The sequence below is a fragment of the Cyanistes caeruleus genome, chromosome 2 (genome assembly GCF_971803275.1).
Source record: "Cyanistes caeruleus chromosome 2, bCyaCae1.hap1.1, whole genome shotgun sequence".
Taxonomy (NCBI): domain Eukaryota; kingdom Metazoa; phylum Chordata; class Aves; order Passeriformes; family Paridae; genus Cyanistes; species Cyanistes caeruleus.
The window spans coordinates 106,058,891-106,119,595 of record NC_141702.1 but is presented as its reverse complement, the minus strand read 5'-3'; the positions used below and the strand labels follow the sequence as shown (position 1 = coordinate 106,119,595).

General features: G+C 44.8%; 1 protein-coding gene across 1 annotated transcript; it reads left to right on the top strand.

Moving 5' to 3' along the window:
• Nucleotides 1-7,595: 7,595 nt before the first annotated feature.
• On the top strand, nucleotides 7,596-25,802 carry LOC111926340 (cystatin-like). The gene is made up of 5 exons (XM_023922999.2): nucleotides 7,596-7,656; nucleotides 23,039-23,169; nucleotides 23,253-23,765; nucleotides 24,259-24,372; nucleotides 25,396-25,802. Exons 3-5 carry the CDS (start codon nucleotides 23,487-23,489, stop codon nucleotides 25,471-25,473), a joined length of 471 nt encoding a protein of 156 aa, XP_023778767.1. The 5' UTR covers nucleotides 7,596-7,656; nucleotides 23,039-23,169; nucleotides 23,253-23,486; the 3' UTR covers nucleotides 25,474-25,802.
• The last annotated feature ends 34,903 nt before the right edge of the window (nucleotides 25,803-60,705 follow it).

The following is a 60,705-nucleotide window of genomic DNA, read 5'->3' as shown; positions in this document are numbered from 1 at the left end:
CCCGGGTTGAGTCGATGAGCAAAAAGCCCTCAGCATCAGAAGCTTATTTGTTGAGTCTGTGCCTCCCTGTAAGCAGGGAACAAAAACAAGACTCGATGGCGGCATTTTCGGGGCTGGGGTATGAGGAAACAATACTTCATTAGAACTGTCATGAAGCTTCACTGTTAAAGGTGTGCGCAATGCTTACACGCCTTACAGATTTCATCCATATTGCGGTTCTAGTTAAAGGAGTTTAATTTTTATTTGACTTTTCCCCTCTGCAGTAGAGGGGAAAAATAATAATAAAAAAAATTTCCCCTCTACCGCGGTAGATGCTCTTTGTAGATGTTTTAGGCCTGTTCACATGAGAGAGAAGTTGCCGGAAGATGCTATGCTAAAGATGGGTGCCTTTTAGAAGCCATCCTGTTTCATTAGCCTATTGTGCTGGGTGACTTACTCCTGCTAGGGGTTCCTTTTTGCAGAAGCTCTTGCATCAGATTTGTAATAAAACTATCAAAAGACCTACCAGCACGACTCAGACTTTAATTGGCCTGAGTGGATAGTTCTTCCCTAGGCCTCTTTCTGATATATTTTATCAAGGAATGCTTAAATTTGACCCCAAATCTTGACTTACTTTGGAGGTATTAACAAGAAATGAACAGGGACGTGTTTGATTTTTTTTTCCCTTTCAAAATGTAGTTCTAAACCAAGTCAGATAGAGTGCCTGTGTAGTAGGGAGAGCTTCAGTCCGGTGAATAAGTTTCTCTGGACAACTGGTCCTGCTTCGCTGCTGTGATTGTGGCTTGGAGAGGAAATCAAGGCAGTGGTGATCAGCGCCACAGCAGACCTCCATCTCTGGTGGCGCACAGCAGAAACCTGGGGCAGCTGTGCTTTCTAGTCATAACTGATGTGGCTAATTTGACTCTTAGTGTTCTAGGCTTGCTCTTCCAAGATGGGTTTCAGTCTGTCAGAGGGGTACAGAAGTGAGACATCCTGGGGCAGGAGGAGGGGAGGAGATGATGCAAGGCCCTGAGAACAGGGCTGGAGCTATTTCATGCTGTGTACTTATAAGGGCAAATGAGGTGGAACTGGCCTCTTGGCTCAGTCTGTTCTGAGAGGTGGTTTTGGAAACGTTGCAGTAGGTTGAGAAAGTATCTAACCGGTTAAAGGAAATTCACCAGGGACAAGAACTCCTTCACCAGCAGAGTAAGAGAAAACTCTCACTTTTTCCTGCCTCATGAGAAAGATGTGCCTGCTCTGTGAAGGGCACTCACTCACCAACAGCCACAGCATTTTTTTGAAATGTTTCATTCCCCAGAAGACAGAACAGCGTAGCCCAGTGAGACTGAACACAGCTGATGGGGTGCTTTGAGGCAGAGACTGCACCAGAATTCATGGACAAGTGTATGGTTATGGTGGATACCAGCTTGCGTTAGCACAGGGCTCCACAGCCCCTGCCCTGCTGTTACAGCACGGGCACTGGGAGCTCCAGCCCTGCCCCAGAGCTGTCTGCTGAGGATTAAGTATTTATGGCATGGTTGGGAACCCCTACTGCATGCCAATCCTGTGCTGCTGGTAGTATAGGGAAAGGGAGTCTCCAGCCCTGTGCTGCTCCCTGACCTGACAGCCCTCTCCTCTGATGCCTTAAGCATCACCCTGACCCTTTGTAGTGCTGGGGTTCCCTCAGCCTGGGCTTGCAGCAGGGTCCTGTCAAAGCTGCTCTGTAGTTTTTGCCTTGGTGCCCAAATCCAGGGGGAGCTCCCTGGTTTGGGTTGGGCAGGAGGAAATTTTGTCTCTATTTCTGAGTTCCTTCCCTCTCTATGAGTGCCAGCCTTTGGATGGGACAAGGACCTGGGCCGAGGTGAGGACATTACTGCCTCTCTGACACCAACACCACTGGCTTACTGTGCTGCACACTGTTACAGCTGTTCTGTGTGTGGTGAGCGAGGCTGAAGCCTTCTAGGGGTGAGACCCCTTTGTCCCCATCCTCTCAGTGCAATATGAGGTTGTCACAATGACAGATATGAATGCTGGGAATTGCATTGTGGAGAAGAAGGATTTTTTCACTAGCTTTTCTGCTTTTCAACACTGAACCATCTTTGCCCTTTTTCCCGCAGCGTTAGTGCTATTAATAAGCTAGGCTGGAAGCTCAGGCTGTACGTTTTGATGAACCATCATGAAAGGTGAATTCCCCCCTCTCTCTCTTAAGGCAAATGGTATTTGCAATCAGTCTGAAACTTCACACTGCCCCCCCCCAGGCCCCCAAAAATCCATCCCTCAGCCAGGGGGATCCCTGAGAGGTTCCAGCAATCCTGGTGGTGACCACTTTAGCTGCAGTCAGAAACACCGGTGTGAACTGCAGCTGGCAAATGTCTGTCCAGTCAGTGAAGGATCGCTTCAAAATCCAGCATGATCAATATAAAAAGTCACCCGTGGGCTCCATTTTTGAATGAGACACTACATCATCAAAAACCTGTGATCAATACATCCACTTCGCTGACTTGGTAGCTTTTGAGATGGTGACTACTTGCTTTCTTTATATGCCTCAGCTATTTGAACTCCCCCTCCCGTCCTCCAAGCTACTGACTCATTTCCTCCTCTAAAACCTTCCTTTTTTAGCCTTTCGCTCTGAAGTATTTAGTGTCTGTTTTGAGCTGCGTGCTCCATGCCTTACTTAGGCAAACTCCTACATCACAGCCCTGCAAGCCATGCTTTTGTACCATGGAAATCGTTTGTTTTCCCTGATAGTTTCGGTCCTGGGGGGTAGCCTTGGCTACTGACTGCTCGTCGGCAAATTGCTGCTTTGCTGTTGGAAATCGAGGAGGCAGACAATCGGCAAAGCAGCTGGCGAGCTGAGGCTGCCGCTGCTTATGCTAATTGCTGTTGTCTCCCTCCTAGCCCCGCTTCCCCCATCTGCCTGCATCCACCTGCCGTCTTTTCATCCACTTTTGCCCTGATCCCACTGTTGGAGCAGGGATCACAGAGGCTCCTGTTTGGCTGAACAACCGCAGAGCACCCAGACCCTGGCTCTGCTGTCTGATGCAGCACAGGAACAGGCAGTGTCCCCTTGTGCACGGCGGTGACCCAGAGCTTTGGTCGTGGCTGATGGATGCTGCTGTAGCAACACTAGCTGAGTGTGCCTGAAATACAGTGCCTTTTTCTCAGGGCTTGTGGAATATTGGCTCTGTGGTCTTGGCGTCGCAAGGATCAGCAAAGATAATTTTAGACAGGAACAGAAAGTCTCTGTAAACCTTACAGTCACAGCTATTTCACTGGCAGAAAAAAACTCCACGAGGAGCCCATAGCTGTGCACTGCTGAAACATTCTGCTTAGCAGGTGCACCGGAGTAAAAACTTAAAGGGAAATTTGGGGACAGGAAAATCTAAGGGTGATTTCCAGAACCTGCTGTGATACTCCATCGTTTTTCTGAGGAGGTGGTGCAGCAGACAGGATGCAGGAACCAGAGCCTGGTATTTGGTCCAAAGCCCTGTCCTGGTCCATGGCGTGAGCCTGGACAAGCTGCTTTCCCCCTTTACATTAGTTTCCTGTTTTTGAAATGTTAACGTTGTTCCTGCTTTTTCTGTATTGCAATTTGAGATTTAGTGAAGATCAGAGCTAGATGTTGCTTACCAATACTTTCTATTTTTACAGTAATGGAAAGTCTGTTCCTAAATTGTTCCAGATGAATGCCAGAACTCATATTCCCTTTACTTTGCTGTCAGCTTCCTCAGTTGCTGCAGGCTGCGATCCTTCTAACTTCCACATGGTAAAAACTGCAGGCTATAAACAACCAGACTAAAATTTGACCCTGTTTGCTGCTGTAAAACTGGGTGAATTTTATCAGTCTCATCAGAATTGGTCTGGATTGAGTGGGATGGGGAAGTTAGCTCAGTGCTTCATTACCCCCAGGGCATTTTCTCCAGTAGAAAGACAAAGGAGGAAATAACACAAGAAGGCAGCAGTGGAACAGCTTCAAGTTAATTTAAGTAAGCAAGAATGTCATCAAGCTACTCTCCTACCTGGCTTTTTTTTTTTTTCCCTTGCTTTTTCCCCCCCCCTTTAATTTTGTTGCCACTAAAGCCTGTCTGAAATATTTTTTATGGTGAGAATGAAATGCATCTTGCTTCAGAGTCAGCTTAAGGGCTGGCCACTGCTCAACTCTTGCTTAAATCCTCAGAACAGGCAATGTGCAAAACTTACAAGGATGTGTTTTCCCCGCATACACGGGAATTGGATCTTAAATCCCTGCCAGTCTGAGAAGGGAGGCTGGTGTTGAGTACAGCAAGGCCTTGAACCAGTGGGTAAAGCTTTAAGCAACATTTCTGCCTGCATTACCCAAACGCTTTGCAGCGTCCCCTGTGTTTGTGCTCCAGAGCTTTTGCCGTGAGACCAGGCTGTGTGTGCAGCCCCTTTTATAGAGGGGGAGGGCTGAGCCCAGAGAGGCTGCACGGCTCTCACAGCCTGGAGCAGGAAATTTGTGGTGAGTGTGATGAATTCTTCGCTGCATTTACAGGGTAACACCCGACCCTTCGGGCCATCTCTGCTCTGTGCGTGGAAGATGATAGTGCTGCTACACTGAATGCGGCACGACTGCAGGGATTTCTTGGAGAAGAAGTATTTGTGGCTTCTGTGGGCTTTGTTCCAGGTGTGGAGGTGGTTGCTGCTGATGCCATTAGTAATTGCTGTCTGCAATGCCATTAATAATTATTTTATTTCCTGAATTAGTGAACCCCCGCTCCTCACACTCTGTAACCCAGACAGAAGGTTGTTGTAGCAGTTGAGTTTTCTTATGACAGAGTTTGTGCTCAGCTGCATCAGAATAATGAAACCTTTTGGAGGTGTGTTGCCCATGCAGGATGGCCCCTTCTTTTGGCTTGGGAATTGCAGGCCTGTCCGTGTTCGTCAGGGCTGTGGCCACTTATTGAACCTGTCTGGCTTTGGCTTTCTGGAATGGGGGGAGCTTGGCTCTTGTTAAAATTGGGAGTTCATTTTCTGGAGGGCTTCTGTGGGTAAGATTAGATCAAAGGTGAATTAGCCCTACCCCATGTTTAGGGCAAGGTGATACACAGGCATAGACTGGAAAACCACCACCCTTAATCTGCTTACTGTCCATAAGACATAAGAACCATAAGAAATGCATAGGGTAATGAAAAAGGAAGTAATGAGATGCATTAGTCAGCATGATGGGTGTTCATCACAGCAGTCTTATAGCTGTGGAGGATTTGCTAGAGGATAGTGAAAGGCCCTTCAGAACTGTCAAAAGATAATTAAGTCGCATTGAATATGATTTCTGGGGAATGCTCTGAGAATTTAGGGTGGTTACTGGAGGCCTGAGTTGCAGAGGTGGGTATTGAGAGCTAAGCACTCTTTTCCCAGCAACAGCCATTGCAGCTGTGACACTGGAGAGAAGCCACAGTACTGGCAGTGCCTGTGGAGCAAACTGGGATAGGCTGCAGGACAAATCTGCCCACAGCCTGGCTCCAAATGGGTCTGAGTGCTATGGGAGCGGGCTGTGCCAGCAGTGATGTGGATGGTGCTGGGGAGAGCAAGAATATCAGTTTTTTGCCTTCTGATACATCAGGTAGTCTCAAAAAGGGCTTTGCTTTCCTGGTGAGCCTGAGCCTCACACATGGATGGATAACACTCCTACCTGACTGCCACCTGGGCTATGCCAGGTGAGGTGGAGGAGAAGAAGGACATTGCAGAGACACTGGGAAAGAAGAGGGTTGTGCTGTGTTTCCTGTGAGTGTGCCATGGATGGGAATCTCTGACAGTTTCTTTTACCTTTCCTATCTGTGTTGTGGGTTTGCAGGATGTGGACAGATTATGAATGGAGTCAAGAGTGGCTTGATAGCTGTATCTCTGCTCTAGCTGTATTTATAGCTCTGGGTTGACAGCTGGGTCATGGTGAGCTATATATATGTGCTGTGGTTGGTCTTGTCCAGGGAAGTGGCTGTGGGAAGTCTCCACTGAAAAGTAGGGTAGTGTGAGTGGAGCATTCCTTTCACACCACCCTGTTTAGATCTGTTTTGTGTGCCTAAATCTGTACTGGTGGCCTGTGCTTGGTATGCTGGCTCTCTTCTGGCACATGGAGTGTAGAAAGGCTGGCTGGTGTGGGGGCATGGACCAGCTGGGTGAGCTGTGTGTTCCCAGTCTTCAGCAAGCAGCAGTCTCTTTCTGAGCCTCTGCATTGCCTCAGTGGCCCAGCTCACATCTCTGCATGGTGGGGGGTCACCCAACAAGATGCATGTGGGTGCTGGGAAGGAGCATGGCTACAGCTGCTTTTCTGAAGGGGGCCAGGAAGCACAGCTTGCCAGTCGGTAGGGTATGGTCTGAATCTGGCCAGCCAGAGCAACTTCTTCGCTGAGCAGGCTACCCTGTCGTCCTTCTCTAGGGCTCTGATACTTCTCTGCTGGTTCAAAAATGCATGTAACCAAAACACAACTCCTGGCCAGTGTTTCCCCTGCCAGATAGCCCATCACAGAAGTCTTTCTCCCAACATAAGATGCTTTGCTCTTTCAGTGTTCAAAATGGTACTCCTGACCTTCCCTCCAGCTCTATAGGCTTCCAGACACATTTCCTCTCCTCTCCCGGATCCCGACTGTCTCAGGCCCAGATTCAGCATCAGCCTCGCCCCGGCTCAAGGTGGAAGTGTCTCTGCAACTGGGAGATGTCCCTTTGGGATGGCCGGGTCCTGGGGCAGAGCGAGGCTGTCTCTTCCCTTCTCCCAGCAGTGTGAGGCAGTGTCCATCGGACGCCGCTGGAGCGGAGGGAGGGCTGTTGTCCCAGGCCAGCTGTCTGCTGGTGACTGAAGGCACGGCACCATCTGGTGGCTTGAAAGGAACTTGTCTGTAAGTCTGTCAGAGAGCAGTCCTGACTTTCTCAGCCAAATGTAAACTATCAGTTTCCAAATAATTTTTGTCTCCTTTTTATTTTCCCCCTTCCCCCCCACTTCACCCCCCTTCCTTCTGAGGCTTTGGGCCCCTTTGTGGCTTTGCCCACCTGTCTGATGTTCTTGTTTATCCCCAGCTGCTGTGACTATTTCTTACAAAGACAAACTTGTCTAGCTCTGGGTCATTCCTGGACCATGGTGCAATTTCTCAGTCTGGGAAGAAGCATTGGAGAGCTGCAGAGGGCACTGCCCAAGAGCAGGCTGCTATGACCTGAGATGTGACAGCTCTGCTCCCATTAGAGCTGTCCTGGGTTGGAACAGAGGTCTGTCTAGCCTGGTGTCTTCTTCCTGGCAGGAGATACCTGGGGAGGATAGACAAAGGCAGTCAGCTGGCAGCAGGAGATCATCTAGATGGTCTGCCAGCCTCCCATGTGCAGGCAGGAATGTCCTGAGTTTGGTATTGTGCCTCTACTTTTAATAACCTTCTGTGGATTTCATCCTTTGTGCTTTTGGCTCATCACCACCTGAACCTGTGAAGACTCCTGGCATTTGCTACAACTGCTGGAGGTGCAGCTGGGCAGGAGACCTCTGCCTTGGGCTGGGGGTATAAAGAGCTGTCCAAGGTTGCAAGAGCATCGTTCATCTGCATGCTGAGGCTGTAGGGCAGACCACAAGTCAGAAAGGATTGGTAATATGTCACTGTTGTCTCTCTTCTCCAGGTCCCTTGGAGGCACCTCTTCAGGCAGAGACGAGTGGTGGTACCCAGCTCAGAACCAGATGTCAAGGTGGGCCTTGACAGATGCTCCTTAAGGAGCTTACCCTTAAGGTGCTCTAAATCCAAACCTTTTATGTGAGATGTCTGTGTGAGATGAGTGGTTTGGTTCCTCCAGATCCCCTGAGACCCTAACTGTTTAAGGTCTGCTGGGCACTTGATCTGGACTGTTGCCTAAGAAGGCAGTGCTAAGAATCAGATAGGAAAAAGTGGAGGCCTCTTGTTTTGTAAAAATCATTGCAGTCCAAGCTCTTTTTCACCCAAATTCCATTGGATTTTGGCTGGGTCTTGCTTCTATTTTGGGGTGTCATGAAAGCTGGATGGGTGACAGTAATCTGGTTGCTGTTGATTTTTCATTAATGAAACACAGGTACCTCCTGGCCTGTGAATGTGTGTCCCAGCGCAGCTCACATGCCTGGGCTGGAGAAAGGGATGCCAGGTTTGTGAGGAGGAGCTGGGAATTGTGCTGGGTTCTGAAACAGGTACCCCTGCACTAGACACCATCATGTTCAGTCGTCAGGTCTGACTGGTCTCAGTGACCTGGCAGAGGGCAGCACAGGACGGTGTTCCTGTTATCCCAAGACTTCCACATGAGCAGGAAAAAGCATGGGGCCACTGAAAGTCCATCTTTGCAAATTCACGTTTTGCCACCAGGGAGCTCCCATTCCTCACACCGGTCCTATGGTGAGAAAAGAGGCAAACACGGCAAAAAAAATCCCACAGTTTCCACCAGATCCCAGCTCTTGTGTAAGGGCTGGACTCTGTGGTGCTTGCTCTGGCTTAAAAAAAAATATTATTTTAGTGCTTGGATGAGTTTTGCTCTTTGTTTGCAGGTTTCTTAGGAATGGGTGAACATTGTGGCTGGGAATATCGAGGCTGGGTAATGACAGAAAACACAGTGAGCAGGTGGAAATGTGGTGACAGCAATAGATTTTTCCTCACTCTGATGGTTTTGAACAGTCTTGCTGACAGGATAGCAGAGCTGGAGGGGGTCTGCCTGCAGCCATACCCTTGCTGCTAGTTGACCTACAGAGAAGAACATGGCACTTGTGCTTCTATAAAGAATGTTGGCACATGAAGTAGGTTTAGTTTGGTACTAATTTGAGTTTTTAATCACCAGTGATATGACTTTTTTTCTGTTTGATTACAGGGTTGAAGTATTTACTCCCACAGACAATGTAATTCTGACCTTTTCCATCTACTCTCCTGCCTTCCAATGCCTGGTTTCTTTCCTGCTCTTACCTGTCACTTTCAACCTCCCACATTCCTACTTTGCTGAGGAGACAAGTCTTTCACACTTGGAGGAAAAGATAATTGGTATGGTTGAAATACGATTGGTATAATTGAATAATGATTAATTAATTAATAATTGCTGAAAAATTAGTAGTCACTAATTAGACACTACAGTGAGTTTGGAAAAATGACTGTGCTTCCTTTTTGGAGCTGGTGTGATTGATGTGAGGTTAGCTGTGGCAGAGTAATGTGTTCTCTGTGTTCTTGCTAGCTGTATTAGTATTGGATCACAGCAAGGGACACCAGAGTTTGGAACCAGAAAAGTGTTTCCAAGGATGAGGATAAGAAAATAGTAGACCAAATTACTTAGGCAAGAAATTAATGTACTTTCTTGGAGGTTCTTAAAAAGCAGCATAAAAAATGGTGTAATTCCTGTCCCTGTCCTCAGATAGTCTGTCAAATGACATCCTCAGCAAAGGTTTCTGTAGCACACAGACAGAAGGATGGAAGGTCATCTCTAGAGACCTGCCTGGCAAGCCTCTTCATCTTAGGCCTAGACTCTTTCCTGTCATGGATCCACAAAGGTTGTGTGCACTGTCTGTTTGAAACTGAGTCACATCATGCCAGGGAAGAGGAAAAAAAGTCCTTCAAAGTTCCCAGGAGAACAATTTTTGTCCAGGAAACCATGGACACAGCTCTGGCACGTCTCAGTCCAATGTGACTTCCCTCTGACTCTGGTTGGAGTTTGCTGTCCAGGGGAGACAAGGGGAAACATTTTAAGTTAGGGTGAGTTTAGGGACATATGTTGGAAGACCAGGCATACATCTCTGTGGGAATATCCATGGGCAAAAAAAGCCAAAACCCTCCTAAAGTGGGAGAACTTGCTTCATCATTTATTTACATGCTTCAGCGCTTGCATTTTGATGAGGGCTTAGATATTTTGTGTATTAGCCAGAACCAACACAGCAGAGGGCTCTTCTAAACTGTTGATGATGTCATTGAGGGGCTTTGTGTCTACTTGTGATTTTCCATTTATTTGAGTTTTCTTTGAGATGTGAACCTAAAATCTGGCACTCATGGGCACCATGTGACTTTGAGGTGGTCTTGGGAGCACAGCTTCTCCATAAAACAATGTCTTGATCCCATCCAAGCACAGATGTTTGTTTGTTTGTCTCTGACAGGTGTAGTATCAGTGATACTTGCTTGTTGAGCCATCCAAGTCATGCTTTAATGGAAATTCTTTAAAGTAGTTAAAAATAGTTCATTGTAGTACACTGGTTCAGAAAATACTGCAGTAAAACCTTTGGAATAGAGACTTAATGACAGAAATAAGTGAATTATGTGTGGAGGGGAAATGGAAAGCATGTTTTCTGGCATATTGCAGTGGTTACTAAGCCTTATGGCTTTCTCAGCAGTCTCAGGATGTATTTTTTTCCTTAAAAGCTGCTGGAAGAAAGACATAAGAAACTCCATTTTCTAATTAAAAAAAAAAAAAGTTCTAACTCTCAAGGTTGCTTAGAAAAACATGAAAACATGAGCTGAATGTTCCAGATAGGATGTTGAAATCAAAACCAAACAGGATGGAAAACTTGGTTCATAGCTTTATACTCCAGACAGCAAACAAACAGCCTTAGATTGGCTTAGAAATTCTGCAGTTTGGAAATGTATCAATGTCATACTTTTGAGACCTGACTGCAGGCATGAAGGCACATGTGATTTTGAAATCAGGGTGTAGTCTCTTTTTTTGTTAGACAATATTGACTTTCATTAGAAGTAAATACTTCTGTAAAATAAAAGATTTTAAAAAAATATTTCTCTGGTGAGAACACTTATTTTTCCAAACTTTCTTTAGCGTTACTTGAGTCCCTTTTTGTCTCTTGTTTTGTTCCTCAACTAATTTTATTCTGTTCTGAGTTGAGAATTTCATCCTGATACTTTTTTAGTTCATTCTTCTTTCCTTCTGGACTTCAATGTTTCTGTGTGGAGATTTTCATTTGGTTAGGTTTTGATGTTGACCTCAGATCTGGTGTTTTCTTCCATCCCTCATTTTGGCTTTCTCACCCTGTTCTTTGCTTTCTAGCTTTGTTTTGAGCAGATGCTGTAAAATTTCACCTTGGGTCATGGGTGATGTCCCACCTGGATGTTGCCTTTTACCAGCTGAGCATGGGATGTTTCCAAGTGGCTCAATGCAGCCACCCAAAGTCACATTTGAGCTCACCTTCTCACGACTGGGAGAGCTGTTGCCTTGTTTCGTTTTCCCAGAGGAGATGACTGAATTTTTGGTGAAAAACATGCACAGTGTGGGAATTCACATAGAGGGAATTACAGTTGTCCAAGCAGAACTTGAGGGTCTGTAGCAGCAAATTTTATGGCCACACTCCTGGTGATGCAGTGGAGTGGTGTGAAAGGAGCTGGAGGATGAAAAACTGCATGAAAAATTATCTCTATCCCCCCCTGTTTTTAGACCGGGATCATCCATTGCTTAGGATATACAAAGTACTATTCCTAGTGTGATTTTTCTTTCCCAGATGTTTTTGTTATTTTGTTGAGGTAAGATGTGGAGCTTTGGGCATCACATACATGAGATAGAAATGTCTTAACCACAGACAGACTGGCTAGATCTTATTTATCAGAATCCTTGTCTTCAGAGCCTAAGTGTCTGTATCTCTCATCTTGTAATTTATCCTGTAATAGACCTGTGGCTGTCCAAGGCTTCAAGGTCTTATGGATAATTAGCAGTCAAGCACTTACATTCCATCTAATTCAGGCTCTCCCCAGTATTACTGACCTCATATGGCCCCATTTGGGTGGATGCAAAGCAAGGGCCAAACCAGGCATTAAACCATGTATGTCAGGCTGCCAGAAGGTAGGGGCAGAGGTAGATTTACTCCCCTTTTAAACCAACATTCCTTTGAGGCATACATCAGGTCATGCCTGAAAACATGGGAGTTTTTTACACATATCTGTGTTTGCCAGCCTTTAATAGCACGCACATTTCAGAGGAAATTGTTGGGTAGTATATGGTGATTAGAAGCACTTCAGCACACAAAGAGAGAGACAGAGAGTTAGAGGTGGCATGGCCAGGTCTGTAAAGATCTGTAGTGCTTGCTGGTCTCCAGAGCAACTGGTTAGGCCTTTTCAAAACACTAATTTCTGAGTTGCTACTTCAGATTTCTAAGTGAGGACTTTGTAGAAAGCATGACTGTAGAATGGGGCTGGTGGGACTCAGAATTCTTGCTGGAGCAAGTAGAAGGTGGAGGTTTGGAAGAAAACGATACTACCTGTGCATGCATCCTGAGATGTGTGTGAATTCAATGACTCAAATGGAAGGAGCCCAGTGAGAACACAGGAACAGCACTGAACTCTTGTCCAGATGTGTCAGGCCAGATGGGAAGGAAGCTTGGAAAAGAGCAGATGGCTCACTGCTTTTTATGTCTCCTGGTAGCCCCCACTACACATGTATTTTTGGAGGAATATACTTGAAGTATTCAGAAAAGTCAAAAAGATACTCCCCAGATAAAGGAGAAATGTGGGTCCTGTGTTCCCTAGTTTTCTAACAGGTGTCAAGGAGAAGTTTGGAAAACATTGGCCTTGGCACAATTGCAGACAAGACTGTGGGGGATTTGCAAGCAAGGTGACATCACCTGTGACCCCAGATGCCTTTACAGAATTTGGCATCTCCCTGTACTAGTTCCCCTTCTGTGCCTGGTTTGTCCTGACTCCTCTGCACTTGGCATTGGGGATGTTGTGTTGCAAAGATACCTCACTGGAGAACATTTCTGCACTTCCTCACAGCCGTGCCCTAAGCCAGTGTGTGGCTGGTTGCCATGTTTCCAGATTTGTGTGTATTGCTGCAGGACCACTGCTTTCTTCTGCCCTTGGCTGACACCACAGTCTTCACTGTGGGCTTGCACTCCCATAATAAATGGGAGTCACTCATAAATAAAAGGCCTCTCTGGAACTGTCTGTGGGGTGGGCTTGCTCAGCCTGACCTTTGCTGAGGGGGTGCACTGATTCCATCTGAGCCACAGGGCTTACTCATCCTACTCTAAGTGACCACTTGCAACATGCAGTTGTCTGACTGCTAGGGAGGGCAGGAAGGGAAAGAAGGCAATTTCCTGGCCATGCTGTGAATTCTAGAGGAAATACCTAGGATTTTGTGAAAGCAGAATGACAGACTTCCATTCAGTGGGATGCTTGGGCAGTGGAGTTCCAAGGAGTACTCCCTTGTCATGCAGTCAGAGGACTGAACTGGAAGGTTGGCCAGAGTTTTCATGGCTTGGGAAAGAGAGGGAAAGAAGGCACTTGCTGGCTTGTGTGGAGTGTGTCTACCTGCAAGAAAATGTGAGGTGTCTTTGGTGTTTTATAGGACTGGTCTGGCCCTGGAGGCCTCACAGAGAAGCCCAAGAGTAAAAGGGACAAAATACACGTGGTTCTTGAAGGGCTTTGTCATCCTTTGCAGGGTAACTCTTCAGAACATTTTATGTGCCTTTGGAAGTCAGCACTTCTGGTGCTTTTTGATGTCTTTTTGCTGGATAATCACGGGCATTGTCTGCTCAATGTATTATACAGCTACAATTTAATTTTTGCCCCTGAAAATTCCTGCTGAGAGAATTGATGAGCTTGGGCAGGTATTCAGCTGTGTCAGTCTTCATGGGATGCCTTCTCTACAAAAAAGTCAAAATCATAATTACAGCTAAAACCTCTTATTTCTTCTGTTTAATGGTGTATGGCTGGCAACAAGGATGGCAATGGAAAAGCAGCAAGGTTCTTTTAAAATTGGTATTAATAGGAACAGACACATGGGGAGAGATAGATGAGAACTGCTTCCAGCCTAAAAACAGCAGCTGCAGAAACAAGAGTTTTTTGCCAAGACCATGGTTTGCCCAAGAGTTAAAAAATACATGAGGCTGGGATTGAACCTTTGGGTCCTAGGCCCTGCTAATAATTAATGCTAATAATTTCTTGAGAACCCTATGTATATAATTTAATTTCTTTATTCCTGGCCTGGAACTCAGTTGAGAACAACTGTTGGTTTACTTCTACTTTTTTTGTTGTTTTTTGGTTTTTTTTTTCCCCCAGAATCTCTAATCTCAGCTATTTGGTGACTGCATGAGTCCTAGAGTGCAGGACACTTTCACCATCTAAATCCAAGAGTGTGGGCTTCACAACAGAGGATTGTTGAAGGGACTGGTTGGGCTGTTCCCTTGAGCATGGGTGAGAGGGTTTTGGAGAAATGGTTTCATGTGGAGTCAGGGTCAGGGAGCTCTGCAGGGGCCTCTGTCTTCAGTGGGATCTCCCTTCTGCCACAGGCTTCAACTCACCTCAGCACTGAGTCACAGTGACTGAGCTGGTTGGGCCTAGGTAGAGAAGAAAGAACAGCATGGGGTCAGAGCTGGAGGCATCTCTGGACCCTGCCAGATCCACTCTGGAGTCAGAAAGGGAGCAAAATAGGGGCAGCTTAGAGGCCTCTCATGATTCTTTGGCAGCTCACTCAGCCTCATCTGTTTTGTGGATTCCCAGCAAACCTCAGCTTCTGCTTCAAGCAAAGGGCTGTGCTTCCCCTGGTATTGCTTCTCTCACAGTGAGAATCCTTGTGCTCTTTCTTCCCCAAATTTTCTGCTTGGGAATGTCCAGTTACACAGGCATTGTGTCTTAAGGAGGCTGATTCACTGACCACCCACATCATTCTGCCTGCCCTTGGCTGATGTTCACTTGGCTATAGAAGCCCCCTTAGAAGAGCCCTGATGTTGCTTATATGAAGCAGATGGAGTTTCTAGGTTGTCTCTTTAAGGACTTGTAGAAATAGGTGTTAGAGTCCCTGAGTTTCAGGCAGGTGAGGTAGCAATAGATGTTTTCTGCATTTTTTCTGTAATGATCTCTATGATTGTAAGATCTTTTTCTCGTCTAAAGCAGCCTGCAGGCCAGCATTCATAATAGGAAAGGTAAGAATTTTAGTTTCTCTTGTGATTCTGAAAACTGGGGCCCTAACAGCTATCTTCTTCATCTGGCTGAGGAAAGGGGAATCTGTTTTTCACCTGAATCAAAACACTCCTTAACCTTGTGCAAGGCTGTGTCAACAAAAGAGTGAATTACATCCAAATTTTAGACTGTTGAGGTGACCTTGAAATATTGGACCCTTTTACAGCCAAAATCCTTCGAGGTGGGGGGAAGAGAGCCTGAATTCCTGACCATTATTAAAGTGGACATTGTTAATTACATGTGAGGTTGGATTATTGCATGAATGGAGCGAGTCCTTGATGTTGATCAGTCAGAAGTACATGAAATACACCTTTTAGTTTATTAACAATGACCTCCTGGAGGGACTCTCCCCCCTGTGGCTGAGAGAAAATATACTGAGGGAAGAAATAAATAAAAAATAATGCGATTAAATGAGAGGTATTACGGCATATTTTCAATCTCTTTCTCTTGATTCTAGGCCTGGAGTCAAATCTGATTCAATGTATTCAGCTATTTTTTTGTGCTCTTGGACAATAACCTTGCTTGTACTGGCTTTACAAGCCATCAGTTGTACTCCAAGTTCAATTAATGGCCATATTGACCACTCCCCAAATTCACAGTTTACTTCTCCAGGAAGGATCAGATATTCAAGAACAATGTAGAAAGATCCTACAGGACAGTCCTCAACCAGCATGAGCTGACTTCAGTCCTGTGAGTGCCAAATGATTTCTGGGGTTGTGGCATGTAAATGCTGAACTCCTTGTCAGTGTCTGCAAATGCACCAACCTAGGAGGAGGAAGCAGCTCTTTTAACTACTCTGAATTTCTACTCATTGTATAGCAGGAACAGCAAGATCCAGGAAGAGGGACAGAGAGGCAAGCAGCAGAAAGATATGGATTTAGTGCACTGCCTTCCTGTGCTGCCTTGTCCTGCTTTAGTTTGTCATCCAAGCAAAGTTTTATCCTTGAATTTGAAGGAAAAAGACAAGATGTCTTTGTGAGTAGTTTAGATGAGTAGTTTTGGGGAGAATTAATTTTTTTTCCTGAGAAGCCAACAAAGGGTTCAGGAGACATGTCCTCATTGTTGAAAGTTAAGGATAGCTAAGGCATTACTCCTGCTTCTGCTGTATGCATCAAGGAAGCATTATCCCACCTGAGAGAATGGCATTATATGGCTGGCTGTGTGTTTTCAAGCCCAGAACTGATGTGCTTGGGCTGTAAACCCTCCAGGCTTCTTCCTTTGTACCAACTGGGCACAGTGAGGCTTTTTCTGTGCTCAGTACAGCAGGACTTGTAGGTGGATAATGCTGCTTGATGCTGAGGCGGCTGTGATGTCCTTGTAATGACTGCCTCAAGACATGCTCAGCTGCTCTCTATTTTCCCAGTGTAGTGCAGCCATGGTAATCAGGCCTTTTTGTTGTCGAGTGACTTCCTATGACTTAAAAAAACTGATCAGCTGGAGTCCTGAAGCTTAACAGCCAGTATCTAAGTGCCCTGTGGAATACATCAGCCTGACACCAAATGAGACAGAATAACTGGAAAGAAAATACCAACTGCCAATGTGGTTACTTAATTCCACATCCAGCTGCCTAACTTCATCCTGCCTAAATGTCCTCTCTGATTTTGGAGGTCCCCAGCACTAGAAAAGAAGAACAGCTGAATGCATAATGTTAGTGCATTCCAAATGAGACTGCCTACCTAATCAGAAAGTAAGGCTCAAACAGCTGAATGGCATTTGGGCTTTGGAAATCTCTCAAGGATACAGGAGCAAACATAATTTTTATTCCCCTTTCTGCTCTCAGGGAGGATTTTGTTTATTTGATAGGTGTCTCTGTGTGTTTGTATGTGGATGGTTTTGTTACTTTCCTCTTAGTCTAATAAGAAACCTATTTTGCATAAGTATTTTTGCATACGATGTGTTGCTGCTGGGCTGGTGCAGCGATCTGTCATCAGCCTTATGGATTTTGTTTTCCCTCAGAAATCTCTCAATAAGTTACAGGGTGTTTTTCAGGTGCCAGCCCCTTGTGACTCATGTGAATATATGCAAACTTTGCTATTCATTACACTACCTCATGATCTGATTGCCAGTTTGACAGAGGAAATCTGGGAAATCTAACCTTGATTTATGACTGATGTATTTTAAAAAGGAGTCAAAAAGCAGATTAAAAAGGCTTTTAGAGTGTACTGGGTTTGAGATATTTCCAAGGTAATCTCCTACCTGTAGGGAGCATGATTATTTTTCAGGATCTGAGGTTTGCGATCTCATTACTGAGTGACGACAGAAGCCGTTGTTCCTCCTGCAGGCCCCGTTTCCGTGGGAGAGCCGTGCAGAGATTAGAGCTCTGCAGGCTGTGCTTTCCAGCCCTGCAGGAACCAGCCAAAGGCTGTTATCTTTAGACAAGTGCAGATAGCAGGCCTGGAGGGGAGGCACTCAGATAATGTGCAAGGGGCTGCCACAATGGAGATTTTTCTGGGAAGTTCAACCAAACTCCGGAAGTGCATTCAGAGAATAGCCCTGTGTACATGTTAGGAATGGCCAAAGGGAGAGCAGGTGCCAAAGGCTATGGAGTCTGCCTCTGGAGATACTCAAGAACAGTGTGACCCTGCTGGAGCATGGATGTTGGACCACATGACCCACTGGTTCCTTCCAAGCTGACCTGCCCTGGGATTCTGAACTGTGGTCCACCAACACCACAGCACTGTGGCTGAGCTCTTAATGATGAAACACCTGATCCATGTAGCTGTTCTACAGGAGCTGGACACAACTCACCAGTAAACTGCAGTGAAACAAAAACTTCCTTGTCCTTGTCCTGTTGTCATGTTCATCAAAGCCTAATTATTAGCCAGCTGGGAATCTGAAAAGGAATTTTATTTTTTCAATATTCACAATTTTATTTTTTTCCTTCATGTTAACACATTTTAATTATTCCTGTTCAAATGAATCTAGTGCATTAGGTTTGTTTTTTACAGACAGGTCTTACATAAGATTGCTGGGAGAACTTTGTGCAAGGCTTTGTGAACAGCTCCATTAGTAAGTGTTGTACTCCTAGGTGGTGATCCCCATTCTTTGCTATTTGCTCCACCCTCTTAAGATTCCTTTTTAAGGCTTGTGCTGGTGACATTTTACATCTCTGTGTCATCCACTGTGTTAGGTGCTGTGATCTGCTGTGGCTTTCTGTTTCCTTGCTTGGATGACTGAAACTTTTGAACTGGAGTGATGTGACAGCAGCTACTGGATACAAAGCAGTTGCCTCACTCACAAATAACCACTCCTTTGGGTAAAAATACTTCTCTGAACGTGAGTCTTTTTTTGTGCACTTGAGCTTGCTGACACCTGAAGGATGGATAACTATTAAAAAAACCCAAAAACATGGGCTGCAGAATGGCCTGTAGATAACTGTATGTTAATTAAATAATGATCATTGATGCAGTAATTTCATTTATGTGTGACAGTACGTACTCTTCTGAAAGGCCCTTCCATATTTTGGAATGGGCTGGATATGCATGTGTAGAGCAGCAAGTGAGCAACTGGTTGGGGTGAATTTTGAGGTTATTGACAATTTCACTTCCTTCTTGAGAGAAAAATCTTAGTGGCCAAGAAACCCAGTTTGTCTGGTACAGGTTACTGGTTTTGTTTGCAAGCTGCCTTGATGATTCCTCTCTTGCAATTGTTAAACAATAGGTGTCCCCCCATGCTTCAAACCCAGCAAGCACAATGTAGAAAAGAGTTTAAGTCCTTCCTAATGAGAAGCAGTGAGGAATCCTGCTGGCAAGTCAGCCCCTTGAGAACAGGCTGTTCTCTGCACTCAGATGTTTCATAGATCCAAGTCTTACTTTCCCATTCCTCACAATAAATACCTTAACCAGGTAGAGTTTTCTGCTCTGAAATGCTGGGAAGACCAGAACTGTAACCACTTCAAAACTTAAAACAGAGGGTGTATCTCTGGTTGTGTATGGGGATTGTAAAAATAACCAGGCAATGCACCATTGATGTTATCCAATGAGAAATCTTTAATTTGAGAGCAAAAGAGTTGTCTCTTAAAAACAAAACAACAAAACCAAAAAATCAAACACACCTCCCCAACCCCAGAATGAAAAAAACAAAGCAGTTGCATCTGTCTTAGCAGTGCCATGTCCAAAGCAGTCTGGCATCTGGCTTGGCTCTGCTGGGATCATAGCAGAGGAGCTGACTTGAGCCAACGAAAACTTGAGTTCCTGGATTGCCTTTTAATTGTGTATTCTTGCAACGATTAGGGATTTGTAGTCTTGCTCTTGAAAAAGGGTCTTCATCATAAATACGTGTAGTTAAAGTGTGATACCATGCTGAGTTAACACTCAAATTTGTGCTATGCCCTGAAGCCCTTGGACTCTGAAGCAGTGAAATTACACTACAAGCTGTTGCCGAGGGAGGAGACAAATGATTTCGTTTATGGAGAGAACAAGAGTGGTGTGACTGTGAACCAGCTCCTGGGGAGCTTGGGGGAACTCTTCATGGACATGGTGCTACTGCAGAGGAACTGCTTTCCCCTCTGGGCTTCTTTCTTCCTCTGGGATCTGCAAAGCCTCAGAGCTCTACTCTTTGTAGTCCACTCTAGTATCCCAGCAGGCTGCTGGAGGGCCACTTTCAACATAGCACACAAACATACACTTCATTTAAGTATATTCTTCTTAGTCACGTGAAGTCACTGGTATTCCTCGGAAGCTAAGCTTAAATACACAGTTCGCGCTTTGGATTGGGTTGGATTGGAGACCAAAGACAGAACTCATATTTTTGTCAGCTCTGAATCAAACAATTCCTGGGGAATTAAACATTTAATAAGAGCTAATGAACACAAATCTTACACAGCAAAGCTATTTCTCCTGCAGGCTGAGGCAAACAAATATATAAGATGAAGAATACATGGGAAAAGAGAATGGCCAAATTATTCTTAGTAAATGTAAGCTAATGTAGCCATCAAAGGCACCAGATTGCAGAAAATATCAGGTGAGGAGTTTGAAAATATGGTATTGCTGTGCTGGTATTTATATTTCTCAGAGTAAAAAAAGGATGCTGCTGCAGAGGGATTTTTTGCTAAAATTCAAACTGCACCAGTACTTCACTTAAACCAGCAGCCACTTTCAGTACCATGGCTTCACTGTTTCAGTTGCACAATCTGACCATAACTGATTGCATGCAGTTATTTGAAATGCAACTTTTCTTGTTGTCAATTACTTTGTTTACTTGTGTAAACAGTACTGCCTCCCCTCATGGACATAAGGGCAGATTAACGGCAGCAATTACTAAGCAGATGTCTCCAAGTGAATAACCGTTTCTTAGAAGCAGATTATCTTCTGCATTGGCATAAGGGAAGGGGATTCAAAGCAGGTGCTGCTGTCATCCCAAAGTGATGTGAGCAGTCTGGGGCTCAGCAGAGGGCAGTGTAGGTCCCAAATCACCCGTCTGCAGGGCGATAATCATTGACCTACTTGAGATCAGTGCTGAGAGCTGTTTGGCACTTAATTCCTAAAAGCTGCCACTAGTGACTGAACAGCTCTCAGCTCTACCTGCACTTCTGTTCATTGTTTTTTCTGTTCCCAAGAAATCGAAGGCTGTGCTTTCAAGAGAGCTCAACACCCAGACTGAGAGCCTGTGTTACCCAATAGCTCTGTTCCCACTGAATTGCCCAAAAGGTGCACTCAACACTAAGTGCTAAGCTTATTTAGTTTAGTTGGTCTTTGAACTTGAGTGGAGGTGGGGGGTCTTTACTAATCCAGTTGTACTGCCAGCACTAAATATGTTCAGAGCAGTCCTTTGGTGCCCTTGAAGCCTCTCCTGGCATATACTGTTTTTCAGCTGAGCAATCACCTTGCAGCCTATCCAGAGAAGCCACTATAGGCTTTTTGATTGTGGCAAGATCTTGCCAGTATGTGAGAACACGTCTACATGCAGAAGAGATGTGGCTGTGTCCTGTTTCATTGGACACTTTCAAATCAGATGACTGGATTTGAGAGGCCACCCTTTTGAAATGTTCTGAGAGACAAGACAGAGACCTGGTTTTCTTTGTGTGGACAAGTCATGGCATTGCCTCCACTCCTGAAAAAGAATGCCCGTGCATCCCAGAACAGGGAGTGGTGACCATGAAGCAGGCAGAGACTTTATTTCTCCCACTATCACTGAATAAGCTGATATAGGATGGTTTTTTTTCCATAGGCACAGGACACTCATCTACTACAGTGAAATAGTTTTGCCTTTGGTGTTGAATCACTCTCAGACCCACCTCATAAACTGCTGACTGTCTTGCTCAAGAGGCCTTTATTTTTTGAGTTCCTGCGACTCATATGAATGTGTGCAAACCCTGCATTTGGTTCTGGCTGCCAGTTTGACAGAGGAAATCTGGAAAACCTAACCTTGATTTATGACTGATGTATTTTAAAAAGGAGTAAAAAGCAGATTAAAAAGGCATTTAGAGTGTATTGGGTTTGAGATATTTCCAAGGTAATCTCCTACCTGTAGGGAGCATGATTATTTTTCAGGATCTGAGGTTTGCGATCTCATTACTGAGTGACGACAGAAGCCGTTGTTCCTCCTGCAGGCCCTGTTTCCGTGGGAGAGCCGTGCAGAGATTAGAGCTCTGCAGGCTGTGCTTTCCAGCCCTGCAGGAACCAGCCAAAGGCTGTTATCTTTAGACAAGTGCATATAGCAGGCCTGGAGGGGAGGCACTCAGATAATGTGCCAGGGGCTGCCACAATGGAGATTTTTCTGGGAAGTTCAACCAAACTCCGGAAGTGCATTCAGAGAATAGCCCTGTGTACATGTTAGGAATTGCAAAGTGGGGAAATCTCCACATTTCAAGATACTCTTTCCTCTTGAGAACAGAAACCCTTGAGTTAATTTTTGTGCCATGAAAACTTCCCTGGGGACACGGCCCACAGCAACATTATCCATTGATGTGGGCCATCCAGCTTCCATCTGCCATTTCTGTTGTCCATGTTTTTATGGGCTTGATCCTACAAATCTTACCAGTGAAATCAATGGGGCATTTTATCTTTCAGTCCCACAGGCACAGAGCTCTCCATATAACTCTCCAACTGGATAGTGGCCTAGCTGACTGTACTTCACAGGATCTCTGCGGCCATATAGGTGGCAAGAAGTTTTGGTTGGAGGCTACAGAACATTTATTTGAAGGATTTTCTGCACATATGCACATATTGTAATGACTAGAGTTGTAAAAGTGCAACTTTCATGTTTGACAACTATATTTTTGAACGGTGAAAGAGAGATGAGGGATGTCAAGAAAAAGGGCACGGGATGTAGCAGTTATCTGGAGAAATTAGTAAGACTAGTATCATAAAAAGCTCACCAGTCCTGAATGAAATTGAAACATAGACAAAAAGGCAGATGAAAATATGATGGATATTCCTCAAATATCAACCACAAAAGAAGATGCTAAACCACTATTTTTCTAGTCATACTGATGGCACACAGTATTACAAACCTTTGCAATGTTATAGTAAGTCTTATTCTGCTTGGTAAGTACTTTAATTACCAGCTTCTCTGTTTATCTGGTTATTCATAAATTTCTGTTTCCTATTTTTTAAAAAAGCACCTCTGATTGAGCAAGGTAGTTGCACCCTACAGAAACAAACAGACAAAATGCAGCTTTATTTCATGAACCAGGTGCCCTTTATTCATCAACTGTAGAACATAATTTTTTTACCTAGACTTTTTTTTCTCCTAATAATTGCTTTGTTTCAAGCCCTGATTTTGTGAGGTTTGGACTGGCAATAGTCAACAAATGTAGTTTGTTTCTGTTTGGGTGTCTGCAGGTGATTTTGGTGGTGTTCAGTCTGGGGCTTTGAGCAGCTTGGTCTAGTGGAAGGTATCCCTGTCCATGGCAGGAGGGTTGGAGTGAAATGATCTTCGGGGTCCCTTCTAGCCCAAGCCATTCTATGATTATTTCTCACTACAAGAACGACCCCAATGTCCTGTCAGAGTTGACAGCTCAGCTTGTTGCCAGCTGTAGGGATTTTTCCATGCTGGATATTGCTGGTATGTAGGCAGCCTTTCCAGTCACCAGACAAACCCTTTCCATTACAAGGCAAGCTGTGGATATTCAGGCGCAAAACTTCCTCCTCTCTCAGCCTAACAACTCCATGAAGCCTTAAATTTCACCGGAGCTGCCCCCCCTCATGCTATATTAAGTCCTGTCTTTCCAAACTTAGGGTTCCTGATGGGACGAGGGAGATAATAGCGGTGTTTACGGGAGCAGACGGAAAGCGAAGCCATCCGTCTGGGAAGCTGCCTCGGCCCCTCGAAGCGTAGGTGAGGCAACACCAGCGCTGCGGGGGCAGAGGTAGGAAATTACTCAACGTGTTTTGTGCTGGGAACAACCCCGGCTGCCTAAAATGCTCTGTGGCTTTTATCTTCCCTTCGCAGTACAGGGAAATAAACACAAGAATAACCCGCGAGGAGGCAGAGTCTGGAAAAAGCCTCCAACTTCCCGTGCGGGAAAGCATCCTCCTACTTTTCCTCCACTTTGTCCCCCTCGCTCCCTGACCCCGTGGAAGTCCCCGGCGAACTCCGCCGGGCCCGGAGGGTCCCGGCCGGGGCGGGGCGGGCTGGGGCTCGGCCCAAAACACCGCCCGCCCCGCCCCGCCCCGCGGCTTTAAAATGGCGGCGGCCGTGAGGGGGAGCTGGCAGAGCGCAGCTATGGCGGCCGATAGACTGTCTGTGGTGGTGCTGCTGGCAGCCGCCCTCCTCTTCTTCGCCGGCGCCGTGCGAGGCGCCGAGCTCCTCCCGCGGATGGTGGGCGCCCCGCAGCCCATCGAGGACCCGGAGAACGATGAGGGGCTGGAGCGGGCTCTGCAGTTCGCCATGACGGCGTACAACAGGGCCAGCAACGACATGTACTCCAGCCGGGTGGTGCGGGTCATCAGCGCCAAGAAACAGGTGAGCGAGCGGGGGGCGGCACTCTCCGTTAGGGGGCTGGCAGCGAGGCTGGATTCCTTTGGAGAAAGGGCAGACTGCGAGCCTGGGGGTCTCTGCAGGCTGTCGGTTTTTTCCCCACAGAAGGTGGGGAAAAAGAATAAAAGCCCTTTTTTGTATCTTGACTTCTCTCAGTCTGAGTGACCTTGAGTGCTGCGCGCTGTGGAAGGAGCCAGTGGCTTCCCTGCGCTGCTCATGAGTTAACACATGTCTCTGTTTATTGCTAAGGTAGCTGCTTTGTGGGACATGTTTACTTGGATTGTATTTCCTGTTTCTGTGGAGGTGCCAAGTGCCCCTTTCATGGAGGTTGCCACACTCAATTCTCTCTGTACTTTTGGAGTCTGTATTCCATCGTGTAACAGGAACACTGCCTGCCTCTCTGCCAGGCTCTCTCGGCAGAGAGCCTTTCTCCGTGTGCTCTGCGTAAAGTTGCCTCTGCCGACTTGTCTTGTTGCAGATCGTGGCTGGAATCAAGTACATAATGGAAGTGGAGATTGCCCGGACAACCTGCACAAAGCCTGCAACTGATATCCAGCACTGTGCTTTCCATGAGGAGCCCCAGATGGCCAAGGTAGGTGCCCAGGCACAGCCTGCTGACCCCCACCCCTCCTTGTTTCCAGTCCCATCCTACTGGCTGGCTTCGTACAGATGGCTATGGTCAGTGTCCCGTGTCTGCCTCAGCCAGCATCAGAGACCTTATGCCTTTGTACTTAACAAGGCAGTGCAAGTATTGCCCTTGGAGAACTTGTCTTGCCAGTTGATGTCAGAGAAAGGCAGGGCCTTGTTTTGTAAGTGGGGCTGAGGCTGGAGTAGGGCATGTATCTCAGTCCTCTTAAGAAGTAGTCAAGATCCAGAGCAGAAGGATATGTAGAGGAAACTCTGCCAGGCTTACAGGCCTCCTGGCTCTCAGTCCCCACAGAATTCTCATCTCTTCTTTCCCATGGTGATGTAGACATGGTGTAAATATGCTTGGCATGCTTTCCTGTGGGACTTGTATTGCTGTGAATAGATATTCAGGCAAAGCACTGCCCAAAAGAAGCAGATCACCCCATCTCTCTGTGCCCACCAAGCAGTTACACAGGCATTTTGTAATGAGCAATTGAGCTTTTTGGGTGGGAGCACCAAATGTGTCTGCCTTCATCTGGCCTGAGTTTTTCCATAGTGCTTAATTCTTTCTGCTGATGACAGCAACAGAGTGTATGTGCCCTTTGTTCCTGCCTGTGTGAGAGGTGTAGCTGGACACAAGAGAAACACAAAACTGGTGTGTACTGTTATGGCAACTGCAGTGATTTGACACAGGTGCACGTGGCTTAGCTGTGCCTGTGGGCTTATGTTTGAGTATTATCCATGCTGAAATCTGTCCTATGTGAGTGGATAAAGGAGAGAGCCTGATCCTCAGCAGTGCTGACTGCTCAGCTTTATTTCTTAGGATTTAATTAAGAAATGTGACTTGCTCTGAGCATAAGAGTGCTGCTCTAGAGTACTTTTCTGGAGAGGGCAAATCTAGAGATTCTTCACAGGAGTGAAGAACAGTGGTAAATGACACTATTTCATGCTCTTATTCTCCTAACTATGTTTTTCTTTCTCTCCTTAGCACGCCATTTGCAACTTTGTAGTGTTGAATGTTCCTTGGCGAAACCAAGTGGAGCTGCTGGAGAGCAAGTGCCAGTAAGCCTGCCTAGATTCCAGCAGAGACCAGCAACCAGTTGCTCAGATTTAAAAGAAAAAGGCAATAACACAAATTGAGATGGGCTTTATCAATGCCTGTAACTTGGCTGCTGACATATGCTTGTGCTATGCAAATTAAACCATGTAACTTCTCTTTTAAAGCACAGTATGATCTCAACTTTTTCTTCTTTGGAATTATTATTTTAGAGCAGCTGTTTTGGTCTTCTACAGCTTTCCCAATGAATTCACTCCAGCATCAGAATTCTTATTAAAACCCCTTGGTATCCATGTTTAAATGACTACTGTAAACATAAAAACTTAATTAATAATTGCTATGATGTGTGGTTTTCTTTGATCTGCTGTCTTGGAAGGGAGGGTTTGCTTCTAGTTGTCACCTATGCTGTCCTGCCCAAAGAATGGGATGGGAAGGAATTGGATTCTGATCACAGGAGACAAGCCATGCCTGCTTGTCCCTTAGCCTGGCCTCTGGTTTTGAGTAAAAGATGGAAGCCTTAGCTGTTTTCACTGAAGGAACTTTGCTTTGGAAAACTCTGGATCTTGGAAGATTAGCTGAAGCTGGTCCTGAGACTGTAATGGTCTTGGATCCTTGCTGCTGTACTGTTCTGTTCTAAGGAAGGAGGAGGCTCCAGTTGAAAAAAAATGACATTTTCAGGTAGTGGGGGGAGGTGCCAGGTCAAGAGAGTCTTGGGAAGTGGGTAAAGGTGCTGAGGTGAACAATGGGGCTGCTTCTTGTTTTTTCAGTCTCGATACAGTAGGAAATGCTCTATCTTGAGTTCTTGTTTTCTGTATTTTGAGGTAAACTTTTTCCTTTTGGCATAAATCTCATGGATACAGTAAGTCCAGCTCCTTGGGAGTGCTGCAACCCCCATCTTCTGTGGGTTGTTCTTCCCTCCACAAGGGAAATGCCACTTCCCATCATTGCCAGTTCACTGCCAAGCTTGCAGTGAACATTAGGCATCACCTTGATTCATGTTGGGAGGATGAGCTGGTTGCCTGGCACCAAAGACCTGTATCTGGGTTGTGCTCAGATCCAATAGGAATAAATCCCCATTTTCCCTCCTTGTCACCCCGTTCTCAGTGCTCTGCATGAAGGTGGCCTGTTTTTTCTTGCCAGCCAGCTCAGTGACTCTGCATGTTTCCATCTGCTGACCCTGGAAATCCTGGGTCAGGCTGCTCAGGTGCCTTCAGTTGTCCTTCTCTAACCCCTCAGTTCATACATGATAATTCCCTGGCTTCCATCCACACGAGCACAAGGCAGTAGTGAAGGGATTCCCTCATGTTTTAGGCGAGTTTGCCTCTGTTAATTCATCCTCTTGGCTTGAGGATGGGTAATTGCACTGTGGTCTCCTTCAAAAAGAGTCTAGCCAAGAAGTGAAGGTGCAGATGGACGTAATGAGGCATTTCCAGCACTTTGTTGTATTTATATTAACCATCAGCTCGTGGGAAAAAAAGTGTCTGTGCCAGAGAAGATGAGTTTGAATGCTAGGAGCTCCTGAATCTGGAGATGTTGCAGTGCCAGTGACTAAAGGCATGAATGAATGGCACAGATTACCCCATGCTCACAAGCTGCTGAGTGATTATCCCATCTGGAGAAGTGCCAAAAAGAGCCTGACCTAATTTAAACACCTTCCGCTGTGGGCTGCATTACTTTGCATTTGCAGCAGGCTAAGAGCATTTGTGGAAGTTCCCCTGCCAAGAGCATTTCACTTCTCAGGTCTTTTTGCTTGACTGGCTGGCGGTGACTGGGCCAGCTGAGCACTGAGCCCTCATTTTCAGCTGCATTCTCTGCCTGACTTTTTCAAACATTGATGTTGGATGTGAATAGGTGATCAGGGAAGTGCTTGTTTCACGTAGTCTCTTGCTTTGCTGGCATCTGATACATCAATTCTGGGGGCATTCTTCCTGAAACTTAGTAGGGTCGGAGCTTTGCTGCTGCTACAGCTCATGAACCCATGGCTTTTTCCTGGCTCTGGTCTTCAGGAATGGATTTAGAGCCAACTGCGTGGGAAGTGTAGCTCTCCTTAGCAGTGCCTACGCTTGCAGTGCTCACATGGACTTTGTCTCCCAGCTCCTGGGACATTGTTCCCTGCTCATGCTGCTCCCTGGGTCGTAGCCCTACAGGGTTTATCTGGGATTCTTGAAGTTGTATCAGCACTCCTGCCAGGTATGGACACCTCCCTGTGCACACAGCTGAAATGGCAGTTTCCTGCAATTATGGAAGGAAATGACCATGCGAGGATTTGGGTCACCCTGCAGCCCTCAGTCTGGGCCACCCAGTGCTGTTGCTGATGTGAATGCACTCAGGATGTATTCCTTAGCCTAAGGCATGGAGACCTCTCAGTGAGTGTTTAAAGATGCTTGGTTGTTTGTATTCATTGTTAACATGCAATGCCTTAGAATCCCTAGTGTGGATCCCTCAGAAGGTCAAATTTACCAATCAACACGCATCCTGTTTTGAATCTTGGTGCTTTATCTCTTCACACAGGAGGGAGAAGATTTAGTGTCCCTTGCCTTGTGGGATGCACTGGCCACTTGCATATAATTTCTGCAGCGTTGAGTAGGAAAGTGTCCTAAATTGGATCACAGCTGGCAATGCTGAGCCTTTCCATATCTCCTGCCACTCAGCTTTGGTAGTGGCCTGCAGGTGAGAAGGTGGGAGGGCAGGTGCCTGTTTCTCCTCTCTGGGCAGCATTGTCCCAGCTGGGCAAGCAAAGGTGAGGAGGACTCTTCTTGAGTGAGAAAAGCAGCAAGCCTTCAGGCTCCACAGTGCAATCCCTTCTGAATGTCTCCCTGCTGACCCTCTGGCATGGGTCATGGTTCATTGGGACAGCAGACCCTGGGGCAGGACCCAGGGCTTGAGGTGACACATGCTAAAGCCTCTTTTCTGTGTCACTGTTCACAGGGCATTGCCCAACCTCCATGAGCTGGTGGGCTCCTGCTGGTAGGATTTTGCAGTAGGGAAAAAAAGAAGCTCAGCTGCTCATCCCTGTGTTTAAGCTGGGATGTGTGCTGGACGCTATTTTTAAGCTTTCTGGAGGAAGATGTGGGTGAGTGTGAACATAGGACTGATGATGGGGAAAACCTTTCTGTTTCCAGCTGGAGAATAACTCCCAGTGGTTCATGATGTCCTCACTGTACCATGCCTTGCTGGGAGGCACTGTCCTCTCTTCCCCATGGGCTGAGGAACTTCATATCTTATGCTCCACACTTTCCAGCATCCAGCTGCAGAAGAAATTTGGACTCAGGCTAGGTCAGGGAATGGATTTTATATCTTGAATATAAATGCTAGCAAAAGAAGAGTTGTTTCAGTGGTGATGCTTACACTAAGCATGCTCCTCTCCCTTGTCCTAGGTGATCTCTCTATCTGTACAGGTGAGTAGTGGGTTTTTTTCACTTGCAGGGCCAAGGAGGAAAACCCTGACATCCCTGGAGGAAAATTACCATCTCCAAGTGCCAGAACTGGCTAAAAGCAGGAGGAGGCTAGAGAAAAGATTGGCTGGGCTTTAAGGGTGACTTTGATTCACAAATGCAGCCGTGCAGTTCTGAGCATGTCCAGGGATACATGCTCTTCAAATACCACCTTGGAGCTCACCTGGATGTACCAAGCTCCATCTGTGCAGAATCTGTTTGGTGAGCTTGGGGGTCGCAGAGCTGGTTCCAGAAGGGATATGTGGGAACTTTTCAGGAACAGGCTTCTCTCAAGACAAGCTATGGCCTATAAAATGTAATTAGTTTTGGGCCTCTGAGCATGGCTTGGCTGGGCATGTTGGCTAATTACACTGACCTTCCCTTGAAAACCCATGGGACTGGTTAAGATGACTACAGATTTTTAATTACCTGCTTTTCCTCGCTGAACAGCAGGTCTTTTCACTGCTTTCTGTGTTAGCCAGATAACATAGATGGAAATGTTTTTCCTATTTAATCTGACATTTTCAGTGTCTGCTGCACACCCCAGATGGTTCAGTGGAAATGATTTCTTCTGTGAGATGTTGAGAGAATAATGAAACATGATGTTTCTACAGCTCTGACACGCTTTTTGCCCAGCTGCTTGCATGAACAAAACTGTCTGGGATCTCAGTTTGATAGGAAATTGGAGAACTGACAAGAAACTTATTTGCTCTGTGCTCTTGTAAACTATTTTGCAGATGAAGGAAATGCTTCTTGCAGATGCTTGTGCTAGGAAAGCAAGGAATTCAGATATTAGAGGGCAAGGGGTCTGGAAGGGTCAGATTCACCAGGGAAGAGACCTGCTTTGAACCTAGTTTTTCACCTGGTCACAAAGAGTGTCAGCTCAGTGCTAACTGCAGAGTTTCTCAGCTGATGATGGGGGGAGAGGTGGGAGGAAAAATGCCTGACAGGTTTTCAGGTGCTCCACTGAGCATCCTCCATCTATCAATAGAGCCAGTTCGATCGGGAAATAGTGAGAGTGAGCAGTGAGTGTGAAATTAAACATTGGCCCCAGACTGACATGTTTTGGTCACATTCCACTGGACTTGGTCTGAAATACTGACACAGGCAAGCAAGGCTTATATATTTAGTTTTACTTTCTTAATTTTTATTTTTATAGAGAATGTTTAAGGAGCCCCTACCATTGGGGAAGATGCTGTGTGATGGCCTCTGAAACCAGGGCTTAAGCTGCAGATGTGACCAGATGTCCTTCTGGGCTGCTCTTCCCTGAGCTTCATCATTAGTATCTGCATTTTCCTGAGGCATTTGTGTTATCTTGTAGAAGATACAGTTTCACAAGTCTTCTGCAACATAGATGTCTGACCATCACACTTGTGCCTTCCAGGACAGGAAGAGAGGAAAAGGCAGTGCTGCTGCACATGGTATGGTTAGCAGGGAGAGGCAGGGCAAGTGACAGTGTTGGATGAATTTCCAGCATGGAAAAGTCGTCTCTGGGTTCCCCAGATACCTGGGACTAAGCAAGCCTTCCTTCCTCAACTCTTGTATCCTCGTACATGTAACAAAAAATCATTCCACAGGGGGTCAGCATCTGACAGGAGATACACAGGAATGGAAGACAGGCCTGTTTCTCACCCTCAGCAAAAGGAAGGCAGCACCAAGCATCTGCCACAGCCCTGTGCAGTATCCTGGCAAGTAACTGTCCATCTGCTTGGGTGTGTCTGCTGAAGGGAGCTCTACTCCAGCCTGTCTGGAGCCTGCTTTGATCACCTGGGTGAAAGGAAACAAGCAGGGACTGATCAGTGTCCCCTGGTCAGTCAGGGAGACTGAGAGGACTACATCAATCATCTCTGAATCCTGGATGTCCCCAACAGGTGCTCTCTTGCAGCATCAGGACCCATTTTTGCAGCTCTTTGCCTGGGTATTTCCACCACCAACAGACACCTCTCAGTCATGTCCAGGTGTTCTGCAAACTGAAGGAAGTTACTCTAATTTAACCTCATCTGCTTGTCCTGCTTCTGAAGAGAATTGTTTGTGTAAGTGAGATGAGCAAACCCAAATGTATCTGCCCCTAGGTGGAAGAGTGTTTACAATGTTCTCTGAGATCATGATAAAGATTGGTTTTGTTGCTATGGGATTTCTACTCACTCTGTAATAGAAAATGTGTTTTTCTCAATAGCTAGATGTGATGGAAACAGTTGGAGAGATTCTGTCAGTCGTGTCCCTGCAAACAGAAATCCTGAGGCTGTGTAAGCAATGTGAGATTTGGGATATTGAAATATGAGCATCCTTGACCACTAATCCTCCCCTACCTTTGTACCTGGCAGGTGCCTGGAGAAGCAGTCTAACCCAGAGACTGACAAATTGTATTTGTGGCTGCTACAAATTTTGTACAGGTACCAACATAAATGTGTGCAGGGAAGGGCTATGAACTTTCCTGCACTCTGCTGAAAATCTTACACTGAAGATATCTTCTTATATTCAGATAGAAAAATAGTAACTTTTTTTGGTGAAATAATCAGATGTTTTTCAGTATGCTGCCGTAAGAAAAGAAGCAGAAACTGGATGTTATAATGGATTAATGACAGATTAATTTAATGACTCTTCAGATCTCTTGTCTAATTGAAATGCAACCTATTGTGCTATAGTAGAACTTTGCATGGCCTTCCCAAAACCAGCTGCTGATGCAGGTCCTGCTTGTAAGTATTTGAGCTCCTGAACACAGGCACACCCTGCTATGGGCAGGTAAACCAGTGCCTGCAGACACTGAAACTGCCCTTTTTTTGATCCCAGCAGCATTTAATACTGGCAAACAAGCACCAAATGGAAAACTGTCTTTATGCTGCCCCAAATTTGTTTCAGGGCCACATGCAAAGCCAGAAAAAGTTGTATGTGTACTTCTGAAATCAGTGGTAAATGTCCTCCAAATCCTAGGAAGTTACTGCCCAAAATTAGATGGTATCTGGAGAATTCAATTTATGTAAATTCCTGGGACTGCCCCATGGATTATTAAAACAGAACAACAAGATCGTTTTTCTAGTTGGCTTCTGAACCCCAGTCTATTGACTTGCATAAATCTTGTTTGCTTTGGAATTGAAATTAGCTCCCTTAACTACATCAGCATAAAGCAAGCATCTCATTTTCTACAAGTCTTTTTTTAAAGGTGGACTGAGATTAAATAGCTGGCAACTCAAGCAGATATAAAAGGCTGTGTTTTGGCAATGCAAATGATGTGATATATGGAATAATTGGGATCCTTGTGCAGAAGAAATGAAAATCAGGATTCAGGATTTTTTTTTTTTTTTTCTTGCTTACTGCTTGCTTGTTCACTCCTGGGATGTTGTGCCATCAATTAAGAGCTCATTCCCTGTGAAGGTGAAAGTCCCCACTTTGATGCAAGACTGGGAATACTGAAAATTGTCTCATATCAGATGGTAAAGGTTGGGAAGGTGCAAATATTAATTGGGAGTGCTTGGCTGGAGATGGCCCTGCCTGTGCCCAGGTCAGACATGGCTAAATTTCTTGTTTTCTGCTAACAGCCAGAGTTTAATGAGATGGATATGAGTGAAGACAAAGTGCAGAGTAAAGAATGGGTGCTCTTCATAGCATGACCCAGTGCCAGCTGTGGTGTTATGAGGGCTCCTGGGGGAGCCAGGATATCCCCTCCAAACCCTCCTGTGGGCTGTTCAGAAAACTTCTTTCCTTTTTGGAGTCACCAGAGAGCTTTGCACGAGATTCCCTCTCTTCAGTGCTTGCTTGGAATGACAGAAGGCTAAATCTCTTACTTCTCTGGAGGTAAAACAGCTATTAAGGAGCTGCTGAGCAGTTACAGAACAGCAGAAAGTTTGTAGTGATGCTTGTCTTGTCACCAGCAGCATCTCAGTCCTCAGTTACTGGGTTTGGAAAGAAATATTCAGTAAGAGTGCAGGCAAACTCATAATTATTATTTCCTACTCTTTTTATTTAAGGAGAAAATAACAGTGAGACTGAAGGAAGCCTTTTGGTTTCTGTCCTTAATACAGAATGATTCAACCCTTGGTCAGAGATAACTCTGTGCTCTGAGGCCATTGCCAGAGCAAAAGAAAGGCGTGTTTTCACATTCATATATGAGGTTTTTGTCCTTTTTATCTGGATTTTTTTTACCGGCTACCATTTTTTGAGGATTTTGAGATCTGAGAGAACACTTCACTAATTTTAGTTCATCTCAGGAGTAACTTGACTTTTATCATTATGTCTTACTTTTAATGAGTTTAGGGTTATTTTTATAGGTCAGTTTTGCTGGTATGCTCAATTTTTATTATTATGAAGTACCATGAAAAGTGGATAAGACCTTCAGACTGCACCAAAACCTATTAGTTTTGAAAATGAAAGATGTCTGAGGATGGTGTCTGGTTACTTGGTTCTCTTCTTTCCCTTGCAAGGCAGAGCTCAGCACAGGTACTGGTAGCTCCCAAGGCAGAAGCCATCTGTGTATCAAAATAACACCTTGCTTGAAGGGACATCTCAGGCTGTGAGGGATGGAAAAGGAGGTTCTGGGGATGTTTACACAAATTTGGTGGTGTTTAGAACAAGGGTGGCAGTGCCACTTTTTCTCCCTGTTTGACTGCCACCACTCCTGCAAGGATGCACGAACTGCTGCCTGAACTGCATTTATTTATAGCCCTTCATAAAACCAATTACCCAAACGTCACAAAATGGTGTTATTATTAGTGCATTTCATCCTGCATTAGCATGCCCTGGGCTCTTGTGCTGTCAGGGCAGTAGAAAGGGTAGTGGAAAGCTCGTGGCCTTTTACCAGCAATGGCACAAATCACATTTACTGGGCTGTGCTAGAGCTGAAGTAACATTTCTTCAAACTACCAGCCCTGCAGGCCTGAACAAAGTGTTTTTGCAGGAGCTGAGAGGCTGCCAAGGAAAAATGAATTGCTGATCCTGGAGGGAAACGTGCTCCACACTAATCCGGCTGCTGCATAGTAACTGGGATGGTTTGGGATGGATCAGGAGAGAATGGATTGCATGCACAGAGGTGTTTGTTCAGGACAAATTGTGGCTCACCTCTGGGGAAGAATCCTGTCCTCTCCATGTTCCTGAAGTGCCCCAGGGCCTTGCACAGGGAGAGGTGACTGGGCTGGGGAATTCTCCTGAGGTGCTCAGCCTGGAGAATGGATGGCACAAGAGGACCTAAGAGCAGGTTCCCAGCGAGGTCTGCATCAATCTGTGACTCTTCCAAGGATGTGATGATAGCAGGTGCTGTGGTTCTCCTGTTCCAGGCTTCAGGCTGTTGTGTGGCTGCCACTGCTCCCCTGAGTCCTAGTGAGTGTTCAGAGTTTGTAATGAACTTCAGGATGAAATTCTGGACACCCATGTTCCACTTCTCCACATTCACCCAGAAGGCCACGAATACCTATCTGTTGCAGGTGGTCCACTGCAGGTTTTGGTGCTTTGCTGGTGCTGAGGTTTAGACCTTGGCAAGGTTGGCCTGTGGGTGTTCTCAGCTTGGCAGAGAGCCTTGGTGGAGGCAAAAGGGAGCCAAACCGCTTCCCAGAGGGGACAGAGTGTCCCAGAAACCAGGATTTGATCCTAAGAGACTTGTTTTTTGGCTCTGCTATTGACCTTTTGGATGATCTTGGGCAAGTTCCTTCATCTTTCCGTGCCTCAGTTTCCCGAACCTTCCTTTTCTGCTTCTCCTTGACAACCCAGACATGCTGACTGTTGGCAGAAATCTTAGAGACATTTGTGCAGAGAGAAGCTGGAGCTGGAATTTTATTTATTTTTTTCTGATTGGTTCTGGAGACTATCAGATGAAGAAATGATAATAATTCAAAGTCAGGCTGGATGGGGCTCTGAGCAACCTGATCTAGTGGGAAATATCCCTGTTTATTGCATGGGGTTGGACTAGACGGCCTCCAAAGTCCTTTCCAACCCAAAACCCCATTCTGTGTTTCTGTGATAATGTGGTGGTCCTCTCTTACCCAAAATAATATTCTCAGACTCATTTGGGACCTGCTGGTAGATGTAAATATTCACTGCTGTGGTTACACAGGAGCTGAGCTCTTATTTGTCAGGGCAATTTTGTCAATATGTAACTTCAAATTTGTTCTGGCAACTGCAGAATAAACTGCCTCATCATAATATAATTTTCAGGGTTTGCAGAGGAACATTTCCTAACTCTCTCAATCTGGCCCTTATGAAACATGGGTCATTTTACTACTTGGAGAAATTAATTGTGCTGTACAGTACATCTTTCCACCTACACACTTTCATGAAATGTTAGGATTGTTTTTGTTAGGTAGTGCTGCTGATGCCTCAGCAATTTCCAGTGAATATCTGACTATAAATTGCTGAGATGCTTTCCCAGTGAGTTAAAAAATGATTTAGGATAAGCTTTATTCATTCCTCTTACAGCAAAATAATTATTTCAGTCAAGGTAGGACCCTTATTTTCCATAAACAGATGCAGGATTTTTTTTCCTCCATTTTTTTGTTGTTGCACTTTTGTTTTATTTAAAAGTTGTACACTGAACTAATTACTAGCATCTGCTGTGCACATGAGAATGTGCAATTAATTATCTCTTCTGTGCTTTTGCTCTAAGGAGGTTTGAGTAGTGAGGAAGCAGTAAGAGCCAGTGAGGATTCACATTCCCTTTGATTTGATTTGGTTGCTAGTACTGTTTCCAGAAGGTTCCTCCAGTCAGAGATGCTGTTGGAGGGGACAACAAAGCAACACCCAGAGGGGCAGGCAAATAGAATCACAGAATGGGACAGGTTGGAAGGAACCATAGTGGGTCATCTGGTCCAACCTCCCTGCTCGAGCAGGTTCATCCTCTAACACCTTGCACCGGATTGCCTCCAGACAGCTCTTGAATATTTTTTGAATATTTCAGTGAGGGGAAACTCCACGACCTCTCTGGGCAACCTGTTCCTCCTCATGTTCAGGTGGAACTTCCTGCATTCCAATTACTGTCTTTTGCCTCTCATCCTGTTGCTCAGCATCACCAAGCAGAGCCTGGCTCCGTCCTCCTGGCACCTATAGAAGATGTATGCAAAATAGGTCCATGCAAATCTTCCAGGGAAGAGCTGTGTGAGGGTAACACCAGGATGGATGTCTTTCAGGTGGTGCAAGACCTTGTCCAGGGATACAGATCTGTTTTGTGCTGCACAGCTGAGTCTGGGGATGAAAACAGGAGTGAAAATAGGGCAAGCCAAGAGCTGTCATCTCCTGCCACACCCAGTGCTGCTCATGGGGCTGGCAATCCCCTTCCAGCAGAGCCAGTGTCACTCCATCCCCATTTTTTTGCAGCCCTGTGCAGATAGCTAGAGAGGGCAGGTTGCTGCTGCCTTCTGGCTTCCTCCTTATTGTTTTCTGCCTTGCTTTTCAAAGAGTGCATTTTTCTTTCCTTTTCTTGGCCACAAATGCTGGTGGCTGAGGCCAGCTGGGAGTGACACCTCCCTGACAGGCTACAGAAGCATCAGATGTTAAATTGGCTGCTCCACCCTAGGATAAATAAACCCTCAGAGCCTCAGCCTTGAGTGTTTAATCAGAGGAGTTAAACATGCAGGGAATTGGATCACTTGTTCTCTTTGCTTAGAAGTTTCTCTGCTTCTCCTCGATGAACCAGACGTGCTGATGGTTCACAGAAGTCTTAGAGACGTTTGTGCAGAGAAAAACTGGAGCTGAAATGTTTTTTTTTTCCAATTGATTCTGAAGATTATCAGATGAAGAAGTTATTGAAAAATGGTTCAAGCTCTCTGACATTGGCTTTTCTTTCTGAACACATCCTTCTCTGCACAATTGTGCTTCCAATTTATGGAGAGAAATTACTTTTCAATCAGGACTGCTGGAAAACACAACCCAAGAGGAATTCACAACCTTTCTACCTCTTGCTTTTCCTTCTCTGCTCTTTTTTGGCTGCATGTCACTCTTGAGCAGCTGCAGCAGGAGAGATGGGATCATGAATCACTGCCTTGGGGAAAACATAGATGTTCCTCTCATATTGTTCAGGAAGGAAGTTGAGTAATGTCATATGCAAGTGTTAAGTGCAGGTGTGTTTGAGGAGTGAACTCCTCCAGCCAGTTCTAGGTTGGACTCGGCAGAAGTCTTCTTGGAGGCAGAAGTTTTTACAGTGTGGTATTGATTTCACATTATTTTATTCTCATCTTGATAGAAACATTTGGCCTTTGGACAAATTAGTTCTGCCCAATGCAGAATGTGTCAGGTGTCAGCTGAGGTGGTTGTGAAAGCATTGCTCCTCTCAGGCCTGGGGGAGTTTTTTCCAAGAGCTTCAAGTGGAAGGCAGATGGTTTGCAGTTGCTTTTTTGTTCTGAAGTAAGACACTGAAATGAAAAACATCTTCGATGTATTAATTGCAAATAAATGATTTGCAATTATGATAGCAATGATAAAAGTTTCCTACTTAATTAGATTTCAAAATGAAAACTGTGTAGAGATGATCACAAGCCTAAGGTGCCACTTTTGTTACAAATAGGCATCCCATAATTCATAAACTTCTTTACTTTGTGAAGGGGAAGAAGAGGAAGCTTTTCTGTCCCTCCCACCTCCTTTAATTATTACCTGAACCAGCATTAGCTCATAGGAAATAAACTCATAGTGATGGATTGGGAATGGGATTTTGTTCTGCCTCTGGCTGCCATGCAACATTCATCCTATTGAGGGATTTTTCCTCCATCTCTGCAAGCTTCATGCACTAATGCTCTCATTTCATTGGCACAAGCCAGAATATTTTCTGCAGGACAGAATCCTTCAGGGCTGTGGCCCGTGTTGCTTTGGGGAACCTGGTGTGCTGGGGTCGCTGCTGAGGTAAAATAAGTGCTTTATGCTGTTATTCAAGTGCTCATTATACCTTGGACCCCTTGGATTTCTCTTGATAAAATAGTTCATATAACTTTCAGGTTATTTAGCTCTTTCTATTATTCCTTTAAAATACGAAATAAAAGTCTCCTTTCAAAGAGAAGAATGAATGCACTTGCATAAAGAAAAGGTGAAATGAAACATCTGAATCACTCTGACCTACCCAGTTCTACTGAACAAATTTCATGCAATTTGTGATTCATGTCAGCAGCTTGAAAACCATGTTATTTCCATCAAATTGATGATGCGTCCTTTTTCCTTCCTGCTTCTAATGAATTACATTCTCACTGCAAATTGGATCATCCAGCCTTCCACTGGAAGGTCAGGGATGTTTGTGTGGGTGGGGACCTTCCACAGCTAAAGGAAGGCATGGGTTGTTCTGTTCTTGCAGCTCTCCATGTAGCCCTGAGCTCCCTCTGGCTTTCCTCCCACAGCTGAGTGTCCGCTCCACACTCTTGCACCTTCCCTTGCCCCTCTTGCTGATGTCTTATCCCTTGTGGAACCCCCTCCAGCCCTGTGGTTTCTGTCCCTGGGCAGCATTTCCAACTGTGTGCTGCTTCAGCTTTTTGCCCCACTCACTTTCAAAGCTGCCCCTGCGGTGCATCCTACCTGGTAAGCAGCCAACAACGTGACTTCTCTGGAGCTTGCCATAAGGAAAAGTCCAAAAGCCAAGACATGGATGCACATTTTGATCTCCTCCGTAGGGGAAAATAGGGGAGTAACAATAATGCTCAAAAGTGAGCTTTTCCTCCTGCAGAGCTAATCATGAAAGGCCCAAGGCTGGAGGAGAAAGGGAAGGGTGGAAGCAGAAAAAAAAGCTGGTCATCTCTGTTTTCCAGCACCAAACTCATTCTTGCAGGAGCCCCTTTGCTGTGCAGCCATCTTCTGCAAAGGTAAAAGAAGGCTTTTCTCCATTTTATATTGGATATAGACCTTCAGTTTAAAAAACCCTACATCCTGGGTATTTTATAGCCTGAGCTATCCAGGGTTTTGAGTCATAAACTCACCTCCCACAGCTGGCTGTGCAATGTGTTCCTGCCTTTGTGCACATGGTGTTACCCATCCTCGCACTGTCCAACTTGTCTGTGGCACCAAAACAGCAGCTGTAACACAATGTGCTACTTCCCAGCTGTGGAGATTGAAATCTTAGCAGCTCCACGTGCCCGGGGCTGGGGTGTGGTTGATATTCCCCATGGATGGGGATCAGAGTCCCTGATCTGTGCCATTATGGTTATTGCCAAAGCTGAAGTTATGCAGATCTACGTTGTCCCATCTCTGATGCCCTCCAGGAAGCTGTGAGCACCTCCAACTCTGGACTGCAGGGGCTGGATTCAAGCATGCCAGAGTACTTCTGAGCAGCTCAGCCATCCCTGGTTTCCTCCTGCAAATGTTCAAAAGCTGGATTTCATTCCAACATACCAGGAATTGGTTTCGGCTCATTTCCTGCAAAAGCCAGCAGCGCGGTGGGCTGAACACTAAGGGAAAGCCAGTTTAAGCACGGCTATTCCACTGAAAGCCAGTTGTGAGTGATCTGTTTAATTTCAGGATTCACAGTGCGCGCTGGCCTGGGAAGTGGCGTGGATCAGGGAGCAGAAGCCAGGCTCTGAGCTGCACATGAGTAGGATGTTTACAGCATACTGTGCTGAAAGAGCTGGCATCACTGCATCACTGAAGGTGTTTGAAGATAATTTCGGATGGTGATGCCTTCCCAGTGCTATTTTGCTCTTGCAAGAGATAAATCCTCTTGAGAGAGAGGATTTTTATCAAGGGAAGAGTTTCTGGCAAGTGATTTCATTATAGAATTACAGAACGGTCTGGATTGGAAGGGACCTTTAAGGACCCTTCCTCTGCAATAAACAGGGACATCTTCACCGAGATCAGGTTGCTCAGAGCCCTGCCAGCTTTACCATGAGTGCTTCCAGAGACAGGGAAACTACAACCTCTAGCTCTTCCAGTGTTTCACCATTGTCATCATAAAAATTCTTTCTAATCCAAGTTTACCCTGCTTCAGTTTAAAGCCATTATGTGCCCTGTGACCTTACCAAACTCAGGAGGCTTCCTCTGTGTTCTCCCTGCCTGTGAGGGGTAATGAGCAGCAGGAGCACAGCTCTGAGGCTGTGTTTTTCAACTGTGGGTGGTGTCAGCTCTTCTGTGCTCTGGTGCAAAGGTGCACAGTGTGGGCAACTTCTCCACCATCTCTTCTCTCTGGTTTTGTTCCAGTAGAATGAGTATTATTTTCCTTCTTTCCTGGGTTCCTGGCTTCATGCAAGTCAAGCCCTTTTTCTGAGCAATGGTGTACAGCATATCTTTGTTGCTGGTTGTAACACTCTGTACAGGGCAGAAGGTGATGACATGCCTGTGATATGCTTGCCAGAAGCTGTCTCAATTTTATGAGCAGAACTCATTCAACTCATCAGTCACAACCGTAGTTACCAATAGTACAAATCCATTTGACAGCAGCTTGTTCACCAACTCACCAGTTTTGTGTACCTGGTGCAGCCCCTTCTTAATTATCAATAAAAGGGGAATTGTGTTATGATGTGGTTTCAGCTGCAGTGGAAATAAGCAAATATTTCTTCTTCTTTCTGCACAGAGCTGTTGGCCCAGCTCTTGACCTGTATTGATTACTATCTAGGAACCCAAGCACAGGAAGAGAGAAGAGCACAAACACAAAAATATAAACTGAGGGAGAAGCCAGGAGAGCAGTGAGGTTAACAAGCTGGACAAGATCAGAGGCTCATTCAGTTTGGTGGAAACCTCTGGAGCAGAATGGGTCAGTTGTGAATTCAAACCAAGGTACTTTGGACTTTGTTGGGACTTGAAGTGCTCCTTGAACAGAAATGTTACCAGCTTTCTGGACAATCCATTCCAGTGCTTGAATATCCTTAAAATAAAGTATTTTTCCTTAAAGCCAGCTAGAATCTATAATTTCAGCTAATTTCTGTTGTTTCTGTGGATGAAAAGTGGGGCTCTGCCTCCTCAGCAGTCTTCTGGTGGGTACTGGGGGTGTGCTGTTTGTCTTTGGGCCGGGGTCACTCTTTTGCCACTGAATTTTGGTGTACTCCTGGTCACATCACCTCCTTGCGTTGACATTTCTCCAATGATGTCATAATGATGGCACTTCATACAATATTCAGGGTTCCAGGCACAGTTTGCCTGAAAGGTTTTCAGAGTAGGAAATGTCTCTTGTATCTTCACAACAGCCGCCAGCCACTCCAGACTCTGGACTAGCATCCCCAGCAGCTAACTGTGTCTCTAAATTTTTAGCTTTCCTTCATTTGAAGTAAATCCCCACCAAGAGAGAGAATTTCAGGATTGTTATATGTATATCCACACGTTGTTCTTTTACAACACACACACACTGTAAAAATATGTATTGTAAAATATTATCCTGCTTAATAAATAGTTGTAAGGTGAAAAACTTATGTGGCCACAGGGGCGGCTTTCTCCTAGAGGTATAATATCTCCTTTTGACTGAAACAACAGGAAGATGGTGACCACCTAACTTGAGGACCAGAGAGCTGAAACTAATTCCTTCCTGTCATAAGAAGGTTTCACATTAATTTCTTGCATGCCAGCTCTATTGCCCCAAATCTGCTCAAAAATTTCTTGCTTCCCTTGCCCACAGAAAGTGTTGTTTTTTTTCTTTCTATTGGAAACTGTCATAATGAAAATTGCCCAAAAATGGAGAATGTTGATGAAATTAAAATCTTTATTTGATTTTTGTAGGAGTATATGGAAATACAATTATTTGGTGAAACTGCCAGAGAAGTCACATGGGAACTATCCTTTGGAGAATGCATCTAATTTCCCTCGTGAGTCAGACTCGCTTGTCATATCATTTCTATTGGGAAATCATTGGCAAAAAATATTTATTTTGAAATCCTAATTAGTGCAGTTCTCCCCATACCAACTAACAACAAACCCCTTCAACAGAACAGAGTAAACAAATAACATTTCTTCAGAAAAGTGGATCTTGACAAAAGTCTTAAATCATTTAATGAGAAATTTAAGTCTTGAAAGACAGTATAGATGAAAAAATAGATGAAAAAACCCACTGTGCTAAGTCATGTTCTGAAAGTTTTGTGTCAATTTGCTGAAACTTTAGGAGTGAAGGCTCTCAAGAGGGACAGTTCTGAAGGAAAAAAAAGTCAGTTTCTATGTGAGTGTTGAGAAATACTCTGCAATCTGCTGAAATGACTGAGTTTCAGAACCGTCAAATATTTGTATCAAATCAATTATGAACAATGTAGAGATCCCAGCTTATTTCCCATGTCATTTCACTTCATTTGAACCAAGAAATAAGTTGATGAAAAGGATGATCAGAGCACCACCGGGGAAGAAGACAAGAAACAAAACCTCACTCACTGCATTAAGCCCTTGGAACAAATTGCTTAAACAATCTAAAAGGTTTATAAAAAGAGGAGCATCTTTCACCTTGGGGGTAACTGAAGCACCTAATACAGTTGTATGAGGAAGAAATACCCAGAAACTTGGAAATGCCAAAGAAAAGGTTGGAGGGAGAGGAGGATTTGCTTCTCTTGTATTCTATTGAAATCTTTCAGGTGTGTTAAAAAAAACTTCCCTAGGCAGCAACGTAATTTAACATTAACTGGAAAACCAGTAGGTCCAGGTGCTGAAAGGAAATTTATCCCTTCCCATGTTCACACTCCCACCTGCTAAGAACACACCTGACAGGACTTCTCCTGGCAAAATCTTCAGTGCCCACACTTGCAGAGGAGGACAAAGGAAGACCCTCTGGCAAATTAAACACAGCTTTTCATTCCTCTCCTTTTCCCTCTGCCTGTGCCTTTCATGCCCAGGTGGATCAGAGCCATGCTGGTGACCATTTAAACTGACCCCGAGTACCAGCAGCAGGCAAATAACAGAGAGCAGGGCTGGCAGGAATTCCCAAGATCACTTGCTGCTTCCTTTCCTCTGGGCAGCATCAGCAAAGTTTGCACAGGTGACTTCTTAATACAAACAGATTCCTTCCCTAGCAGTACTCCAGCACAGGAATTTTTTTGACTGTCTGCTTGGGCTGGACTGAACCAAATCTCCAGAGAATGAATAACCCCCAGATTCATGGCTACGGGGAGGGAGAGATTATCTCTGATGATGAAGAGGCCCTAAACCAAGGGATCTTTCCAGGCTCTCGAGGACAGGCTGAGGAGAGAATCTTGCTGCCAGAGACACTGGATATCCTCAGGGAATGTATCCCATCTTCACTTAGGGGAATGATTTTCACTGGAGATGCTATACAGGATTTGTTGAGGAAGGTGGAAGTGCTGGAGAACAGGACAGAGAAAATAGGAGAAAGGTGAGGGATGGGTAGGACATGATTACAGTTTTCCCTCTTCTTGCAGTTCTTTGTGGAAATACCACAAAGTATTGCAGTTCTTTGTGGAAATACCAGACTAGATTCCATTTGGCACTGTGCCCTGATGGATAAGGAGCCCTTCAGCTTAATCTAGGAAGGTGGTAGGGGGAACAGGCATCTCCTTTGGCATCCCAGGTCTCTAGAGGTGGGAACTGCCGACAGGGACAGCTCACCATGACCTGCAGCCGCTGCAGCTCCCGGCTGTTCTGCCTCCTGTGCACTGGGCACATGGAAATGGAGAGTAAATGAATGTTGCAGTTGAATTGAAGGGCTCCCTGATTCAATGAGGAGGCATACCTCAGGTAATAAGGGAGAGATTTATGCCTTGCCAAAGCAGGCAGGAAGGAAATAATTCTGCTAGGCACAGATCGCTCCTTCCATCTACTACCACTGCTGCAAGGCACCCTGAAAGAAATTCAGGTGTCCCTGAATGAAGCAAGCCTCCTTTCTACTGCCAGGGTTCCTTTAGCAGCAGGTAGAATTGCTTCCTTTGCAACATTTATTTTCTTGGGTAATTTTCCTACACATCCCTGAGGCCACACTAATGTTCCCTTTTATGCTCAGCTAAGCAGCTGATTGATCCTTGCTGGAGCTCTCACTGTAGGGATGGGGGTCAGAGCAGCACCCAGTAACACAGAAAAATCTGCTGTATGAGACACTCAGCTCCCTACAGCCAGGAAATCTCTTTTCCCAGCTACTTTGCCTGAAACCCCATCACTCTGACAGCAAAAGGATGGATGGTGCCTTGTTCCCTCTAAATTAGGAGCCCTGAAAGAGGCGATTTGGCATCTCTCCTAAGTGCCCTTGTTCTTCCCTCTGTGCACGGGGCGGTCAGAGCAAAGTGTGTCCGTCATCCCCTGACTCCCAGTGGCTGATGATGGCATGGCACTCATTTCAACACTGCTGCATGTTCATAAAGTCAGAAAACATCTCCTGACCAGTTGCAGCATTTGTGGCCATTCCTAGCATTTATGTGCACATCAGCGTGTTTATGGAGCAATGCACAGTTGTGAAAGCAGATGGTTTGTTAAAAAAAATAGGAATGCTTCATTCAGGCTGTCAGGGAGAAGTGACTCAACAGCACTACTGAACAGCCCTTGGGAATGCATGGTTTTAAAAAAGATTTTCTTCATGGGACACAGCAGAACTGCCCTGTCTGGGGCAATGGACTTAATAATCTTCAGTGGGATTTTTCAGAAGTGCCTCAGGTTTGGCAGAAGAAAATTTTGTATCCTTAATGACCCATACTTCTAAATTATTTAGGTGTCTTTGATAGTCTCCTCACTAAACCTAATGAAGTCCAAGTCAGGCTCTTTAATAAGCACAATGATACAGTCTGCACCATTTGGGTCCTTGGTAGAAGCTGTGCTGCTCAGATGATGGGAGCTGATTAAATCTGTATAGCTCCACTATGCAGAGATAACAGTCCTGAGTGTTCCCATTTTTCCTTCTGTCAAAAAATAAAGCACCTATTTGGTGAATATCCATCTAGGAAGGACAAAATTTGGCTGCCTGACTGCAAAAACAGCAAATCCCACTGGTTTAGTGATATTTTGTACCAACATGAGTTAGGGGCAATGTTTATCAGGAGAGACTTCAAGTTTAGCGTTTCAGATTGCATCCCTTAATGCCCCTTAATTATTGTCCCTTAAGGTCCAGCACACACCTGTATTATTCACCCGCAGCATTTGCACCTGGAGGAAAATTAAACTGGGAGGGAGGGAATACAAATTTTGGGTTCAAGCACGAGGGGAAATTACATGTTCTCTGAATAGTGGAGCACTTCTGCCCCTCAGTTCTTAGCAGAGAACATTCCAGGAAAAAGAAAGCAGGACGTCCTCCATCAGCCTCTCCTGAAAAATACTGACTCTGCAAGCTAGATGTTGTTACGCCTGCTAAAACTGCTCAGTGGTGTTGACTGTGTTATCACCTACCCCTTCTACTGCTCCTGAAGGAGTAGCTGAGTTCCTTAGTTGGCAAAATCAATAAAAAGAACCATCATGGGAATCTGTGCAATTCTCTCCTAAACGATCCCACAGCTCCTGAAAGAGGTCAAGCAGAGATCAGCAGGTTGTGTGTACGGGAGGAAGGGAGAAGAAACCAGGTTATTTTCTGTCAGCACTTTGAGAATGCAGCATCTCACAGTGCATTCCATCTGTAGCTAAATAGGAAACTTTCCAGACAGCGGATTTTGCCACCAGAAATTGCCATGTTTTTTTGAAAGAAGATAATTTTATGTGAATATGGCGGCTTTGATTTATATTTGTAACGGGGAAAAAAATTGCAGCGAATTACTTTGGATTTGCCATTTTTTTTAACAATGCAGTGTGTGCATCCTGCACCTTCTGGCCTTAAATATCCTTTGTTTTGGTCTGAGAAGGAGAAACTTTATTTTCATAGTGGTGTATTTTAATCCTGCTTGATCCTCCACATGTTACGGAGCTGTTTCATTTCGACATCTATGGAGAACTCAACAATTAGCCTAAACTAGAAATTTATTCAGAACTCTGTCATGACAGTAATATTCAGAATTTCACTCAAAAAAAAAAATAAAAAAATTGATTTTTACAGATTTGGGCTTTCTTCCCAGCAGGGTGCTCCCAGCTTCTAATTGTCAGCTCTCTTCTGGGCAAGTTTAGGATGGTTGTGCTCTGAAAGCATCGTGGTCTGCTCATTCTTAGACCTGTTTGAGGCAGGAAGTGCTGATGGTGTTCTTGACAGTCACTCCCAGGCACCACATGGCAGTCACAATTTTCTGAAAAATCACTTTTTTTTTCCTCTTGCTGCTTGGTGTGGCAGCCAACATGTGCATGCTTGGGTTCAAAAAGTGCTCAGGCAATGTGGAAGAAGAAAAATTAATTGTGGGCTATTAAACATAGAGATGCCTTTCTCCAGGAGCCAAACTCCCTGGAGCTGTCGGGAGAGTGGCTTGGGAAGAGGGAGTCTGGCTTGCAGGGGGGTTCCTGTACAGGGTGGGGACTAGGGGACCTTCCAGGCTCTCTCAAGCCCCTGGTAAGTACCCTCTTGGAAAAGGGACTTCTAAAACTGGGGAAGGAGACAAAATGGTGGGAGAAAAGTGGGATATGAAGAGGAGACAGCTGGCTACATTTTCATGTTGCCACTTGAAATTCCAGTCACTTTGTTGCTGATTCTTCCCTCCATCACTAAAATGGAAGGAGAGCAGGGAACCATGAAGAGTAAATTTATTATATTGATCTTTCTCTTTTTTTTTTATTTTTTTTTTCTTTTTTCTTGTTTCTAATCCCATATTTAGGCATGACCTGTAACAGAGAAGCTGTCAGGCACCTGCTTTGACTCCCCATGATAGATGAGATCACTTTCTTCCAATTATATGGATGCTGCTTGGATTGCTCCGTGCTAAGATGGCCCTGCACAAGTTAAGACAGCAGGAGAAGGCCTGTTCCTTCCTTCCCTAAGGTACCCATTGGAGACCTGAACCTCAGCTAGAGGTGTGTGATCTTAATGAAACTCTTGCCACACTTGCATGGCTCTGTCTTCCAAGGCCAGGACATGGCTCTAGGGTTTAATGAGAAGGTTAGGTTGGTTTCCTATGGAATGAGAGCTAGCTTGTGATGATGTATTTGTGTACTGGCACAAACAGAGCAGTTTGTCTCAGACTCTGAGCCTCACTTCAGCAGAATTTGGCAGAGCAGTAGAGAGTTCCAAGGTATTAGGCTGAAGAAGAGTAAAAAAAAAAATTGTTCACTGTGAGAGTGGTGAGCCACTGCAGGTTGCTCAGAGAATTTATGGATGCCCCATCCCTGGAAGTGTTCAAGGTGGATGGAGGTCTGAGCAGCCTGATCTAGTGCAAGGTGACCCTGTCCATGGTCATAATCTTTGAGGTCACTTCCAACCCAGGCCATTCTGTGATTCTGTGATAAAAAATTACTCATCTCTCAGATGCAGAAAGAGATTTTCTAGGTGTTCACAATCAGGTGAGATTTTGAGACAGAGATGAATTGCCTTTCTAGTCTTTGGTGCTCAGCTGTCACTTGCTGCAGGTATGGTGTCCTGCCCTCCCTTGGAGCAGAATGTTGGAGAGGATGAGCAGGGAAGAGCCAAGCAGTGACATTAGTGAGTTGTAACACATAAATGGTGCACAAGGAGGTTATTTGGTGGCTTGATTACATTGTGTAATTACCTCCAGGAGGGACAATGTCAGCTGGTAAGAGACTATTAAATTCAACTGAGAAAGACATGCTAATGGATTTTTGGGGTCTTTTTCCATCTGTCAAAGTTTACTTCCTACCTCCACTGGTTTTAAAACATCTATCAGTAGTCTGTTCAAATGCTGGACTTGGCCCTGCAGTGCAGGACTCAGCAGGTACCAGCTGGAAGGTAAAATGTTATTGATGGGCAGGGAAGGGAATTGCAGCATGAAGTCTGTTTCCATTGCCCCCTGGGTGCAGAGCACATCTCTGTGCAGGGAGGGAATCAGTCCTGGGATGAACCTTGTGGATATGTTCATGGGCTGATTTCTGCTCTGTTCCCAGCAGTCTAACGTGCACTCAGGACTCAGGAACAATGGAATTGAACTAAAAGACTAAATATACCTAAAACTCTTGTGGAAAAGATATCAGATTGTGTGTTATGTGTTCTCTGGGTGATTATTTTCTCTGGGTGATTATTACTCAAACTGGTAGTAGAGCAATGTTTGGAATAAAAATCTATTGGTCTATTGATGCCACTACACTCTTGATCAAATTAAAACTCTGTGACAAGTCCTTAATTACTTTCCCCCAAAAAGGTTCTGTCGTGCCCTCATTCCTCCCACTGTCTGCTTCCCAAATTTAGCAACATGGCTTGAATTATTGAAAACCAAATTATTTAATGTCTCCCACTTCTCTGACAGGAGCATGATGGCTATTGACAATGGGCCATCAGTCATGTTTTAAAAAGAGCTGTCAGTATCATTCATGAGAAAGAATGATTCAAGGACTTCCAGCAAGAGATGAGAAAAACACTAAAGAAGGGCCAAGTGAAGTCTTTCCCTGATGAAAGCATCAAGTTGCAACCAGAAGCTGTGTGCTTTCAGAATTCCTCACCCGGGCATTGTTCTGGTTGTCTCCAGATAAAAGAAGTTGCTACATCTTGGATTCATGTTGTAATTTAATTGGTGCCCAGATGGATTTGTGAACAGCGTTTTAGAGTCTGCATTTGAATAAGCATTTTCATCTCACCTGCAAGTGCTTCAGACAAAGTGCAAATGCAATGAATAATAATAGCATTGGCTTCTGATCACCCCATGCCGTGGAAACTCATGAATTAAGTCTTCAGTGGAGGTCAGAACAGATGAAGGGAGTTAAACTCTGCCAGGGGTTCCTCTGGGGTGTAGTGATTTTTAGGTGTTTAAAAGCCATTAAAGTCATTCCCCCATTTTATTTTTAGCACTGACTTTTATGAAGTAGCCAGCATAGGGAGAGGGGACAAAATGTGGTTGTCAGAAAAATGAAAAAAAAAAGCTTGGGAGACCTAGGGCTGCATATTTGCTTTCTGAGGGAAGTGCTGCCCACCAGAGCTCCTGCCAGGGCTTCAGCAGCCTTTCAGGGGTTTTGCTGCAGCCTTTGACCCACAGGCTCATTTTTTTCACTTCCCAAGTCTGGCTGCACACATGGCTTGAAGGGTATATCCTGGTACCTGCTGTGCAGAGGCAAACACCTGCCTCTGCTGGCAAGTGAAACATCCATGAAGAAAAAGAAAAAGCTAAATATGGGAATCTGATTTCAAAGGCAAACCAGATCTGAAGTTTGAAAGTTTCAAACAGAGTGATAGTGGGGGAGCAGCTCTGGTTCCTATCCTGTCCACAGAACATTGGTTTTTTTTTCCTCCTTAAAAATCACAGCCAATTCATTGCTATAGGATCTGAGTGAAACCACATATTTTTCTAGCTCCTACCATGTTTTTGACATATTTAAGAGTCAAAGCTGGACAGATGAGGAGCCTAGGAGCCTGGGTACTGGGAAGCCCAGGGCTGGACTCAGGTCTGGAAGAAACTTTATCTGAAGGCAGATTGTCAAACAGCTGCTTCCTAGATTTACTGCTGTTGGCTTTCTTCTTCTGCAAAGCCCTGATGGCAGCCACTGTTTGAAGTTTGCCTGCCAAAACACACACACAAATATGCATATATGAAAGCAGCACATCTCCTTGCCCTTGGCTCATTTTTTGTACCTTCATGGCAGGACTGTTCCCAAAAGCATCAGTTAATTACCCTTCCTCCTTCCCAGGCGGCTGCCTTTGGACAAGGCTCATTGAAACAGAGCCAGGGTGAATTGAAGTCAATCTGCACACAGGGGAAAAGTCCCACTTCACTAATCCTTGTGGCACAACTGCAGCAGAGACATTCATCTCTGTTTCTTGACTCTCTAGGGAAGGAATGACTGACAGATTCTGGAAAGAGCCTGGACCACTGAATTTTTAAAATCCACTTGCTTTTACCGTAACACTGTCAAACTTGAGAGTTCAAGATTGGGAGACAATTCCCCAAACTTGCAAGATGAGCACAAAGCTCGTTGCCTTGTAGAAGGTGATAAATGGGCATTCCTCTTATTTTCCCTCTGGGCTCTGAGGCTGAAAATGCAGGATGACCAGCTCTGTCCCCAGCACAGATCAGATGGCATGAACAGAAAAGGGATCACTGCTGCAGAATGAATTGTTGCTTAGGAAGGATTTTGGGCATATGCAGCTGTGATTTATGCTTACTGTGGTGTCTGAGTACTATAAGTTAGAGAGCAAATGCTCTCTAACAATGAAATCCTTCTGCAGGAACCCTGGTAGAACTTCAATACACCCCATTGTAATGTCCAGTCCAGTGTGGGATGAGGAAAGGAAGGCTTTTCCAAATGCTATTCCCTGTAACATGTTCCTTCTCTCACCTGTCTGTGGCTGAAGATCTGTCGTGAAAGGACAGAAGTGGAGAAGGGTCTGAACCACTGAATCAAAGAGGGACAGCAGAGACTGGAAAAGGCACTAGAGGAATGGGTGTTGACAGAATCTTTCTCTGACTCAGAAATCTGGCTGTGATTGGGTTTGGACACCAGCTGCACTGGGTTGATATTGTTGTAGGTGTAAACAGGATGTGTTTGTGATTTGTAAAAATCTCATAAGAACATCCAAGGAAGGTGCATGTAGAGACGTGACCCTCAACATTTTTTAACAGTAATCCTAAACCCTGGTGATTCTAAGTGCTGAAGTGTGTTGGGAACTTGAACTGTGCACACAAGTGATGGTCAGGGGTCAGTCTTGCTCTGACCAAGCAGACTGTTAAGAGATCCAAAGCACCACAGTAGCTACTGTATTGCCTGGAAGTGTCTCAGCCCTGCCCATAGCATGTTCATCTGCCACCTGGTACCCATCAGTGGGACTTGTGCTAGCCAAACACTGGCCAATGAGTCACCCTGCACAAAATATTGGTGCATTTAGCAAGTGCCAGGCGTGGAGCCTCTCAGGAGATAAATTTTCCAGGCTGCAGTGTTTGTTAATCAAACACTGTTTTCTGTGAGGTAGCCTGTATTTTGAGTACAGAGAGCAGGGCTGAAATTAAATACTGTTAATTTGTTTTTCAGTGCTGAGACCTTCCTCTTTCCTCCCTGCCTTTTCTCACCCATTTACCTGTGCTTGTACCCCTTATATTCCCAGCTGTCACCCAGTCCCTCTTTGTCCCCATCTGGATTGATGCAGACTGCAATGAGGTTTCACTTCTCCCCTGAATTGACCTGAGTCCAGCCTCTCTGTTTTCACTGGGGTGTTGGATGCTGAGGGTCAGGGTCCCTTCCATCCTAATGGTATAGAGGGATGGGGCTGTAACTCTGTCTCTGCCTGGAGATGTGTGCATTGTGCTGGCAGCAGCCAGGAGATCTGACACACTAGGAGCAGGGAAGAGGAGTGATGCCCAACTTAACCACTGTGTCCCGAGGCCTTGAGCTGATGGGTTCAAAAGCTGGAAGGAGATGGTGGAGCTGTAGACAGCCACACTAACAGGTTGAGTGACCAGGTGAAGACAGACTCCTCCACCCCTCCCTTCCTTTTAGGAACTCAGCAGAGCGTGCAGCTGTTGAGCAGAAGAATTTTGATTTTTGCTTTGTTCATCGGTGGTATTTCAAGCGTGATGACCCATACAGACAGATGGATAGATACTAGGATGGTCCCAGCAATTCTGGCATGCTGACACCTGCCAGATGGAAATGTCCTCCAGCACAACAAAAATCACATCCTTTCACATCCAATCTGAATGCAGCTCTCTTTGTTGCAAAAGCACAGTCCTCATCTGGGACGTCTGAGGGGAGTCAGTTGCAGTCAATTTGGCAATGGAAAAGCAGAGTTTCCAGGGGCTGTGTGGTGTTTTCCCACCTGTTACTGCTGGATTGTAACTGCAAGGCCATGCCCAGTCCCCTGGCAGTGCCAAGGTGATGCAGATGGGCTCTGCACGGAGGACTGTGCATCTGCTGAAGCCATCAGGACGTGTAGCAAGAGGATGAGGCACGTGTGTGCCACAGGAGGAGACAGAAAGGACAGTGCAAAGCTTGCTAAAATCCCCCCTTACCCGTTTTTGGCAAGATTGGTTGAAGCAGGACGAGTGCACAGAATTTGTCCTCTGGCTGTAGTGGGTTTGAAATTAGGAACTGACTTTAATGGTTTGGTGCAACTTATTTTGTCTTGTGCTTTCTGAAGGCAAATGCCTGTTGTGGGCCGAGGCAAGAGCTTGGAGAGTGACAAGGTGAAGACAGCTTGTGATAGAACAGTCTGACTGGGTTGAGTAATCCTTTATATCAGCTAAGATTTCTGTGTTTCAGCACTTGTATTTCCCAGCCCTGTGGTTGTCCCACTGTTCTCGCTGACAGCACCATCCCTGCTGTAAGGCTGTCTTTCTCCTCTTGGTATCCAGGGAATAAAAGGTCTCTGGGAGAAGTGGTGCAAGGAACAAGTAGTGTCAAGATAGGCACAAGGAGCATCTGTGGGAGGTAATCACCTTGCAGGTTTTGTGGGGAGGGACTGTCTGCACATACAGGAAAATGAACAGGTGTCCAGGCTGTTTCTCCAAGTGCAGGAGCTGCTGGTGCTGGTGGACCAATATCAGCCCTCTAAGAACAGGATGAAAGAGTGAGCAAATGTTTCCTTTGTGACTGCTCTTGTAGGAAAATGGGCACGTTAAGACTGCAGCACACTTTGCAAAAGCTAAATGCTGCTGTGGCTGTGATTGCCTAGACTGAAACTATTTCTCTGCCTTCTGTTTGTTTTGCCTGGCAACTGTAGGGCAATTACTGGAAATGAGGAAGAAAATCCTTTTCTCTCTTAAAAACAGATTAAATTGCATTCTTACAGATATGGAAGAAAGTAATTTTTCTTAGAAGCTTATCTTGCCCTGAATGGAAAGTTAAACTCCTGTGCAGCCCAGGAAACACCACGTTCTCCAAGCTCAGCCTCTCGTTTTCTCTGCCCCTCCCCAGACTGAAAAGGTGCAAACTTCCCCTGGCTCTCTACACTGCACATAACTGAACTCTAGCTTCTGTCAAAGGCCACTTGTTTGCCATCACCCATACAGAGATGAAAAACCTTTTCCAGACCCTTGTCACATCCTAGTTATTAGACAGCACAGTAGCTGCTACATCCAGATGTTCGGCTTTGTGGGGGCACGTTGATTAATTGAATTTTCTTTTAACTCCTCTTTTAGGATTGTCTGCACAGCCACTACATCTGAGTGGGAAGTGATGTGCACACTCAGCAGAAATGTCTCCCTGATCTCTGAAATCAGTGCTGCAGGGCAAGGGGAGGTCACTCTGCTGGTTGCCATAGTAATGAGCCACCCTGCAAAAACCCCACATCTTTTGTCTGCCTTGTGAAAAACATTTCACCCACAGAAATCTCTGAGGGAGGGGGGCATTGCCCTGCAGCATTTAAAATTCCTGTGGCTGAGCCCTCCCTGGGCTGTCAGCTGAAGGGATGGGAACACTCCAGGCTCAGTTCAGGAAAGGGAATGCTTGAATGAGCACAGGTGCCTAAATGCCCTGCAGACTGGGGCCTTTGGAGCAATTTCTTCTCACTTGGGTCCCTACAGAAGTTAAGGCGCAGTAAATTCAGGGCTTCTCATCTGTATTCATATTTCAGATGGGCCTTTTTTTTTCCCTTGAGAAGTCAAGGGAAGGAAGGGAAACATGGAAACAGAGGAAGGCAGTTTCTCTGCTGGTGTCTCTTTGAGCTGCTCTAGAAGAAACAGTTCTCTGACACCAATTAACACCAGCAGGGGATCTGCTGATTTTAAGTGGAACATCAAATCTCATTGAGACAGAAATAACTCTTTTATGCCTACCTCAGTTCTCAACATTATCAAATTCTGGGCCTGGACTCCTGCCAGGTCTTTTCAGAAATAATGAAATGATTGTTCTTACCTCCAAGCTAGAAAGACTTTCAACTGAAAAAAAAAAGCATACCCTGCATTTGTTACAATTTTATCCTTCATTTTCATTAACAACTCATTCCTGGTCTATCCTAGCAAATATGCTTACAATTGTACAGTCCATTGAACTCTTTTCACTTAGCAGTTTTCTTTTTTTTCTCTTGTCTCCTACAGGACTGAAAATTGGACTATGATGAAGGGAAATTTACTTGAAGGCAAGCCAAGGAGGAGCAGAGAAATATGGCAAGCATGGTGATGGAGAGACCCACTGGAGCAGGGAATGCCAAGGAGAAGGTAAAGAAGCTGCTGATTTATGACCACCTGGTGAGAAGACAGATGGAAGATGGTCTGGGAAGCTTTTGGAGGAGTGTCCTGTGGATTATAAATGAAGTTTAGGGATGCAGGGGAAGTAGGAAGAGAAGCCACTGGGGGCTTTTTGGAGTAAAGCTCTGCCACAGCTTTGTAGCTGGAACTTTTTTCCTCCAGGGTGAAAAGTAAATTCCTCAATGCTGCCATTGGACTCCTTTTGTTTCTGCCAAATTAACCATATCAGAAGCAAAACAAACAAGATAAAAAGAGAATTTCCCTCTTGGTATTTGGAAATGAAAGATTCATTGCAAACATCGTTCCTTTTTTATAAAAAATGCAAGGAAAAAAATGATTGTGCAAAATAAATAATTTCTTCCCCATTTCTTCAGTGCTTCACTGAACTTAGAGAAACATTTTGGTATTTGCTGGAAATATTAAGACTATTCTGAATAAGGAGGGGTCTGAATACACTTCTAAATTTCAAGTGCCATCAATGCAAGAGTAAATGTTATGGCATTATTAGGTATTTGTTCCTGCTCTGGCAATCCCTCTCAAACCTGAGACTGAGCTTGAAGCAAGATTTCAGGGATGGCCAATTTATGGAGTGAGTGAGACCAGTGAGAAAATGAGAACGGTTCAATTAGAATTAGTTAAACATTCTGAAGCACTTTTCAACGCCCACATAAGCACACCAAGGCTGAAATGAAGAGGAAGAAGTCCTGCAGGTCTATCATGTGTGTGATAGGAAGTTTTGAGAGACATCATTTAGACATTGACTACAGGCTGTTTTAGACAGATTGTATTTAATATGTGACACAAGCAAGGGAAGCACTGAATAATTCAGACTGGAGAGGACCTCTGGAGGACTCTGGTCTGTTCCCTCTGCTGAGAGCAAGGCCAGGAGGAGCAGGATTCATGGCTGAATCTGTTCAAGTTTTTAATATTTCCAATGAAAAAATTCTCTCATGTCTCTAAATGTCTGTTTTCAAGTTTAACCACTGCTGAATGAAAAAACGCAGCCTAACAGAAGAAGAAAATGAGATACAAACAAGATTTTGGTCCCATGGTGTGAAGCATTTGGCCCTGAGGGCTTCAAGTCCTTGACAGAATGATGACCCCATAATCACCATGAGTTATGCTCCTGGAGCACACCTTCTGTCCAGGTTTGTATGAAAAGCATCTCTCTTGCAGGCTCCAGATGTGACCCAAGCTCAGTGAGAGGGATAGCAGGGGGATTTCATCAGATGTGGAGCCCTGGGATTACATCCCTGTGTGCACATCCAAAATCAGCTGCGCCATTTCCCCTCTAGGTAGCATGCAAGGCAGGATGGATGTGACCCTCAGAAACCTGACCCAGTGAGGGCCTTTCCTGCCCACCCATCTTTAAAGTCCTTTCCAACCCAGGCAGTTCCAGGGTTCTATGATTCTTTGACCACGTGCTTTATAACTGAGCAAACTTCTGAGTGCTTTTTAGGGGTGAGCTAGTAAAATCTGATCTGGGGCTCTCACAAGCCCCTTCCTCTCTGTACTTGCTTTGCTCCCACAGGGGCTGTGACAAGGAGACAAGGACATTTCACTAACGCTTCAAAATAAACACATAAAGGACTGAGAGAAGTGGGACTCCAAATACAGCCCGCTACTCTGTCCTTTTGAATCTAATTAGGCTGATTTTTACCATTCTTAGCACTGAGTTTTCAGAGGAAAAAAGCTCTGTTGCAGCAGAGACTGGAGGGGGTCTGGCTTCATCCCATCTTCAGCAGCACAGAGATACTTTGGCATCTTAGTGGATGAAAGGCATGAAACCTATTTATTCACATGGTTTTCTATAGAAACAAGAGTACTGTGATTTTTTTCTTTTAATCAGTATCTGTCTCCCTTACTCTTCCCTCCATTCCTTTTTGCTGTTTTTGGTAGTTTCCACCAGATTTACCAGTAGCTGAAAGATTGCAAAGATTATATGTTCATACAGGGTTTCTCCCTTCCTCAAAGAGGTGGTCACATAAGGTATTGCCAGAACATTCATGTTTCACCTGAGTGAAGCAACAGAAATGTGAACTTAAGCCTTAGCAGACAAAAGAAAATCCTCAGATGAGAGATTCAACCTGTTAGCAAGTTGCTCAGACTCCCACATAAGTATCATTAGGGTTTTTTTACCTCTCTTTGCAGTGCCTCGTTTAGCTGAGAAGAGGAATGTCAGAGATCTCAGTGCTTTGGGATCAGCCTCAGTAACTGGATTTTCCTGTGCATTGCTCGCTAGGTGGAATGGCAATGCACCAAAAAACAGCACACATAAGTAACATTTGGAAATTAATCATTCCATTTCCTGAAAGTGATAAGAAAATTTACCCTGTATGCAAGTAATTTGCAGTCATTTATGACAATTTGTAATATTTAAATACTAAGTTAATTAATTATTTGGCATTATTTTTAGTTAGCTGATTTACTGTAATTGCAATGACTAAATCAATCAATTACTTTAAAAAAAAACAAACAACAAAGCCCCCAGACAAATATGGCAAATCAATTACTTAATATTTAATGGGAATTACTCACTGTTATAGAAAACAACAGAGGAACAAATCCTTTAACAACATCAGCAAAATTCAATCACTGTCTGGGGAAAGGGGTTTCTGTACAACATTACCTTCATATAACTCACAAGATAATGCAATGAAATAGTGGGAATGCATGGGAATAGTGAGCCCAGACAAAACACCAGGCAGCAGGGAGAGAACAGCTGGCATCTGGTTTTCTGCACCATCCCAAGCAGGAGGAAACAGCCTACCCAGTGAACAGCACCTGTGCCAGAAAAGTTGTGAAAACAGATGGTGGGTGCCTGGATAAATACCACCTGTGCTGGAAAAACAAATCTGTTGTTTGCAGTCATTAGATTAGGGCTGGAGAATATCATTGTTGTGGCTGTGGAAGGAGGTGACTGTCAGCCCACACCTTGGACAGGTGGAACAAATCTGTCTCCTGTCTGCTCACCTCAGGAGGGTCTTTAGGAGATGCTTCAGCAAATTCCAGTGGGGACAGTGGGGGTCTGTCACAGCCTTTAGGCAAGGAAACCATGGATAAACAGATTAGGACTGATCAGCCTGGAAATACAGTGGTGGAGAAAATTTAGGATTTAAGGGGGGCTGGAGAAGAGCAGGACACATGAATGCACAAGGTGAACTATGGCAAGGATACACCAGGAGAAAGCAGCTGGAGATGGGGCAGTACCTAGGGAATTTAATTATCTTCCAGAGCTTAAGTTGAGTCTGATGAGGTTTAAATTGGACAGCAGCTTCAGTGTTAGTCATCAAAAGGTAGAGAGAAAGATGAATGGTGCTGTGCAGTGTTAGGAATAACCCTCATTAGGAAATTTGGGTTAGACCCCACCAGAACTTGGTCAAATTATTATTCATCATCTCCTGTCCACTCTTTTGATCCAATATTATGGTAAGAGTGTATATAAATTAGTGCATCTTAAAATATGGCTGGTTATATCATGAGTGGATTTGGCAGCAGATTGTCCCATCACTGGTGGTGGCAAGCCTTAGCTTTAGGCTCAGGCACAGCTCCCTTGGAGCTTCTCCTGTTCCTGGAAACCTCTGCTGCTGACGAGCCACGGGTGCTGAGGGAAGGAGTTCATCTCCTGTCTCACCTGCTGAATGCCTTTGGAAGGCCTCATTACCATGCAAATGGGGATTGCACACAGGCTAAGAAAAATGCATCTGTCAGGCTGCACATATTGATAACAGCAAATGTGAGCGCAACTGGGATTTATAGAGCGAAGGGATTTCACCTGGGGCTGGTTAGACTTGTCCTGACACTGGGAACAATAAGGGTTAATTGTGCTTCAGTAATTCTGACATCTTTCTGATGAACAATTCATCTCTAATTGGACCCAAAAAAACTTCCACGGTACCGGGAAACTTTTGACCTCAAAATGGGTAGAGGAGAATTTTGACAAAGAAATTGCAAAACTGACAAATGGGAAGGAGCAATGAAGGCAGCTGTGAAAGGAGGAAATGATCATCTAACTCAGCCATAATTTTGCAATGGATCAAGTTATCCTCTGACTTGCATTGGAGTGAGCCTGTGACGATGCAGGCACTGAGATTAAAGACTTGAAGGATGTTACTGCTCTAACCCACTATGGGAAAGCAGCTGGAGACCCTGGGACACTCCTGACAGGGGGTGGAGTGTGATGGTATGGGCTCCCAGCTGGAAGTCCAGAAACAAATGGCTGTGTAGTTTGGGCTGTACAGTGGAATTTCTGCCTGGGAGAGTCAGGGCACCCCAAGATCCAGAGGAAACAAATGTGCTAAGCTGATGAAATGTTCTTCTTCCTCCATCTGTGAAGCCCACCTCGAGGCACAACTAGCCACGCTTTGGGCAGAGCTGCTGAGGAAAGAAGTCATCCAGCTTTGCCAGAGACACCCAATGCAGAAGTCTATCCAGCTAAAAATATTTTTACACCTTTCTGAACATTTTAATATGTTTATAGATGTGGTGGTACACCAGCACCTCCACAGAGTGATATGCTCTCTGCAAACTCTCTAGAATATATCTTAGATTGGAGATTACAGGAAAATAATTTATTGATCTATTAAAATTGACATGTGCACAGTGCAAGGCATTTGCCAATGCACATATATTGTATTTACTGAGGTAATACTGGCAAGGAGTCAGGGACAATTAACTTTGCAAAGGCCCTCAAGGGAAAAAGGCAAAAGCAAGTTTATAATTTATACTAGAAATAACAGGCAAAGTCTGTGTATGTTTAACCTGAGCTCCAGGATATACATTTCTTGGAAATGCATAAATGTACTCCCAGGATTTATATCTAAATATGTTGTCTTGAAACACAACTTGATTTTCATGCTTTTCAGACTGTTTGTAAGTGGTTAGCACAGAACATCTCTGCCTTGGATTGCAGGGGGTGTCTATACTGCTGTACTATCAATTTTCAGGGCTCTTACCTTCTGTGCAAAAGAAAAGCTAAGAGCAGGTGGTAGTGCAGAGACCAAAATGCATGTCTGCATTGGATAGCATTGAAATGATTGATTGAAATTCCACCTAAAATTTCCTCAGAAAGTATAATTCTCTAATCAATTCTATTTTTTATCTTCTATCTCTGTGAACATCAGTGGTGTATTTCTGTGTGAGCTATGTCACATCTATATGAAGTGAAGAAAGGGATGTGTCTGTGACTATTGTCGCCTGGTCCTGACCCTGGGCTCACTTTGTGCTGTGGTGACTCCTGCTGCTGAAACAGGGCAAGCAGGCCCTGATATTACTGATAACTGAATCTAACAGATTGGGGTTTTTTTGTTTTTTTTTTTTTTCCTTTAGATATCCCAGGGTCTTGTAGCACATTTTAGTAAGAGTTTATACAGCTTTGGTAGCAGCTTAGTGTTCTTGGCATGAAAAGTCTTTGGCATATGCTTTGGCACATACCACTCAATCCAAGCGATTTGTTATTGTCTGCTGTGTTTGTTTTCACAACAGCCTTTATTCCAGCAGTACAGTTCAGCTGCATCCTTCAAAAATGAAAAGGGTAAAGGTAATATCCACTGCAATATAAAGCCAAAGCATTTAACTCCACAGCAATGCCCTTTCCTCTACTTTTCAATCAGAACTGGGGAGTCAGCGCTGAAGAAAGCCATGGTTAATTAATTAATTACTCCAAGAGACTCATCCCAAGGGAACATCTTTTCCTCTGCTTTATTAGTAATTTGCTTTGCTTTTTCTCTGTTTTGTTAGTAATGCTCTTTTCCATGAAGTCTGTCTATCTGAAAAACAACAGCCCTAGATGTTAGAAAACACCATCTAAACTAAGAATTGGTCAATGGTCAGTTTGGGGCTGGAATAACTGAGGAGCAAACCTGCATGGAGTATTTAACAGAGATTTCTTTGGAGAAATGAAGTCTGACTGCTTTGAGCTTTTCCAGTGACCCTTCATGGAAAGAAAGTAGACGACTCATTTTGATGAAGGGCAAACATTTCCTACATGAAACTCCTACAGCAAAAACCTCCCATGTTGAGGGGGCAGATACCCCAGATGAAATAATTCCCAGCTGCCTGAATTCCTTTGCTCATATCTTTACTGAAGTCATCTACACTGATTTCTGCTATTTTTCCAGCTAACCCAGCCTTTGCTAATCCTGTCCTCCAAAGCTCTTGGTGCTGTTCTCAACACAGAGCCATCCACAAGTTTTATGAGTGCACCCACTGGACCATATTTCTCTCTTTGCTTAAGAGAATGTCATGCAAGACAATGTCATACTCTTAATAAATTCAAGACATATCTCATCTGCTGCCTTCTCTTTATCCACTTGGCTGGTTGCTCTGACAAGGAATGAAATTAGAAATGGTTTGAGAAAGTAGGTTCTTGAATAATCTATGCTGGCTGTTTTTATCACTTTATTCCCTAGATGACTACTAAGATATTGTTTAATAATTTTATCTTCTGCCTTTCTGCGTATTAGATTACTGCAATTTCCTTGGTTCTTCATTCTCTCATGAAAGATGAACTCCTCTGCTTGCCTTCCTCAATTCCTCAGGCACAGAGAATTTACAGATATAACTTCTAAAGGTATAGGGATCTTCTCACCTGACTATGAAGTGCAGGAGGAAAACTTCAGCTGTTCCTCAGGATTTCATAGTTTCTCTAAATATTCTATAACCAGATCTTTTCTTATTTTGGTTTGCAGTGCTATTTCTTTGGAAAATGTGCACTAAGCACCCATATTGCTCTAAATAGGAATGATTATCTTCCAGCCTTTCAACTAGGAGCTGCTGGAAAAGACTGATCCCTCACTGCCAAAAGGGATACAAACATCTTCTTTATC

Excerpts from the sequence above, each read along its gene's own strand:
- LOC111926340 (XM_023922999.2), top strand. The coding sequence starts at position 23,487 with ATGGCGGCGGCCGTGAGGGGGAGCTGGCAGAGCGCAGCTATGGCGGCC. Across the intron at positions 23,766-24,258 it reads TCATCAGCGCCAAGAAACAG|ATCGTGGCTGGAATCAAGTA; the intron begins GTGAGCGAGCGG and ends GTCTTGTTGCAG. Across the intron at positions 24,373-25,395 it reads AGGAGCCCCAGATGGCCAAG|CACGCCATTTGCAACTTTGT; the intron begins GTAGGTGCCCAG and ends TTCTCTCCTTAG.